The following is a 60,589-nucleotide window of genomic DNA, read 5'->3' as shown; positions in this document are numbered from 1 at the left end:
AGGGAGTATTGCTCATGGGGCACCTGTTTTAAGTAGAAACACAAGATGCTTTTTAAAATAATGGGCGTGGAGTTTATCTGTGCCTCATCTAACTCCCCAACGGGAACTCAGTGTGGCTTACGACATTTTATAGGGTTGAGAGAACGTAGTGGGCCCAAGTTTTCATAAGCAAGTTTTCAGGCAGAACGACATTGGAACTTGGCTCTCCCTGATCCTAGTCGAATGCTTTAAATGGTATAGCATTCTGGCTGCTGGTACAAATTGTGTCACATAAGAATGACTACAGAGACTGTCTGAACCCGGTTGAAAAACAAGTTTGGGACTTGAAAAGGAGCACTTCAAAAGACACCAGAGCCAGTTTGGTGTAGCAGTTAAGTATGCGGACTCTTATCTGGGAGAACCGGGTTTGATTCCCCACTCCTCCACTTGCAGCTGCTGGAATGGCCTTGGGTCAGCCATAGGTCTCGCAGGATTGTCCTTGAAAGGGCAGCTTCTGTCGGAGCTTTCTCAGCCCACCCACCTCACAGGGTGTCTGTTGTGGGAGAAGAAGATACAAGGAGATTGTAAGCCGCTCTGAAGCTCTGATTCAGAGAGAAGGAAAAGGAAAAATCCCCTGTGAAAGCACCAGTCATTTCCAACTCTGGGGTGACGTTGCTTTCACAACATTTTCATGGCAGAGTTTTTACTGGGTGGTTTGCCATTGCCTTCCCCAGTCATCTACACTTTCCCCCCAGCAAACTGGGTACTCATTTTACTGACCTTGGAAGGATGGAAGGCTGAGTCAACCTAGAGCCAGCTACCTAAAAACCCAGCTTCCACCGAGGATGAAACTCAGGTCATGAGCAGAGCTTAGGACTGCAGTACTGCAGCTTTAACACTCTGCACCACGGGGCTCTTATCAAAGAGAAGAGTGGAGTATAAATCTACGTTCTTCCTCCTCCTCACTGAGGGGCAAATAACCCCAGGGAAGGAGGAAATTTAATTCCCTATTCTTACCACTCCCCCAGGGACAGGTGATCTAACAGACAGGTGAAACTATGGGGGGGGGGCTGACTCACCAGGTTTCCATGGGGGTTCTGAAAATATCAGGGGCAGTGGAGACAAGGAGGGCTCTTTGCCAACAAGTTCAGCTGATCCCAGTTTCTGTTTCTCCCGTTTCAATTATCAATTTGAAATTAGGAACCCCTAATAAAAAGCATAAGGAGCCCCCTGGCGCAGAGTGGTAAAGCTGCAGTACTGCAGTCGGAGCCCTCTGCTCACGACCTGAGTTCGATCCCCGGCAGAAGCTGGTTCAGGTAGCCAGTCCAAGGTTGACTCAGCCTTCCATCCTTCCAAGGTCGGTAAAATGAGTCCCCCAGCTTGCTGGGGGGGAAAGCGTAGATGACTGGGGAAGGCAATGGCAAACCACCCCGTAAAAAGTCTGCCGTGAAAATGTTGTGAAAGCAGCGTCACCCCATAGTCGGAAATGACTATGGAAACAGGGGACTATCTTTACATTTAAAAAAAAATAAAAAGCAACAAGACGACACTGGATTACATTATTCTTTAAAAAAAAACCCTGAGGTGAATTAGTGTATTGGGAAACACAGGAAAAAGTGCCAGTTCACCTTTGCTGTGTTTTCTCCCCTTCCTTTCCCTTTCTCTCATTTATAATACACTCTACCTGTTGTGTTCAATTCTACTTCTGAGAGAAGAAAAAGAGAAAGACTGCTCTGCGGTGATAACAAAGATGTTTGTGACTTAATGAATAGAAGTTAAGCTACCTTTTATTTACTTGCTTATTCTATACTTACCCAGTTTGGTGTAGTGGTTAAGTGTGCGGACTCTTATCTGGGGGAACTGGGTTTGATTCCCCACTCCTCCACTTGCAGCTGCTTGAATGGCCTTGGGTCAGCCATAGCTCTAGTAGGAGTTGTCTTTGAAAGGGCAGCTGCTGTGAGAGCCTTCTTAGCCCCACCCACCTCACAGGGGTGTCTGTTGTGGGGGGGAGAAAATATAGGAGATTGTAAGCTGCTCTGAGTCACTGATTCAGAGAAAAGGGCAGGGTATAAATCTGCAGTCGTCGTCTTCGTATTATTTGCTACAGTCATATCTTTAAAAAAATAATAATTGTAGATAATACCACTTGAACATAAGAACATAAGAGAAGCCATGTTGGATCAGGCCAATGGCCCATCCAGTCCAACACTCTGTGTCACACAGTGGCCAATATATGTGTGTGTATACACACACACACATATATATATGTGGGAAACTTTTCCGTCAAAGTAACTTTCAAGAACGTTTCTTGCCATGAGTATATCCATCTTGGCCCAGGCCTATATTATAAGCACAATATTATATTATCTTGGGTCAGGCCTATATTTTATCATAAGAACATAAGAGAAGCTATGTTGGATCTGTGTCACACAGTGGCCTATATATATATATATATATATATATATATATATATATATATATATATATATATATATATATATATATATATATATATATATATATATATATACATATACATACATACACACACACACACACACAGTAGCTAATAGCCACTGATGGACCTCTGCTCCATATTTTTATCCAATCCCCTCTTGAAGCTGTCTATGCTTGTAGCTGCCGCCGCCACCTCCTGTGGCAGTGAATTCCTTGTGTTAATCACCCTTTGGGTGAAGAAGTACCTCCTTTTATCCGTTCTAACCCGATTGCTCAGCAATTTCATTGAATGCCCACGAGTATTCCTGGAAGTCGTTGGCATAATGCTGTCACTTTCTATGTCTACTGGTAAGTTCCCCCCTCTGGCCAGTTGATGGGTGGCTGAGGGACAGGGTCTGGCAGGAGAGGATTCTTGCTTCCCTCATGGGGGGGGGCACCTGGCAACCCAATCCATATCCCCCTCGGTCCCCACCTTCTGATGGAAAGAGGGTTGTCACCAGTGCAGGGCCTTCTCAGTGGTGGCGCCTAATTAATGACACTCTCCCTGCAGAGATTTGTCTGGGGCTCAGCTCACCAGGTGAACATTTTTTCTTTCTTTCTTGGCCATGGGCTGATTTCTTGGCCTGGGGCTGATTTTTAAAACGCTTCCCCCCCATTTCAGACTTTTTACTCTTTTTTTGCAGCAAGACAGACTAGAGTTGCCAGGTCCCCAGCTTCCTGTTGTACCATAGAGTTTTCCCTCCTGAATGGCTAGAGCATCTGGGAAAAACATAGTTTTCCTGGAAACGCCTAGAGCAGCCCCGCGAGTGCACCACCATTTTGATGACATCACTTTCAGGTGACATCATCGTTCCAGTGATGTAGGGGGAAGTTCCTCTCGCCGGCCCATGGGTTGGGAACCTCTTGAGCGGGGGAATCCCCGCCTAGACCGGGGACTTGGCAGCCTTAAGACAGACAGTTAACAAGTTGAATAAATAATTTCTACGGGTGGCTTGTTTCAGTTTGTGCCGGCCTCCTGTTTTCTTATGTCTGTGAGATGCAGAAGTTCAGCATGGGAAGTCCTGCTTCTTTTTGACCACAATTCTGCTGACAGAAATCATCTTGCGTTTTCCTAAAACAAAACAAATTTGGGGGCTTTTTTTTTTCCGGTGGTCCCTTAAATAACAAATATATTGTGCTTTGAAGCTTGGTGGGCCCGCAGATCTTTCTCCAAATACCGTGGAGCTCCAGAATCGCTTTGAACAAGATTAAAGCATATATAGAGTCAAAAATATATCACCCAATCAAATTTATTTTGAAATTTTATAATTTCAGCGCTCATAGGGTTTTTATAGCAGGAACTCCTTTGCCTATTAGGCCAAATCTCCCTGATGTAGCCAATCCTCCAAGAGCTTACAGGACCTACCTAAGCTCCAAGAGGATTGGCTACATCAGGAGGGTGTGGCCTAATAGGCAAAAGAGTTCCTGCTACAAGAAAAAAGCCCTGAGTGTTCTCACAATAAAGATTGAGCCTAGGCTTCCCCCCAGGTCCCAACGGGGGATCCCCTGTTTTTACAGGCTTCCCCCCCCCCCATAGTCACCATGTAGTTTTAGAGCTCCTGCAGGTTTAGAAACCTGCAAACAGGTCCGTTTTTAAAATGTGTGCCTTTAAGGCTGAGCAGGAAGCAGGAAACAGGAAGACCTTCATGGGAAAGGGTCAGTAACAGTTTAGTCAAAGAACAGCCCCTCCCCTAGTTTTGCTTTCGTTTTCAGAGCAAGTAAAGTTGTGCAGGAACAAGACCCAGTAAGTATTTGTGTGTGAGAGAGAGGGAGGGGGCAGGGGATTCCCTGGTTTGGAGGCCCTCCCCCCGCTTTAGAAAGCGTGGTGGGGGAGGGAAATGTCTACTGGGCGCTCTATTATTCCCTATGGAGAACGATATCCATAGGGAATAATGGGGAATTGATCTGTGGGTATTGGGGGCTCTGGGGGAGGTAGAGGCACAAAATTTTTAGTATAGCTAGTGCCTCTCCCCAAAATACCCTCCAGGTTTCAAAACGATTGGACCAGGGGTTGCAATTCTATGAGCCCCAAAAGATGGTGCCCCTATCCTTCATTATTTCCTATGGAAGGAAGACATTTAAAAAGGTGTGCTGTCCCTTTAAATGTGATGGTCAGAACTCCCTTGGAGTTCAATGATGCTTGTCACACCCTTGTTCCTGGCTCCACCCCCAAAGTCTCCTGGCTTCGCCCCCAAAGTTGCCAGATATTTCTTGAATTGGACTTGGCAACCCTAGTTGAGCCTGAGAAGATAGCTAATCCTGCAGGAGAGCCAGTTTGGTGTAGTGGTTAAGTGTGCGGTCTCTTATCTGGGAGAACCGGGTTTGATTCCCCACTCCTCCACTTGCACCTGCTGGCATGGCCTTGGGTCAGCCATAGCTCTGGCAGAGGTTGTCCTTGAAAGGGCAGCTGCTGTGAGAGCCCTCTCCAGCCCCACCCACCTCACAGGGTGTCTGTTGTGGGGGAGGAAGGGAAAGGTGATGGTAGGCCGCTCTGAGCCTCTGTCCTTGAAAGGGCAGCTGCTGTGAGAGCCCACTCCAGCCCCACCCACCTCACAGGGTGTCTGTTGTGGGGGAGGAAGGGAAAGGAGTTGTAGGCCGCTCTGAGCCTCTGTCCTTGAAAGGGCAGCTGCTGTGAGAGCCCACTCCAGCCCCACCCACCTCACAGGGTGTCTGTTGTGGGGGAGGAAGGGAAAGGAGATTGTCAGCCGCTCTGAGACTCTTCGGAGTGGAGGGCGGGATATAAATTCAATATCATCTTCTTCTGCAGGGCTGTCGAATTCATTTGTTATGAGGGCTGGATCTGACATAAATGAGATCTTGTGGGGCCAGGCTAGGCCATGTCAGGCCAGGCCGTGTGTGTTCCTATTTAAGATTAGATAGCAGATATAAACTTTATAAAGAACACAGACACAATTAAATGTGTGTTTTTTTTAAAAGAAAACAACTTAAAAACATGCTTAAAACATTAGCACTCGTTGGTCTTAAAGGTGCTTTCTTTGTATTTCTCCCATGGGATCCAGGGAATGGGCAAGGTAAGCTCTGGCTCTTTCCTCTTTCCCCAGGGGACCAAAAGCGAGAGGAGCCTCAGCCAATGGAAGAGGGTCTTGGCTCAGTAGCTCTGCTGTGCAATTGAGGGTGCCTGGCAAAGCAAGCTCTGCCTCCCCTCCCCTTCCTCCCCAAGGGAGGAGCCTCAGCCAAAGGAGAAAATAAAGGCTTTGCTCTGTAGCTCCTGTGTGGTTGAGCAAGCCTTGCAAAGCAAGCTGTGATGCAGAAGGAAGCAAGAGAGAGGGAGAAGGAAGTAGATGACAGCCAGTTGCTTGGGGGCCTGATTGGAGCCCTGTAGAGGCCTGATTTGGTCTGAGCCACGTTTGACACCCCTGTAATATGGTGTTTAGTTCCTCTCCCGCATTTGTTTACTTCCTAGTGCACTGTTCTCACTGAGACACAATTTTACAGATTTTTTTTTTTAAAAATAATGCCATAAATGTATACAACAAACATTTGACTCCATTATGGAAGAAGAAGACTGCAGATTTATACCCCGCCCTTCTCTCTGAATCAGAGGCTCAGAGCGGTTTACAATCTCCTATATCTTCTCCCCCCACAACAGACACCCTGTGAGGTGGGTGGGGCTGAGAGAGCTTTTACAGTAGCTGCCCTTTCAAGGACAACTCCAGCGATACCTATGGCTACGCCAAGGCCATTCCAGCAGCTGTAAGTGGAGGAATGGGGAATCAAACCCGGTACTCCCAGATATGAGTCTGCACATTTAACCACTACACCAAACTGGAAAAGAAAAAACACGAAAAAAATGCAGCTTTGTTCGAGAGCCCCCAAGCTTCTGAGTTTAACTTCATTATGGGATCAGAGGGGAGGATATTTCTCTGAAGAATTTCTTCATTCCGGCACATGCCGCCCCCCCCCCCCAGGGTCATCCCAGACACGTGCGGCCAACCATCAAAAGAACTTCTGTCCTGTTTTCTTCTGAATAAGTCATTTCTTTCAGCCCAAAGAGAGCCAGTTTGGGGTCGTGGTTAAGTACACAGATGCTTATCTGGGAGAACCAGGTTCGATTGCCCACTCCTCCACTTGCACCTGCTGCAATGACCATGGGTCAGCCAACGCTATCGCAGTTGTCATCCTTGAAAGGGCAGCCGCTGTGAGAGCTCTCTCAGCCCCACCTACCTTACAGGGTGTCTGTTGTGGGGGATGAAGATAAAGGAGATTGTGAGCCGCTCTGAGATTTGGAGAGGAGGGCGGGATATAAATCCAGTATCATCATCAAATGGGGGGCTGGTTGTCACCATATGGTTGCAAAGGCTTTCCTGCCGTCCCCTTCCAGCAGCCCCCCTTCTCACAGCCTCGCCCAAACTCTAACTCCCCCAAATATACATTTCTTGCCCCCTCTCCAGTGGACATGAGGGGGGGAATCCCAAGCTGAGCTCAGAGCCAGCCGTCAGTGTCTCTTTACAAGGGCTCAAGCTGCCAGATCTGCTAAGCGACAATTAACAAATTCCAAGGGCCTCTTTCTGATTGGAGGAATATCCCCCCCCCCCCAGTTAATCCTGACTCTTGCTCCAGAATCCGGAGAGAACTGCTATGGAGTTTTTGGATTAGGACTCCCATTCCCACCGGGTTCAGTAAGAACCCCATAATGAGAGAGACAGAGAGAGAGAGATGTTCCAAAGTTAAAACCATTTATTAAAATAAAACCATACTGCACACATTTTTAAGCAGGAAACAATTTCAGTATTCATTTTAAAGAAGGGGAAAAGATAAACCAATAGTACACATGTATCTATTTCGGAATGCATTCTGGCATTCTGTCAAGACCAAACCATGGCATTAGCAGAGGGCCCCAGCATCTCAAACACTGGTGTTCAATACCTTTAGAATCCAGATGCCATAATTCAATGCAAGGAATGTCACTTATCAAAAACTGTTAAATAAAAGATGTTTTACGCATGTTGGTATTGCTTTAAATGCACACGCCGCCCACTCCATGCAGATTCTGGGCGGCTCACGGTCATAATACAACAATAACAATACCTTATAATTATAAAATCAAAACACAGATAAACAATTTATAATTTAAACTTAAAATGGTGCTGTAAAATTTCCTACATAGGCAATCCAACTTCATTTTAGTTCTTAATTCTCTGCAATTGCTCTGTTAGGTTGGGTTTCCTGTGTTCTTTCTGAGGTTTATATCTTTGGTACCTGGCATTACGTTTTATGATACACATGGCCTGGTTTGACAAAAGACATTTATGTCCGATCCAGCCCTCGTAACAAATGACTTCACCACCTCTGGGCTAAGCAGTTACATGGCTTCTCCCTGTGTGAGTTCTTAGATGCCTTTGAAGATGGCCACTCAACCTGAATTTCCTTCCACACTTTGAGCATTCAAATGGCTTCTCCCCTGTGTGGGTTCTTTGATGTAGCTGAAGACAGTTACTCTGACTGAATCTCTTCCTACACTCTGAACATTCAAATGGTTTCTCCCCTGTGTGGGTTCTCTGATGCCTTTGAAGATGGCTACTCCTACTGAATTTCTTCCCACACTCTGAGCATTCAAAAGGCTTCTCCCCTGTGTGGGTTCTTAGATGCCGCTGAAGACTACCACTTGTACTGAATCTCCTTCCACACGCTGAACATTCAAAAGGCTTCTCTCCTGTGTGGGTTCTTAGGTGAATTTGATGAACACTTCTGTCACTGAATCTTTTCCCACACTCTGAGCATTCAAAAGGCTTCTCTCCTGTGTGGGTTTTTAGATGATTTTGAAGAATGTTTCTGTCACTGAATCTCTTCCCACATTCCGAGCATTCAAAAGGCTTCTCCCCTGTGTGGTTTCTCAGATGAATTTGAAGATTGCCATTTTGACTGAATCTCTTCCCACACTGTGAGCACTGAAAAGGTTTCTCCCCTGTGTGGGTTCTTTGGTGCAGCTGAAGATGGCCACTCCTACTGAACCTTTTCCCACACTCTGAACATTCAAAAGGCTTCTCCCCAGTGTGGGTTCTTAGATGATTTTGAAGGGTACTACTCTGACTGAATTTCTTCCCACAGTCTAAGCATCCAAAAGGTTTCTCCCCTGTGTGGGTTCTTTGATGAAGCTGAAGATCAGCACTCCTACTAAATTTCTTCCCACACTCTGGGCATTCGAAAGGTTTCTCCCCTGTGTGGGTTATTTGATGGTGGTGAAGATTACTGCTTTTACTGAATTTCTTTCCACACTCTAAGCATTCAAAAGGCTTCACCCCTCTATGGATTCTTTGGTGCCGAAGAAGCTGTGCTCTGCCTCTGAAGTACATTCCGCACCAAAAGCATTTACACGCATTCATTATACCGTGGTTTGGAAAATGTATATTATCTTTTCCTCCATCAGAGAACAACATTTCACTCTCTGAGGATATGTATAGCTTCTCTCCTGAGTGATTCCTTTGGTGCTGAACAAGATCTGATTTCTTGGAGAATCTCTTGCCACAGACTGAGGAGTGATAAGGTTTCTCTCCTGAATGTCTTCTTTGATGTCTAAGGAGCTCTGCTCTGTGAATCATGGTCTTTCCACACTCCAGATGCTGATGGGTCTTCTTTCCATTGTGCATTTGTAAGTGAACAGTATATTGGGATTGATCTGAAAAGTCCGCTCCACACACCAAGCACTTGTACGTTTCCTTCTTCACGTGAATTACTTCATGGAAATCCCCCCTTTGGCAAAGAATGGGTTTACCCCTCTTCTTGACTGTGTGGTTTCTTTTCTGCCAATTCAGTCCACCTAGATTTCTGAAGAGTCCCCTCAAGTCTTCATTCTCGACTTCATCTGGTGGTAGAGGATGTAGTTCCTCATCCGCCTTCTCTTTCTGGTCACACCCTGCTGGAATAAATAAAGAAAGAGATCCTGTTAGAACCCACACATGCAATAATAGAATCATAGAGTTGTAAGGGACCTGCAGGGTCATCTAGTCCAACCCCCTGCACAATGCAGGAAATTCACAAATACCTCCCCCTAAATTCACAGGATCTTCATTGCTGTCAGATGGCCATCTAGCCTTTCTTTAAAAACCTCCAAGGAAGGAGAGCCCATCACCTCCTGAGGAAGCCTGTTCCACTGGGGAATCGCTCTAACGGTAAGGAAGTTCTTCCTAATGTTGAGCCAGAAACTCTTTTAATTTAATTTCAACCCATTGGTTCTGGTCCTACTAGGGCCACAAAACACCATCCTCTATATCAGGGGTGGCCAACGGTAGCTCTGCAGATGTTTTTTGCCTACAACTCCCATCAGCCCCAGCCATTGGCCATGCTGGCTGCGGCTGATGGGAGTTGTAGGCAAAAAACATCTGGAGGGCTACCATTGGCCACCCCTGCTCTATATGACAGCCCTTCAAGTACTTGAAGATGGTGATCATATCACCTCTCAGCCACCTCCTCTCCAGGCTGAACATCCCCAGCTCCTTCAGCTTTTCTTCATAGGACCTGGTTTCCAGACCCCTCACCATCTTCGTCGACCTCTGGACCCGTTCCAGCTTGGAAGGCTGTACCTGAATTTCCATGTGCACTCCAAATATTTCAGTGGCTTCTTTCTGCTGTACACTGAACTGTACAATAATGTACACTTTAAATGTAAATTAAGCCTCATGCATGAGAGACACTTGTTTGGTCTCTGAGTTTAGATAGCTTCCAGTCAACGTTTCCTCTAAGCTGCAGAGTCTTGTGCGCAAAAATTCTACTTTTTGAGCAAAATATGTGAGCTTAACTATGGAGGCCCAGATAGCGACCACTGCCAAGTCCGCATTTTTTCATCTTAGGCGGGCAAGGCAGTTGGCTCCTTTCCTGGAGGACGACGACCTGGCAACAGCGATCCATGCAACGGTCACCTCGAGGTTGGATTACTGCAATGCCCTCTACATGGGGCTGCCCCTGTGCCGAACCCGGAAGTTGCAGCTAGTGCAGAATGCCACTGCCCGGCTGTTGTTAGGGCTCCCTAGATGGGAGCACATTCAGCCGGGGCTTCAGGGACTGCACTGGCTGCCGATAACATACCGAGTTCGGTACAAGGTGCTGGTTATGACCTTTAAAGCCCTTTATGGCCTGGGACCTGCCTACCTTAGGGACCGTCTCTCCCCACATGTTCCCCAGAGAGTGCTGAGATCAGGGTCCCAAAACCTTCTTACAATCCCTGGGCCAAAGGAGGCCTGTCTGAAAGTGACCAGAGACAGGGCCTTCTCGATTGTAGCTCCTTGTTGGTGGAATCAGCTCCCGGAGGAGGTGAGGGCCCTGCGGAGCCTTGAACAGTTCCGCAGGGCCTGCAAAACAGCCCTCTTCCGGTTGGCATACAATTAATTGCTATCGGAATGCCTGAACACTTAATCTCGAACACCAGTTTATTTAATATTGGAATATTGAAGAACTGATTTGAAAGAATGGTAGCATAGTACATACCGATGTGAGCTCTATGAGCTTTATGTGTTTTTATGTTATTTTATATGTATTTTAAGTATTTTATTGTATAATTATAATTATTAATGTATTCTTAATGTATTTAAATTGATTTGTTGGTTTTCATGTTGTAAGCCGCCCTGAGCCCACCTCGGTGGGGTAGGGCGGGAAATAAATCGAATTAATAAATAAATAATAATAAATAAAAATATGTGAGCTGGAGGCTAAAAAACTGTATGCTCGGTCACGTTCACTCCGCTTAGAGGGAACAGTAATCCCAGTCCCCACCTGTGTGATTTCTTTAATGTGAAGCAGCCAAGCTTCTTTTTCTGATTGAATCTCTTTCCACACAATTATATGCTTTCGCTCCTAAGGGAATCTGCGTCTGCAAAAATCCATTCTCTGACTGAAGGTCTTTGCAAAGGCCACACTTTCATTTTGCCTGGAGAGGATTCTCTGGTTACGATGGAGGCCTTTTTTCCTTCTCTTTTTGATTGATCTTTCTTCTTCCATTGGGATTTCACAGAAACCCCCCCCTTTTTGTAAGGAATGCGCTTATCGCTCCTCTTACCTGTGTGGCTTTCCTCCTGCCTCTGTGGTCCATCTCTGAGGTGACCAGCATCTTCCATTTTGGCCTTTTCCAATGGGAACCCCTGGAATTCCCCAATCATCTCCTCTACATCTTCTGCTGGAATAAAGAAAGAGACCCAATCAGCAGCCACACATGGAGCCGAGCCACCAACCCGAGCCTCTATATGGGGATTGGATAAGCATATTGAGCAGAGGTCCATCAGTGGCTATTAGCCACAGCTTATTGTTGGAACTCTCTGTCTGGGGCAGTATTCTTGGTGCTTGTGGGGGGGCACAGTGGAAGGGCTTCTAGCTCCACTGGTGGACCTCTTGATGGCACTTGGGTTTTTTGACCAATGTGTGACACAGAGTGTTGGACTGGATGGGCCATTGGCCTGATCCAACATGGCTTCTCTTATGTTCTTATGTGACACAGAGTGTTGGACTGGATGGGCCACTGGCCTGATCCAACAGGGCTTCTCTTATGTTCTTATGTGACACAGAGTGTTGGACTGGATGGGTCATTGGCCTGATCCAACAGGGCTTCTCTTATGTTCTTATGTGACACAGAGTGTTGGACTGGATGGGCCATTGGCCTGATCCAACATGGCTTCTCTTATGTTCTTATGACCCTGCTCATGAATGGATGTCCGTTTCTTTTATCAAATCTTCATTCCTCCCAAACTGAGAAACTGGTCATATATTTTCCCTAAATATTTGTTGTTGTTGTTCAATCAAGTTTGACTCTTTGCGACCTCATGGACCAAGTCACGCCAGGCCCTCCTGTCTTCCACCATCCTCTGAAGTCTGCTCAAATTTGTGTTTGTTACATCAGTAACGCTCCTCTATATGACAGTAATGCTGTCCAGCCATCATCATTTATATTAATAATAATAATAATTATCATCATCATCATCATCATCATCATCATCATCATCATCATCATCATCATCATCTCTTTTGCTGCCCCCTTCGTCTATTGCCTTCTGTCTTTCCCAGCATCAGGATCTTCTCCAGTGAGTGCTCCCTTCTCATTGGGTGGCCAAAACATTTGAGTTTCAGCTTCAGCATCTGACATTCCAGGGAACAGTCAGGGTTGATTTCCCTTAGGACTGATTTAATCTTCTTGCAGTCCAAGGGACTCTCAAGAGTCTTCTCCAGCACCACAGCTCAAAAGCATCTATTCTTCTGTGCTCATCTTTTGTCGTCCCCTTCTTCTTTTGCCTTCTGTCTTTCCCACCATCAGGGTCTTCTCCAGGGAGTGCTCCCTTCTCATTGGGTGGCCAAAGTATTAGAGCTTCAGCTTCAGCAGCTGACCTTCCAGGGAACAGTCTGGTTTGATTTCCCTTGAGACTGACTAAATATACCCAACATCAAAAACAGATATTATACAATACAAAAACAGTTGTACAAAAATATACCACAGTTGCATATCCAATATTTTTATGACTCTGTACCAAACTGGTTTTAAACCTAAAGCTCTAAGAAAAAGGACATATTACTGTTCAATATTTTGATCTGAGCATCATCCCGATGGCAGCAATTTGCACCTCGGCTACCTAGGAAAGATCCTTACCCAGAGAGGCCACGTTCCCATAGTTCTCCAGCATGACTTCCCTGTGGAGAGCTCTTTGGCCCGGATCCAGCAGGGCCCACTCGGCCTCAGTGAAATACACGGCCACCTCCTCAAAGGACAATGGAGACTGCAAGAAAAAGCAGAGTCACTCATCAGAGATCATGCCAGGCAGAGAATGTGCAACGGAAGGGGGAATTCTGGGAGAGTTCAGGATGTAGCTTTTGCAGGGGTAGAATTGTAGCAGGTGCTCCTTTGCATATTTGGCCACACACCCCTGATGTAGCCAGTCCTCCAAGAGCTTACAAGGCTCTTCTTTTGTAAGCTCTTGGAGGATTGGCCACATCAGGGGTGTGTGGCATAATATGCCAACAAGCTCCGGCTAGAATTTCACCCCTGAGCTTTTGGTATGGGTAGAGAGAGAGTGGGATTCAGAGCCTCCCTCTCCTTGATCAGCTGGACCAAAAGCCTCCTTGAGAAAGGAGGAGGGACCTGATCATCCCTGAATCTTCTTCCCTACCTGGGCCAGAGGTGGAGCAGCTATTCCCATTCGTCTGCGAAGATGACAGCTTGACGACATCCCTTCACTGCCTGAAAGTGAGATAAGATTGGCAGGATGGATGTTAGTCTTGAGATCCCTTTTTTTGCTTCTTTGGATTCTGCTTCATACATCCCTGTTTCCCAGGGCTGCAAAACCTTGGGCGCTTCCACACAAGAGATTTGGCCTGGCCTAGCCACGTCTCCCATTCGGATCAAATGTGCACGATCCTGCAAGCATGTCTGCCCTCAAAGCCACACCCGCTCTCACCCTGTTTCCAGACGCCTCCTATCAGGATTAAAAAGCCTGCTGGCAGCTTCCCCCTGAATCGCATCTAGGTTGCTTATTCGGTTGCTGCCCGGGCACAACTCATAAGCGGAAGAGCAGTGTGATCATGCCAAGTTGATTAACATGTGGAATTCACTGCCACGGGAGGTGGCGGCGGCTACAAGCATAGCCAGCTTTAAGAGGATTGGATAAAAATATGGAGCAGAGGTCCATCAGTAGCTATTAGCCACAGTGTGTGTGTGTGTGTGTGTGTATTGGCCACTGTGTGACACAGAGTGTTGGACTGGATGGGCCATTGGCCTGATCCAACATGGCTTCTCTTATGTTCTTACATGACACAGAGTGTTGGACTGGATGGGTCATTGGCCTGATCCAACATGGCTTCTCTTATGTTCTTATGTGACATAGAGTGTTGGACTGGATGGGCCATTGGCCTGATCCAACATGGCTTCTCTTATGTTCTTATGTGACATAGAGTGTTGGGCTGGATGGGCCATTGGCCTGATCCAACATGGCTTCTCTTATGTTCTTACATGACACAGAGTGTTGGACTGGATGGGTCATTGGCCTGATCCAACATTGCTTCTCTTATGTTTTTATGTGACACAGAGTGCTGGACTGGATGGGTCATTGGCCTGATCCAACATTGCTTCTCTTATGTTCTTATGTGACACAGAGTGATGGGCTGGATGGGCCATTGGCCTGATCAAACATTGCTTCTCTTATGTTCTTATGTGACACAGAGTGTTGGACTGGATGGGTCATTGGCCTGATCCAACATGGCTTCTCTTATGTTCTTATGTGACACAGAGTGTTGGACTGGATGGGTCATTGGCCTGATCCAACATGGCTTCTCTTATGTTCTTATGTGACACAGAGTGTTGGACTGGATGGGCCATTGGCCTGATCCAACATTGCTTCTCTTATGTTCTTATGTGACACAGAGTGATGGGCTGGATGGGCCATTGGCCTGATCAAACATTGCTTCTCTTATGTTCTTATGTGACACAGAGTGTTGGACTGGATGGGTCATTGGCCTGATCCAACATGGCTTCTCTTATGTTCTTATGTGACACAGAGTGTTGGACTGGATGGGTCATTGGCCTGATCCAACATGGCTTCTCTTATGTTCTTATGTGACATAGAGTGTTGGGCTGGATGGGCCATTGGCCTGATCCAACATGGCTTCTCTTATGTTCTTATATGACACAGAGTGTTGGACTGGATGGGCCATTGGCCTGATCCAACATGGCTTCTCTTATGTTCTTATGTGACACAGTGTTGGACTGGATGGGCCATTGGCCTGATCCAACACGGCTTCTCTTATGTTCTTATGTGACAGAGTGTTGGACTGGATGGGCCATTGGCCTGATCCAACATGGCTTCTCTTATGTTCTTAGTTCAGATATTTCTTGAAGTGGAGTTGGCAACCCTAGCCTTCTCCGCCTTCAAGTGGAGTGGCCGTCACTACATCTTACAACACAATACCCCAGAATTCCATTCCATGTAGTCTGCAAAAGCATTCTCCTTTTCTCTTGCCCAGAACCTTCTGGCCAACAACTAGACTAGACAGTCCTATCTGGGCAAGAGGCATCCTTACCACTTGACAAGGCATCTTGGGCATGCTCCTGGGCTCTCTGACTTTTCTCTGATGAAGATTCTTCCTCAGGGAACTTGGCTTCCATCTTCACGCTTTGTTCCCACATCTGAAACAACAGCAAGGAAGTTGAGTAAGAGAAGGAATGGAACCACCTGGGGGGATTGGATCCTGCCCCCTTAGTGGTTTGCAGATACCACTCTATTGTTCAGGGTGGTGAGAACCAGAGAGGATTGTGAGGCACTCCAAAGGGATCTGTTGAGGCTGGGTGAGTGGGCATCAGCGTGGCAGATGAGGTTCAGTGTGGCCAAGTGCAAAGTAATGCACATTGGGGCCAAGAATCCCAGCTACAATTACAAGCCGATGGGTTGTGAACTGGCAGAGACTAACCAAGAGAGAGATCTTGGAGTCGTGGTAGATAACTCACTGAAAATGTCAAGGCAGTGTGCAATTGCAATAAAAAAGGCCAACGCCATGCTGGGAATTATTAGGAAGGGAACTGAAAACAAATCAGCCAGTATCATAATGCCCCTGTATAAATCGATGGTGTGGTCTCATTTGGAATACTGTGTACAATTCTGGTCACTGCACCTCAAAAAGGATATTATAGCATTGGAAAAAGTGCAGAAAAGGGCAACTAGAATGATTAAAGGTTTGGAACACTTTCCCTATGAAGAAAGGTTAAAACACTTGGGGCTATTTAGCTTGGAGAAACGTCGACTGCAGGGTGACATGATAGAGGTTTACAAGATTATGCATGGGATGGAGAAGGTAGAGAAAGAAGTACTTTTCTCCCCTTCTCACAATACAAGAACTCGTAGGCATTCAATGAAATTGCTGAGCAGTCAGGTTAAAACGGATAAAAGGAAGTACTTCTTCACCCAAAGAGTGATTAACATGTGGAATTCACTGCCACAGGAGGTGGTTGTGGCTACAAGCATAGCCAGCTTCAAGAGGGGATTGGATAAGCATATGGAGCAGAGGTCCATCAGTGGCTATTAGCCACAGCGTGTATATGTGTGTGTGTGTATATATATATATATACACACACACACACACACATATATATATGTGTGTGTGTGTGTGTGTGTGTATACGTATATATATACACACGCACACACACACATATATTGGCCACTGTGTGACACAGAGTGTTGGGTTGGATGGGCCATTGGCCTGACCCAACATGGCTTCTCTTATGTTCTTATGATTGGATCCTGCCCCGTTAGTGGTTAAGTGTATGGACTCTTATCTGGGAGAACCGGGTTTGATTCCCCACTCCTCCACTTGCAGCTGCTGAAATCGCCTTGGGTCAGCCATAGCTCTCGTAGGAGTTGTCCCTGAAAGGGCAGCTGCTGTGAGAGCCCTCTCAGTCCCAACCACCTCACAAGGTGTCTGTTGTGGGTGGGAAGGAAGGTAAAGGAGATTGTGACCACCACGAGACTCTGAGATTTAGAGTATAGGGTGGGATATAAATCCAGTATCTTCTTCATTACCAGACTCCTCATAACTGTATCCATCATCAGAGCTGCTTCAACCACAGGCGCAAGAATCAGGATTGGGTTTACTCGAGAGCCAGTTGGGTGTACTGGTTAAGTGCAATGACTTTTATCTGAGAGAACCAGGTTTGATTCCCCGCTCCTCCACTTGCAGTTGCTGGAATGGCCTTGGGTCAGCCATAGCTCTGGCAGAGGTTGTCCTTGAAAGGGCAGCTGCTGTGAGAGCCCTCTCAGCCCCACCTACCTCACAGGGTGTCTGTTGTGGGGGAAGAAGATAAAGGAGATTGTGAGCCGCTCTGAGACTCTGAGATTCGGAGTGGAGGGTGGGATATAAATCCAATGTCGTCTTCTTCTTCTTCTTCCCAGCCTAGTGAAATATGTAGAGGTAGAAATATCAAAGATAAGATGGGAACAATACACTGAGGAAGTATACAGAAGGGATGAAATGATGACAGATTCCTGTCGAGAGGAATCTTTTGAAGAACCAACAGTTTTCGAAAGTGAAAGCAAAGCTACACTTGAGAGCAGCTGGGAGAAACAAATCCTAAGGATTAGGTGGGATATCAGTAGAGCTATTCCAAGACACAGAAAAGGAGCCCCTCAAAATCTTAACACGAATATGTTAACAAATATGGAAAACAAAACAATGGCCCGGAGACTGGAAACACTGTATGCAGAACAAATCATAAGGAAAGCTGGATTAGACTTAGATGAAGGTTGAGTGAAAACTGGCAGAAGGAACAGTAACTATTTGAGACATGCAGATGATACCACATTACTGGCAGAAAATAGTGAAGACACAAAACAATTATGAATGAAGGTTAAAACAGGAAGCTCCAAAGCAGGATTTCAGCTGAACATCATGAGAAGGAGGAGAAGGAGACTGGATTTATCCCCTGCCCTTCACCACCCGAAGGAGTCTCAGAGCAGCTTACAAATCTCCTTTCCCTTCCCTTCCCTTCCCTTCCCTACAACAGACAACCTGTGAGGTAGGTGGGGCTGAGAGAGCTCTAACAGAAACTGCTCTTGAGCAGAACAGCTCTGACAGAGTTATGATTGACCCAAGGTCACTCCAGTAGATTCAAGTGGAGGAGTGGGGAATCAAACGTGCGCCCTTAGCCACTACGCCAAACTGGCTCTCAAAAGCAATGACTAGTGCGGAATTGCATAAATTTAGGGTTAAAGATGAAGAACATGAAAGTGTTGAAGATACGCTGCTCCTTGGCTCTGTCATCAACCAAAAGGGAGACAGCAAACAAGGAATCAGAAGGAGGCAGAGGCTGGGAAGAGGAGACAAGAAGCAGCTAGAAAAGATTCTTCAGTGTAAGGATGTCACTGGTGACCAGGGCTTTTTTTGTAGCAGGAACTCCTTTGCATATTAGGCCACACACACTTGATGCAGCTAATCCTCCAAGAGTTTACAGTAGAGCCAGGGGCGTCAAACTCATTTGTTACGACGGCCGGATCTGACCTAAATGAGACCTTGTTGGGCTGGGTCGTGTGTGTACCCATTTAAGATTAGGCAGCAGAGAGATAAACTTTTTAAAAGACACAGGCAAACAAAACTAAAGATTTTTTTTTTTTAAAAATAACTTAAAATAAAACATGCTTAAAACATTAGCACTTGTTGGTTTTAAAGGTGCTTTTTTTGTATTTCTCCTGTGGGATCCACGGAACTGGGCAAAGGAAGCGCTGGCTCTTTCCCTCCCTCCCCAGGGGACCAGGAGAGGAAGGAGCCTCAACCAATGGAGAAAATTGAGGTTTTGCCCTGTAGCTCCAGTGCAATTGAGCAAGCCTTGCAAAGCAAGCTGAGATGCAGAAGGAAGCAAGAGAAAGGGAGAAAGAAGCAGAGTAGCCCGGGGCCTGATTCGGCACATGGGCGGTATGTTTGACACCCCTGCGTAAGCTCTTGGAGGACTGGCTATACCAGGGGTATGTGGCCTAATATACAAAGGAGTTCCTGCTCCCAAAAAAGCCCTGCTGCCGACTGAGATCAAGTTGATTCATGCAACAATATTCCCCATTACTACGTGTGAAAGCGAAAGCTGGGCAATGAAGAATGGAAGAAAGTTGTTTCTTGCGAAATGTGGTACTGGAGGAGAGTTTTTACAGATAGCGCGGACCACCAAAAAGACAGTGGGTTCTAGATCAAATCAAAACTCAACTCTCCCTAGAAGGTGAAATGATTAAAATGAGGATATCATACTTTGGTGCCATTACGAGAAGATAAAAGTCACCCAAACGATGATTAACATGTGGAATTCACTGCCATAGGAGGTGGTGGCGGCTACAAGCATAGCCAGCTTCAAGAGGGGGTTAGATAAAAATATGGAACAGAGGTCCATCAGTGGCTATTAGCCACAGTGTGTGAATATATATACTGTTGGCCACTGTGTGACACAGAGTGTTGGACTGGATGGGCCATTGGCCTGATCCAACATGGCTTCTCTCATGTTCTTATGTGACACAGAGTGTTTGACTGGATGGGCCATTGGCCTGATCCAACATGGCTTCTCTCATGTTCTTATGTGACACAGAGTGTTTGACTGGATGGGCCATTGGCCTGATCCAACATGGCTTCTCTTATGTTCTTATGTGACACAGAGTGTATTACTGGATGGGCCATTGGCCTGATCCAGCATGGCTTCTCTTATGTTCTTATGTGACACAGAGTGTTGGGACTGGATAGGTCATTGGCCTGATCCAACAGGGCTTCTCTTATGTGACACAGAGTGTTGGGCTGGATGGGTCATTGGCCTGACCCAACATGGCTTCTCTTATTGTCAGCGCAGGGTTCATTGAGACTCCAAAATAATAGAACTCTTTCTTTTGAAAATAAGTTTCATTTATTGGATACACAATGTTACTACTGCAGAAGGTCTTTGAGAGTGATAACATACATGGAAAGGGCACTAGCATTTATGGGGGCACATCAAAGACAGGGGGCTTGAAATCATTCTCAAAACAAAGTTGCTTTCTCTCTCGGAGGTGTTTGACTCACACGCTGGCTATCTCTCTCCCTGAGCCATTCACACTCCCCCTTTCCGCCGATGTCCTTGCGGCGCCTGGGAAGCGGCGGTGTCTCTCTCTGGTCTTCCCGCCGTTTATGGCCTCTGGTGCCCCGCTCTTCCCTCATCCTACTTGACATACCTAACATTCTATCAAAGTGCAATAGGGTTAGTTCTAAGCAAATAAACAGTATAGGCAATGTGGTTAGGATCAATAGGATGCAATTGAACACAAGCTGACACTTATGTTCTTATGTGACACAGCGTGTTGGGCTGGATGGGCCATTGGCCTGATCCAACATGGCTTCTCTTATGTTCTTATGTGACACAGAGTGTTGGACTGGATGGGCCATTGGCCTGATCCAACATGGCTTCTCTTTTGTTCTTATGTGACACAGAGTGTTGGGCTGGATGGGCCATTGGCCTGATCCAACATGGCTTCTCTTATGTTCTTATGTGACACAGTGTTGGACTGGATGGGCCATTGGCCTGATCCAACATGGCTTCTCTTATGTTCTTAAGTCACTAGGAAAGACAATAATGCCAGGAAAAACTGAAGGCGGCAGAAAAAGAAGAAGACCAAACATGGGATGGATTGACTCAATCCAGGAAGCTACAACTTTCAGTTTGCCAGATGTGGACAAGGCTGTTAACAATAGGACTTTCTGAAAGACATAAATTCAAAGGGTCGCCATAACGTGGAAGCAATTTGATGGCAGTTAACATGCACACCCAGAGAAATATCTGAGTGGAAGCCTTAGGAAAAGGTCACTGCTTGAGCTGGGTGAATAAAATCCCCTCACCTGTTCTGCCTGCCTCTTCTCCTCTGTCTGACTCAGCAGGAAACCTTCGGCCAGGGCCACCGCCTGGGAACTGGTCTCCGGCCCACATCCTCTGACCCAACATCGCATTTCCTGGGGCAGGATGGCCAGGAACTGCTCCAGAATCACCAGGTCCAGGATCTGCTTCTTGCTGTGCCTCTCCGGCTTCAGCCACTGGTTGCAAAGTCCATGGAGCTGGCTGCAAACCTCTCGGGGCCCTTCAGCCTCGTGGTAAAAGAACTGCCGGAAGCATCGGCTGCATTCCTCTGTAGTCATAGTGTCCTGAGCCAAGATCTCTGGCTCAGCTCTTTCGCAAAATTCAACACTACTCCCAGCTTGGAGGGGATGAGGACTTTTCCTCCATCTCTTGCCAGTTCCAGGGCCTTCTGGGTTCTCCTCTTCCATCTTCTTTCCCTTCCTCCTGAGTTGCCTCTGACTGTGGAAAGACGCTCTTATTCACTTGCCTATGAAGATGGAGAGGGGAAGAGATCAAAAAGGCAGAAAGATACTTCAGAAGACCGGAGGGTTCTAGTCTGCAGATCAGGATTATTGTCCATTGTGTTTGCATTATATTAAGAATCAAGCTTTTAAGTAGATTGTTTATTCGGTCCTTCAGGAAAAGAGAAATATCTCTATTGGGCGCTTTAAAAATCTGCTGTGGATGTTATGAGTTTGGCCTCCGATTTTCTGGGGACCAGCCTGTCTAGTGAGTGCATCTCCAGATAAACTGAAGCCCAGAAAGAAGAAGACTGCAGATTTATACCCCACTCTTCTCTCTTAATCAGAGTCTTAGTGGCTTACAATCTCCTTTATCTTCTTCCCCCACATCAGACACCTTGTGAGGTGGGTGGGGCTGAGAGAGCTCTCCCAGAAGCAGGGCCAGATAGGGGGGGGGGGCAGAAGGGGGTGCTTGCCCCGGGTGCTGACGGGAGGGGGGCCAAATTGTGTATGGAGTCCATTGTATTCTATGGGACCATAATACAGAATGGCCCAAGAGGGGGCATCATTTTTTAATTTTGCCCCCCCCCCCCCTCAAAAACCATGTAGATCTGGTCCTGCCCAGCAGCTTTTAAATGCTTTCTCTCCATTGGAAATCATGGATAGGGGCATCTTCTTTTGGGGCTCATAGAATTGGACCCCCTGGTCGAATCTTTTTGAAAGGGTGTTTTGAAGAGAGGCACCGGATGCTATGCTGAAAATGTGGGGCCTCTACCTCAACAAACAGCCCCCTCCAGAACCCCAGATACCCACAGATCAATTCTCTATTTCTGTTACACCCTAAGGCAGGCGTGGCCAAACTGTGGCTCTTCCACACATATCGTGTGGTTCTCGAAGCCCTTGCCACCTGGTTGGATGGTTTGGAAAAGGCATTTCTCTCTTTAAATCACTTCTCCAAGCCAAGCCAGCCGGCAGCTTGGAGGATGCACTTAAAGTTAAAAGTCACTTTCTTTCCCCCTCTCCCACCTACCTACCTACCTTCCTGCTCTCAAACATCCTTATGTGACTCTTACATTAAGCAAGTTTGGCCACCCCTGGCTCTAGGGGAATCGGTCCCCATAGGGATTAATGGAGTGCCCAGCAGACATGTCCCTCCCGCCTCGCCATGCTTTTTTATGACCTTGAAGGGGGAGCCTCGAACCCGGGGGATCCCCTGCCCCCACCTGGGGATTGGCAACCCCCTTTTCAAATGACGTAGCCCCCCCAAGCCACACGCTAGCCGGAATCATGCCTTCCGAGGCCGTGGATGACTTACTCGAGAGGAAACCTTCCCAGGATCTGGCTGGCAGGCTCTCCTCTACGGTTGCATCTCCCCCCCCCAAGCCCTCCCTGTTCGCTTTCCCCCATTCAGAAGGGAAATGGGGAATCCAGGGGGCGCCTTTTAAGACAACCTCTCCTGTGCATGCACCAGTCCTCCTATTCCGTGCAATGCAATTCAGCACAGATAGGTAGGTAGAGGACTGCAGCAATGAGCAAAGAATACAAGGGAGATGCTTTAACAGATTCAGACTACAGCCCAACAAAACTACCCAGCCCAACTTCTAACGCAAGCCCTTCCGGTGCCCCGCCTCGCCCCCCCCCGCCTCTCTAGCAAACAGCTCAGCTGCTTTAACCCTTTCAGAGCTGCAGACCGGGGTGCACGGTGGGAAGGTTTCCTGCCCTTCCTTCCCATCCAGAGAAGTGCTCAGACCCGGCTGGGCTGGGCTGCCTTCAGCCAGCTTGCCCTCTGAGGTGCTGGGGTTGCCAATCCCCAGGTGGGTGAGTTTAGCAGAGAGACAAAGGGTAATAACCCCCTAATGGAAGACTGTTGATCTCTGAGGCTCCAACTGCAACTCTCTTATAGGGTTGCCAATCCCCAGGTGGGAGCAGGGGATCTCCCGGTTTGGTAGACCCACCCCCAGCTTCAGGGTCATCAGGGGGGATGTCTGCTGAGCACTCCATTATTCTCTATGGAGATGGTATGGAGAAAGTAGAGAAAGAAGTCCTTTTCTCCCTTTCTCACAATACAAGAACTCGTGGCATTCGATGAAATTGCTGAGCAGCCAGGTTAAAACGGATAAAAGGAGGTACTTCTTCACCCAAAGGGTGATTAACATGTGGAATTCACTGCCACAGGAGGTGGTGCCGGCCACAAGCATGGCCACCTTCAAGAGGGGTTTAGATAAAAATATGGAGCAGAGGTCCATCAGTGGCTATTAGCCACAGTGTGTGTGTGTGTATAAAATTTTTTGCCACTGTGTGACACAGAATGTTGGACTGGATGGGCCATTGGCCTGATCCAACATGGCTTCTCTTATGTTCTTATAATGGTTTCCCATAGGATATGATGGAGAATTGATCTGTGGGTACCTGGGGCTTCAGAGGGGCTGTTTTTTGAGGTAGAGGCACCAAATTGTCAGCATAGCATCCAGTGTCGCTCCTCAAAACGCCCTCCAAGTTTCAAAAGAATTTGACCAGGGAGACCAGTCTTATGAGCCCCAAAAGAAGGTGCCCCTATCTTTCAGTATTTCCAATGGAGGGAAGGCATTTAAAAGGTGTGTGGTCCCCTTTAAGTGTGCTGGCCAGAACTCCCTTTGGAGTTCAACTGTGCTTGTCACAACCTTGCTCCTGGTTCCAACCACAAAGTCTCCTGGCTCTACCACCAAAATCCCCATATATTTCTTGAATTGGACTTGGCAACCCTATTTCTAGTGCCCTGTTCTCATTGAGACTCAATTCAAGAAATATCTGGGGACTTTGGGGCGGAACCAGGACACTTTAGGGGTGAGGCTGGGAGCAAGGCTGTGACAAACATCGTTGAATTCCAAAGGTAGTTTTGGCCATCACATTTAAGGGAGCTGCACATCTTTTAAATGCCTCCCCTCCTTTGGAAATAATGAAGGATAGGGGCACCTTCTTTGGGGGCTCATAGAATTGGACCCCCTGATCCAATCCTTTTGAATCTTTTGAGGGTATTTTGGAGAGAGGCCCTGGATGCTATGCTGAAATGGTGCCTCTACCTCAAAAAACAGCCCCCCCCCCCAGAGCCTCAGATACCTGCAGATCAATTCTCCATCATACCCTATGGGAATCGGTTTCCATAAGGAATAATGGCGTGCCCAGCAGATATTTCCCTTCCCCCCTTCCGCTTTCTGATGACCCTGAAGCAGGGGGGAGGGCCTCCAAAGCAGGGGATCCCCTGCCCCCACCTGGAGATTGGCAACCATACCCCACCTCCTGGCGCGCACACACACGGTTTATGCCAAGCAAGATTTTCTCCATGAGGGCTTCCGCAAGCCATTCAGGGTGATCTCATATTTTTATGTAGTAGATGTTTTAATGTAAATGTGTTAAATATTTACATAGATTTCTGCACAGGGTCATTCAGACACACTCTGCAGGGCTTTTTTTGAACAGGAATGCACCGGAACACAGTTCCGGCTGGCTCGGCAGCAGGAAAAGGAAAGGAAAGGTCTCCTGTGCAAGCACCAGTCGTTTCCGACTCTGGAGTGACGTTGCTTTCACAACGTTTTCACGGTAGACTTTTTACAGGGTGGTTTGCCATTGCCTTCCCCAGTCCTCTACGCTTTCCCCCCAGCAAGCTGGGTATTCATTTTACCAACCTCGGAAGGATGGAAGGCTGAGTCAACCTCGAGCCGGCTACCTGAAACCACCTTCTGCTGGGATCAAACTCAGGTCGTGAGCACAGCTTAGGACTACAGTACTGCAGCTTTACCACTCTGTGCCACGGGGCTCTTAAAAAAGGTAGTCCCCTGTGCAAGCACCAGTCGTTTCCGACTCTGGGGTGACATTGCTTTCACAACGTTTTCACAGCAGACTTTTTACGGGGTGGTTTACCATTGCCTTGCCTAATATGCAAATTAGTTCCTGCTGGACTCTTGTCTTAAAAAAAAAAAAAAAGCCCTGCACACTGCCCACCATTGAAAGGGGTTTTGTTCTGTTTTCTTCTGATGAAGCCATTCGTTTAAAGAACACAAGATAAGCCATGTCGGGTCAGGCCAATGGCCCATCCAGTCCAATACTCTGTGTCACACAGTGGCCATAAAACCCAGATGCCATCAGGAGGTCCACCAGTGGGGCCAGGACACTAGACGCCCTCCCACTGTGCCCCCCCAAGCACCAAGAATATAGAGCATCACTGCCCCAGACAGAGAATTCCATCTATACCAGGGGTGGCCAAGCTTGCTTAATGTCAGAGCCACATAGAATAAATGTCAGATGTCTGAGAGCCACAAGACATGAATGTCAGATGTGTGAGAGCCGCAAGACATGAACGTCAGATGTCTGAGAGCCGCAAGACATGAACGTCAGATGTGTGAGAGTTGCAAGACATGAATGTCAGATGTTTGATAGCTGCAGGACAGGGAGGGAAAGAAGCAAATAGATGAGGGAGAGGTAGAGAGAAAGCAACTTTAAATGCATTCTCCAAGCTGCCGGCTGGCTTGGCTTGGACAAGCTGACCTACGGGGGCAGTGGGGGCTTCTAGAGCCACATGTGGCTCCCGAGCCACAGTTTGGCCACCCCTGATCTATACCCAACTGGGCCTGGGGCTTTCAGCCCAGCTGGGGGGCTGCTTGTCACCATGCGTTTGCAAAGGCTTTCCTACCCTTCCCTGCCATTAGTCCCCTTTCTCACAGCCTTACTCAAACTCCCCCACATATATATTTCTCACCCCTCCTCCTCCTCCAGTGGACATGGCGGGGAGGGGGGAATCCCAAGTCGAACTCAGAACCAACTGTGGATGTCCGTTTGCAATGGCTCAGGGTGCCAGATCTGCCAAGCGAGGATTGACAAATTCCAAGGGCCTCTTTCTGATTGGAGGAATATCCCTCCCCCTGTTAATCCTGGCTTTTTCTCCAAAATCCAGAGAGGACAGAGGCTCAGAGCAGCCTACAATCTCCTTTCCCTTCCTCCCCCACAACAGACACCCTGTGACGTGGGTGGGGCTGAGAGGGCTCTCCCAGCAGCTGCCCTTTCAAGGACAGAGGCTCAGAGCGGCCTACAACCTCCTTTCCCTTCCTCCCCCACAACAGACTCCCTGTGAGGTGGGTGGGGCTGGAGAGGGCTCTCACAGCAGCTGCCCTTTCAAGGTCAGAGGCTCAGAGCGGCCTACAATCTCCTTTCCCTTCCTCCCCCACAACAGACACCCCGTGAGGTGGGTGGGGCTAGAGAGGGCTCTCACAGCAGCTGCCCTTTCAAGGACAGAGGCTCAGAGCGGCCTACAATCTCCTATCCCTTCCTCCCCCACAACAGACACCCCGTGAGGTGGGTGGGGCTAGAGAGGGCTCTCACAGCAGCTGCCTTTTCAAGGACAGAGGCTCAGAGCGGCCTACAATCTCCTTTCCCTTCCTCCTCCCTTCCTCCTCCACAACAGACACCCTGTGAGGTGGGTGGAGCTGGAGAGGGCTCTCAGAGCAGCTGCCCTTTCAAGGACAGAGGCTCAGAGCTGCCTACAATCTCCTTTCCCTTCCTCCTCCACAACAGACACCCTGTGAGGTGGGTGGAGCTGGAGAGGGCTCTCAGAGCAGCTGCCCTTTCAAGGACAGAGGCTCAGAGCGGCCTACAATCTCCTTTTCCTTCCTCCCCCACAACAGACACCCTGTGAGGTGGGTGGGGCTGGAGAGGGCTCTCACAGCAGCTGCCCTTTCAAGGACAACCTCTGCCAGAGCTATGGCTGACCCAAGGCCATCCCAGCAGGTGCAAGTGGAGGAATGGGGAATCAAACCCGGTTCTCCCAGATAAGAGTCCGCACACTTAACCACTACACCAAACTGGCTCTCCTTAAGAACTGTGGCGTGAATTTTAACCAGTCAGGATTGGACTGGACTTGGGAGGGGGTTGTTCCGGGTGCATGCATATAAGCAAGGACCCGGCCCTGCCGTGTTGTCTTGTTGGGTGATCGCTAATAAAGAATGGTTGCTGTTGAACATCTCTGAACCCAGTACATTACACACTCCCACCGGGTTCAGTAAGGCGGGGGGGATAACTGGCAAGAACCCCGTAATTTGAGAGAGAGAGAGCTGTTGCAAAGTTAAAACCATTTATTAAAAGAAAACCATACTGTACACATTTTCAAGCTAGAAGCAATTTCAGTATTCATTTTAAGGAAAGGGAAAAGATAACCCGCTAGTACACATTTATCTATTTAGGAATGCATTCTGGCACTCTGTCAAGTCCTAACCATGGTGGGGGGTCTAACCAGAGAGCCGTAGCATCTCAAACACTGGTGTTCAGTACTTTTAGAATCCAGATTAATTGCAAATCAAGAAATCAGATTGTCCTGGCAAAACAGGGTTGCCAAGTAAAGGTCACCCGGAGGTGACGTGTCGCATGTCGATGCGCTTAGAGTCCAAGAGGGTGACGCAAGAATGAACGCTGTACACAGTAGCTGTAAAACCACTATATACATTTATTTACAACACCACTCACTCTTCTGACTGACAATATGGTCCGCTGCAACTCCAACTCCATTAACCCACACACACCATAGTTACTCTGTACATTTATACATTGGACAGCCAATCAGCAACTTGCTGTGTCATGCTGACTCTGCTGGCTGATGCAATACCTCTGACAGCCAGCCACCTGCTGTCATGTAGATCATCTAAGCCTCCAGATCTACTTTCAGTTCTGCAGCACATGCTATAAGCTGTCACTTCACATATAACAGCGGCACATCACACGGGGATGCTCTAGGAAATTGCTGAAAACTCTTATGGTTTCACTTGGGAACGCTCTAACAATTTGGGAGCGTGACGGAACCAGCCTGATTCGAACTCCAGATCCAGTCCTGTCAACTCCCTTTTGGAGTGGGTGGGATCTTCTTCCCACCACTAGGGCACGCTGCCACCACCTGCTCAATTTAGGGGTTCCTGACTGAGAGGAACAGGACTCCCAATCCCCCTTGCCAGTTCTGAGGCCTGGCCTCAAAGTCCTCTGCCAGCCCAGCACCTGGTTAACCCAGAGACCAAAGTCCTTCTTTGGGAGACCCCTGGAGGATTGGCACCCTTGCCAACTGCATGCCTTCCCTGGACTCCCCTCTTGCAATAGCATGGTGGTCTAAGGCGGTTGGGGGATCTAGGTAGTACAGAAGGGACTCCACTTTAAAAAGACAAAATATTTATTTACAGTAATTATGTACAGGCATTTTTTAAAAAAGGTCTTCATATCTGGATGGAACTCATAGGGTATAATGGAGAATTGATCCGTGGGTATCTGGAGCTCTATGGGAGCTCTTACATTGCTCTTACTCAGCAAGCTGGGTACTCATTTTACCAACCTCAGAAGGATGGAAGGCTGAGTCAGAGGCACCAAATTTGCAGCATAGCATCCAGTACCTCTCCTCAAAATACCCTCCAGATTTCAAAAAAGATTGGACCAAGGGGTCCAATTCTATGAGCCCCCAAAGATGGTGCCCCTATCCTTCATTATTTCCAATGGAGGGTTGGCATTTCAAAGGTGTGCTGTCCCTTTAAATGTAATGGCCAGAACTCCCTTTGGAGTTCAGTCATGCCTGTCACAACCTGCTCCACCCCCTAAGTCCATAGGGGACTTGAATTTGACCAGGTTTGACAAGTTAGCCTGCTATGACAATTTCAACCACCCTCAGGATTCCCTTCCTTTACTTCTTTACTGAACAGGCCCTTTTCTTTCTTCTCCCCGCCTACCAATATAAAGATTCCACAAATCACATGTAGGTGTGGCAGCAGTGTAATGGTGTGTTGAAGGATAATCTTTCTGAAGTTGACATTAGGAAATTTTATCAGTTTTGGGATCTAAATTACCCCCAACTTAGGGCTTTTGCTGCTAAAATTCTTCCTCTGTTTGGGACACCGTATGTCTGTGAACAGGTCTTTTCTATAATAAGGTGTTGTTGTTGTTTTTTTAAAGTAAAGGTCATCCCCTTGTGCAAGCACTGAGTTGTTAATGACCAATGGGGTGACATCACATCATGACGTTTTCTTGGCAGACTTTTAACGGGGTGGTTTGCCATTGCCTTCCCCAGTCATCTACACTTTACCTCCAGCAAGCTGGGTACTCATTTTACCAACCTCAGAAGGATGGAAGGCTGAGTCAACGTTGAGTTGTGTACCCGAACTCCGCTTCCGCTGGGATTGAACTCAAATCATGAGCAGAGTTTGGACTGCAGTACTGCAGCTTACCACTCTGTCCCACAGGGCTCCCTCTTTTCTATAAGAAGTGCCCAGAAATAAAAAAATACGTTCTCAGTTTACAGATGCACACCTGAACAGCATTTTCAAGATTGCTATAGCACAGACAACTGACTCCAGATGCCGCAATTCAAAACAAAGGAGTGTCACTTATCAAAGATTGTTAAATAAAAGAAATCCTTGTAATATTTTATGCATGTTAGTATTTTTTTTTGGGGGGGGGGGAATATTGTTAATTGAGTTTCCCGTGTTCTTTCTGAAGGTTATATCTCTGCTACTTGGCATTACATTTTATGGCACACATGGCCTGGTCTGGCAAAGTGACATTTATGTCGGATCCAACCCTCATAACAAATGAGTTCACCACCGCTGGGCTAAACAGTTATATGGTTTCTCCCTGTGTGAGTTCTTAGATGCCTTTGAAGATGGACACGCAACCTGAATTTCTTTCCACACTTTGAGCATTCAAATGGCTTTTCCCCCGTGTGGGTTCTTTGATGTTCCTGAAGATAGCGTCTCCCATTGAATCTCTTTCCACACTCTGAGCACTGAAAAGGTTTCTCCCCTGTGTGGGTTCTCAGATGAATTTGAAGATTGCCATTCTGGCTGAATCTCTTCCCACACTCTAAACATTCAAAAGGTTTCTCCCCAGTGTGGGTTCTTAGGTGATTTTTAAGGGTACTACTCTGACTGAACTTCTTCCCACAGTCTAAGCATCCAAAAGGTTTCTCCCCTGTGTGGGTTCTTTGATGACGCTGAAGAGCAGAACTCCTACTAAATTTCTTCCCACACTCTGGGCATTCAAAAGGTTTCTCCCCTGTGTGGGTTATTTGATAGTGGTGAAGATTACTGCTCTTACTGAATCTCTTTCCACATTCTGAGCATTCAAAAGATTTCTCCCCTGTGTGGGTTATTTGATGGTGGTGAAGATTACTGCTTTTACTGAATTTCTTTCCACACTCTAAGCATTCAAAAGGCTTCACCCCTCTGTGGATTCTTTGGTGCCGAAGAAGCTGTGCTCTGCCTCTGAAGTACATTCCGCACCAAAAGCATTTACACTCATTCATTATACCGTGCTTTGGAAAATGTATATTCTTGGAGAATCTCTTGCCAGAGACTGAGAAGTGATAAGGTTTCTCTCCTGAATGTCTTCTTTGATGTCGAAGGAGCTCTGCTCTGTGAATCATGGTCTTTCCACACTCCAAGTGCTGATGGGTCTTCTTTCCATTGTGCATTTGTAAGTGGACATTATATTGAGATTGACCTGAAAAGTCCGCTCCACACACCAAGCACTTGTACGTTTCCTTCTTTATGTGAATTACTTCATGGAAATCCCCCCTTGGGCAAAGAATGGGTTCACCCCTCTTCTTGACAGTGTGGCTTCTTTTCTGCCAATTAGGTCCACCTAGATTTCTGAAATTTCCCCTCAAGTCTTCATTCTCGACTTCATCTGGTGATAGAGAATGCAATTCCTCAACCGCCTCTTTCTGGTCACACCCTGCTGGAATACGGAAAGAGATCCTGTTAGAACCCACACATGCAATAATAGAATCATAGAGTTGGAAGGGACCTCCAGGGTCATCTAGTCCAACTCCCTGCACAATGCAGGAAACTCACAAAGACCTCTCCCTAAATTCACAGGATCCTCATTGCTGTCAGATGTGGTTAGTGTTTGCCCTCTTAACCCAACAACTATATCTATTTCAGCTCACCGTACCTTATTCCCACAGGGGTGGCCAAACTTGTTTAATGCAAGAGCCACATAGAATAAACTCTAGATGGGAGATGGAGGAGAGAGGGAGACATAGAAAGAAAGCAATTTTAATTTTAAATGCATTCTCCAAGCTGCTGAAATGGACAAAAAGGCTCTGCGTAACTGTAAGTTTGCTAGCAAACCCAGCACCTCAGTTCACTGAGTTAGCTTGAAGCACTCTGCTACTTAAGGTAAGGATTCATGGCTATACCAAACCACGGAATCTAACAGGTTTCAAGCCTGGAGCTCTAAGAAAGCTTTACTGTTCAATATTTTGATTGGAACCTCATCCCAATGGCAGCAATTTGCACCTTTGGCCCCTATGAAAGAGCCTTACCCAGAGAGCCCACGCTCTCATAGTTCTCCAGCATCACCTCCCTGTAGAGGGCTCTTTGGCCCCGATCCAGCAGGGCCCACTCGGCCTCAGTGAAACAGATGGACACCTCCTCAAAGGAAATTGGTGACTGAAAGAAAAAGCAGGTTTCCTCATCAGAGATCATGCCAGGCAGAGAATGCACAATGGAAGGGGGAATTCTGGAAGAGTGCAGGATGTAGCTTTTAGTATGTATAGAGTGAGTGGGGTTCAGAGCCTTCCTCTCCACAGTCAACAGGACCAAAAACCTCCTTGAGAAAGGAGGGGAGACTTGACTATCCCCCCATTCTTCCCCCTCCCTACCTGGGCCAGAGGTGGAGCAGCCGTTTCCACTCCTCTGCAAAGGTGACATCTCGATAACATCTCTTCACTGCCTGCAAGGGAGACAACATGGGAAGGATGAATGTCAACCTCAGCGTCCTATTTTGTTTGCTTCTTTGAAATCTGCTTCAAACATCCCTGTTCCCGGAGTGAAAACTTGTTTTCTTTATGCTCAAGAAAATTTGTAAGGACTTTTAGTCAAGTGTCGGAGAGGTGGAATAGAAGCACCAGGTGTAAAAAGCTGTCAACACTTCTGTGAGACTTGAAATGTGAACCCTGGAGCTCAAACGTTTGTGGCATCCTTGCGGGATGAAGCCAAAAGCCCAGGCACACCGTTCTCCCACCTGCTGGGACCCTCTGAACTGTCCGGAATCCTGACTGGCAGGAGAAATAACAGCTGCACCCAAATTTCTCGTCCCTCTCTTTTATGAGCCATCTTGAGACCCTCAGATGGAAGGAAGGTGAGAGACGCATATTTTAATAAATTTCAATAAGGATGGAATTCCTTCTGTGGTGCTGTATAAAAAGGTAAAGGTAGTCCCCTGTGCAAGCACCAGTCATTTCCGACTCTGGGGTGACGTTGCTTTCACGTTTTCACAGCAGACTTTTTACAGGGTGGTTTGCCATTGCCTTCCTCAGTCATCTACACTTTCCCCCCCAGCAAGCTGGGTACTGATTTGACTGACCTCAGAAGGATGGAAGGCTGAGTCAAGGGACGGTGGCTCAGTGAAAGAGCATCTGCTTGGTAAGCAGAAGGTCCCAGGTTCAATCCCCAGCATCTTCAACTAAAAGGGTCCAGGCAAATAGGTGTGAAAAACCTTAGCCTGAGACCCTGGAGAGCTGCTGCCAGTCTGAGTAGACAATACTGACTTTGATGGACAGAGGGTCTGATTCAGTATAAGACAGCTTCATATGTTCATATATGTTCAACCTGAAGCTGGCTACCTGAACCCAGCTTCTGCTGGGATCGAACTCAGGTCATGAGCAGAGGGCTCCGACTGCAGTACTGCAGCTTTACCACTCTGCGCCACGGGGTGGTGCTGTCTGTTCCCCGTTAAAGTTTAGGGGCCGTCACTACCTCTTTTGGCACTCTGTCCCCCAGAACTGCATTCTATGTAGTCTGCAAAAGTATTCCCCTTTTCTCCTGCCCTGAACCTTTTACCCAACAATTTGATTAGGTCCCCCAATCCCATCTGGGCACAGAACACCCTTACCACATGAGAGGGCATCTTGGGCCCTCTGAATTTCCTCTGATGGAGCTCCTCCTGCCTCAGAGAGCTTCGCTTCCGTCTTCACTGCTGGTCCCCACATCTGAAACAACAGCAAGGGACACAGGTAAGAGAAGGAATGGAACAGGCTGAGGAGATGGATCGTGATCCACTCCCAGACTCCTCATCCTTGCACCCAACATCAGAGCTGCTTTAAACACGGGAGGAATCAGGGTTGGGTTTTCTTCCAAACCTAGTGAAATATCTAGATGTAGAAACATCCAGGGCTTTTTTTGTAGCAGGAACTCCTTTGCATATTAGGCCACACACCCCTGATGTAGCCAATCCTCCAAGAGCTTACAGTAGGCCCTGTACTAACAGCCCTGTAGTCAGAGAGCCAGTTCGGTGTAGTGGTTAAGTGCACGGACTCTTATCTGCGAGAACCAGGTTTGATTCCCCACTCCTCCACTTGCACCTGCTAGCATGGCCTTGGGTCAGCCATAGCTCTCACAGGAGTTGTCCTTGAAAGGGCAGCTTCTCTGAAAGCTCCCTCAGCCCCATCCACCTCACAGGGTGTCTGTTGTGGGGGAGGAAGATAAAGGAGGTTGTAGGCCGCTCTGAGCCTCTGTCCTTGAAAGGGCAGCTGCTGTGAGAGCCCTCTCCAGCCCCACCCACCTCACAGGGTGTCTGTTGTGGGGAAGGAAGGGAAAGGAGATTGTAGGTCGTTCTAAGCCTCTGTCCTTGAAAGGGCAGCTGCTATGAGAGCCCTCTCCAGCCCCACGCACCTCACAGGGTGTCTGTTGTGGGGGAGGAAGGGAAAAGAGATTGTAGGCTGCTCTGAGTCTCTGTCCTTGAAAGGGCAGCTGCTGGGAGAGCCCTCTCCAGCCCCACCCACCTCACAGGGTGTCTGTTGTGGGGGAGGAAGGGAAAGGGATTGTACGCTGCTCTGAGCCTCTGTCCTTGAAAGGGCAGCTGTTGTGAGAGCCCTTTCCAGCCCCACCCACCTCACAGGATGTCTGTTGCAGGGGGTGGGGAGGTAAAGGAGATTATGACCACTCTGAGATTCAGGGTGCATTCACACTACACTATTGTGTTTTACATCCGGATTTTTGCTATCCTTACACAGTAAAAATCCGGATGTAAAATGCATTAGTTAGTGTAGTGTAAATGCACCTTCAGAGTATAGGGTGAGATATAAATCCAATATTATCTTCTTCTCCTCTGTAAGCCCTTGAAGGATTGGCTACATCAGGGGTGTGTGGCCTAACATGCAAAGGAGTTCCTACTACAAAAAAAGCCCTGGAAATATCCAAGAAAAGATGGGAACAATACACTGAAGAATTACACAAAAGAGACAAAAGGATGACAGATTCCTTTCAAGAAGAATCTTTTGAAGAAGAACCAAGGGCTTAAGAAAATGAAGGCAAAGCTACACGGAGAGCAACAGAGAGAAACAAATCATCAGGACTAGGTGGGATATCAGTAGAGTTATCCCAAGACACAAAAAAGGAATCCCTCAAAATCTTAACAAGAGTATGGTAACAAATGTGGAAAACAAAAGGGCAACTAGAATGATTAAAGGGCTGGAACACTTTCCCTATGAAGAAAGGTTGAAACGCTTGGGACTCTTTAGCTTGAAGAAACATCGACTGCGGGGTGACATGATAGAGGTTTACAAGATAATGCATGGGATGGAGAAAGTAGAGAAAGAAGTACTTTTCTCCCTTTCTCACAATACAAGAACTCATGGGCATTCGATGAAATTGCTGAGCAGACAGGTTAAAATGGATAAAAGGAAGTACTTCTTCACCCAAAGGGTGATTAACATGTGGAATTCACTGCCACAGGAGGTGGTGGCGGCCACAAGCATAGCCACCTTCAAGAGAGGTTTAGATAAAAATATGGAGCAGAGGTCCATCAATGGCTATTAGCTACAGTGTGTCTCTGTGTGTGTGTATATATATATATATATAAAAATTTTGCCATTGTGTGACACAGAGTGTTGGACTGGATGGGCCATTGGCCTGATTTAACATGGCTTCTCTTATGTTCTTATGTAAAACAATAGCCCACAGATTTGGAACACTCATTGGACATTCCAATTTTGAATAAAGGAGTCATCAAAGACAGTAGCAACTTCTAGACGTCTACATTAATTTCACGTGGGAGTAAAGCGATGCTTGGAATCTTACAACAAAGGCTGTTTTAGCATAAGTGGAATGAAAAAACAACAGATGTTCACGCTGGATTCAGAAAAAGACAAGGTACCTGAGATCATATTGCAAATTATATTGGTTACTGGCGCATACAAGAGAATTGCAGAAGATCAGCTTTGTTTCATAGATTACAGCAAAGCTTTAGACTGCATGGATCATGAAGATGATGATGATATTGGATTTATATCCCGCTCTATACTCTGAATCGCGGAGTCTCAGATTGGCTCACAATCTCCTTTACCTTCCCCCCACCCCCCACAACAGACACCCTGCGAGGTGGGTGGGGCTGAGAGAGCTCTTACAGCAGCTGCCCCTTCAAGGACAACTCCTATGAGAGCTATGGCTGACCCAATGCCATTCCAGCAGTTGCAAGTGGAGGAGTGGGGAATCAAACCCGGTTCTCCCAGATAAGAGTCCGCACACTTAACCACTACACCAAAAGCTACAGCTGGTTTTAAAAGACATGAGAATGTCACGACGTCTGATTGCTACCTGTACTCTGGACAAGAAGCCACTGTTAGAACAGAATATGGAGAAACAGGACAGTTTCCAAATTGGCAAAAGTGTCGGACTACAATGTATGTTATCTCACTGTCTCTTCAGTCTATATGCAGGACATATCATAAGGAATGCTGGAGCAGATTTAGATGAAGGTGGAGTCCACATTGCCAGAAGGAACTGTAACGATTTGAGATATGCAGATGACACCACAGCACTGGCAGAAAATAGTGAAGACTTCAGACAACTACTAAAGGAGGAAATGCCAAAGCGGGATTACAGCCGAACCAGTCAAAAGTAATGTAGTCTGGAATGCACAAATTTAGGGTTAACGATGAAGAACTTGAAACTGTTCAAGATTTGCTCCTGCTCCGGCTACAACGCCACTGAGGATGTTCTCCACAGTGAGAACGAAATGTCTGGAAGGAAAACTTTCTCCAGTAGAACACGGCACTTGAGCCCAAAAGATTCTACAAACCCTAATGAAGTTACCAGCCGTGAAAACCTGAAATCTTTGATTTGCTCCATTTGTTCAAGATTTGCATCCTTGGCTCCATTTTCAACCAAAAGGGAGGGAGGGAAAGAAGGAAAGGAAAGGAAAGGAAAGGAAAGGAAAGGAAAGGAAAGGAAAGGAAAGGAAAGGAAAGGAAAGGAAAGGAAAGGAAAGGAAAGGAAAGGAAAGGAAAGGAAAGGAAAGGAAAGGAAAGGAGAGGAGAGGAGAGGAGAGGAGAGGAGAGGAGAGGAGAGGGGAGGGGAGGGGAGGGGAGGGAGGAGGGGAAGGAAGGAAGGAAGGAAGGAAGGAAGGAAGGAAGGAAGGAAGGAAGGAAGGAAGGAAGGAAGGAAGGAAGGAAGGAAGGAAGGAAGGAAGGAAGGGAGGAACAGAAAGGGAAGGAAGGAAGGGAAAGAAGGGAAGGAAAGGAAGGCAAGGGAAGGGAGGAAGGAAGGAAAATTGATGGGAGGGAGGGAGGAAGGGAGGGAGGGGGAGGAAGGAAACAAGGAAGGAAGGAAGGAAAATTTATGGGAGGGAGGGAGGAAGGAAGGGAGGGAGGGGAGGGAGGGAGAGGAAGGAAGGAAGGAAGGAGGGAAGTTGAGGCTGAGAAGGGCAGTCATGAAGAAGCTAGAAAAGACTCTTCAGTGCAAAGTTGTGTCTCTGGTGATCGAGATCAAGTTAATTCATGCCACATATTCTCCATTTCTAGGTGTGGTTGTGAAAGTTGGGTCAATGAAGAAAGCTGGCATGTAGAAAGTTGATTCTTTTAAACTGTGTTGTTGGAGGAGACTCTTGACAGACACCGTGGACCGCCAAAAAAAGACAGATCAGTGGGTCCTAGATCAAATCAAACCTCAACTCTCCCTAGAAACTAAAATGACTAAAATGAGGCTATTGTACTTTGGTGACATTATGAGAAGACAAAAGTCACTGGAAAAGACAGTAATGCTAGGAAAGGTCGAAGGCGACAGGAAAAGAAGATCAAATATGGGACAGATGGGCTCAAGTCAAGGAAGCCAGGGCCCTCAGTCTGTAAGACCCGAGCAAGTCTGTTAACGATATGAGGTTTTGGAGGACGTTAATTCATTGGGTCACCATAATTCAGAAGCAACTTGACGGCAGTTGACATACACACACACAGAAATATCTGGCCAGGAAACATTAGGATAAGGCCACTGGATGAATTGAATGAATTAAACCCCCTCACCTGTTCTGCCTGCCTCTTCTCCTCTGCCTGCCTCAGGAGGAAACATTCGGCCAGGGCCACCGCCTGGGAACTGGTCTCCGGCCCACATCCTCTGACCCAACATTGCATTTCCTGGGGCAGGATGGCCAGGAACTGCTCCAGGATCACCAGGTCCAGGATCTGCTTCTTGGTGTGCCTCTCCGGCTTCAGCCACTGGTTGCAGAGTCCATGGAGCCGGCTGCAAACCTCTCGGGGCCCTTCAGCCTCATGGTAACAGAACTGCCGGAAGCATCGGTTATGTTCGTCTGCAGCCGTAGTGTTCGGAGCCAAGATCTCTGGCATAGCTCTTTCCCAGAATTCAACACCACTCTCTGCTTGGAGGGGACAAGGAACTTTCCTCCATCCCTTGCCAGTTCCGGTGCCTTCCGGGACCTCCTCTTCCATCTCCTTCCCTTGGGTTGCCTCTGATTGCAGAAAGACACTCTTATTCACTTGCCTATGAAGAGGGAGAGAGAAAGATATTGAACAGACAGAAACCAACCAAAAGAGAGTTATGTCACTGACCCTGGTCAAGAGCCACCTAAGTGGATCAGAATGAGTGTCCGTGTTGTCGTTTTCAGATCAGGATTAATGGCCATTATTTTATATTAAGTATCACGCTTTTAAAAATACGCTTGTTTGGTCCTTCAGGATAGAAAAATGTCTCTGTTGGGCTCTTTAAAAATCTGCTGCGGATGTTTTGCGCTTCACCTGGACCTCCCCCCTCCCCAGTTCCCAACAATTCAACAAATATCAGGGAACTTGGGGGTGCAGCCAGGAGACTTTGGGGGCGGAGCAAGAAGCAAGGTACGCTTGAACTCCAAAGGGAGTTCTGGCCAAAGGGAGTTTTCCAAAGTACACTTGAACTCCAAAGGGAGTTCTGGCCGTCACATTTCAAGGGACTGCACACCTTTGAAGTGCCGTCCCTCCCTTGGAAATTATGAAGGATAGGGGCATTTTCTTTTGGGGCTCATAGAACTGGACCCCCCCCCCCCAAGCCAATCGTTTTGAAACTTGGAGGGTGTTTTGAGGAGAGGCCCTGGATGCTATGCTACAAATTTGGTGCCCCTGCCTCCAAAAACAGCCCCTCCGGAATCCCAGATACCCATAGATCAATTTTCCATTATACCCTATGGAAATAGATAAATTTATTGTCATTGTTCTCAAAAAAGAAAATGAGAGCAACGAAATGAGGTGCTCTTCCACAAACATACCAACGCACCGACACCCACAAAAGGACATATACATAGACCATTTAAATGCATCTAAAAACAAATAACCATTCATAACCCTGCATTTAGCCTAACCACGGCACTTGGATAGAAGCTGCCCTTGAATCTATCTATTTGTCTTAGCCTTCAACACTCTATATCGCCTACCTGACGGTAAGATCTCAAATAGCAAGTGGCCCGGATGTGAAGGGTCCCTTAAGATCATTTGTATCTTCCTTTTACATCCCATATCATACAGATCCACCAATGAGGGGAGAGAACATCCACAAATCTTCTGTGCTCTCACCATCACTCTTTGGAGCACCCTTCTCTCTGCTTCAGTCTTCATAGGGAATAATGGAGTGTCCAGCAGACATTTCCCTCCCCTCCTGCTTTCTGATGACCCTGAAGCGGGGAGAAGATCCCCTGCCCCCACCTGGGGATTGGCAATCGCAGGCAAGGAGAATGTCTGTCTTCCATCCAAAGATTGCAATGACTTACTCGAGAGGAGACCTTCCCCGGATCCGGCTGCAAGGCTTTTCTCTACTGTTGCATCCCTCCTACCCGGCTCTCTTTCCCCATTCAGGAGGAAAATCGAGTCGAGGGACAGCTTTAAGAGCAACAAAGTTTAATCCGAAGTACAACCTCTCGTGTGCACGCACACTTCTTCTCCGTATCCAATGACACAGCAATCAGCAGACATCGTAATGGAACGTTATAGCAGACCCAGGCTTCACCCGAACCCATTCCAAAGAGAACTCTTCCGCCTCTCTAGGAAGCAGCTCGGTTGTTTTAACTCCTTTACAGCTGCAGACAGATCCAAGTGGCCAGTTCGGGTGAAGCTGGGTCTGAAGTAGTAGAGCAAAGTAAGAGTCAAGTTTGCACCTTGAAGACCAACGAAGTTTCATTCAGAATGTAAGCTGTCTTGTGTGCATGGACACTTCTTCACACTTCTACATGATTCCTCGTCTGAAGACGTGTGCATGTACACACGAAAGCTTACATTCTGAATAAAACTTTGTTGGTCGTAAAAGTCAGTGTTACTTGACTCCTACTTTGTTCTAGAGTTGCAGACAGTTTTTCTTTTTTTATGCTTCTTGCCTTTCCCATCGCATCGGCAGCGGCGCCCAGAGCCCGCCGGGCTGGACTTCAGCCAGGCTGCCTGCCGTCAGAGAGGTGCCGTATGCAGCTCAGTGGGATTACTCTGGAGCAGGGGTGGCCAAACTTGCTTAATGGAAGAGCAGCACAGAATAATGATCAGATGTCTGAGAGCTGCAAGGCAGGGGAGGGAAGGAGGAGGAGGAGGAGAAGAAGAAAGAAAAAGAAGAAGAAAGATTTATACCCTGCCCTTCTCTCTGAATCAGAGACTCAGAGCAGGTCACAATCGCCTTTATTTTCTTCCCCCACAACAGACACCCTGTAAGGTGGGTGGGGCTAAAGGGCACTCACAGCAGCTGCCCTTTCAAGGACAGAGGCTCAGAGCGGCCTACAATCTCCTTTCCCTTCCTCCCCCACAACAGACACCCTGTGAGGTGGGTGGGGCTGGGAGGGCACTCATAGCAGCTGCCCATTCAAGGACAGAGGCTCAGAGCGGCCTACAATCTCCTTTCCCTTCCTCCCCAACAACAGACACCCTGTGAGGTGGGTGGGGATGGAGAAGGCTCTCACAGCAGCTGCCCTTTCAAGGACAGAGGCTCAGAGCGGCCTACAATCTCCTTTCCCTTCCTCCCCCACAACAGACACCCTGTGAGGTGGGTGGGGCTGAGAGGGCTCTCACAGCAGTTGCCCTTTCAAGGACAGAGGCTCAAAGCGGCCTACAATCTCCTTTCCCTTCCTCCCCCACAACAGACACCCTGTGAGGTGGGTGGGGCTGGGAGGGCACTCATAGCAGCTGCCCATTCAAGGACAGAGGCTCAGAGCGGCCTACAATCTCCTTTCCCTTCCTCCCCAACAACAGACACCCTGTGAGGTGGGTGGGGATGGAGAAGGCTCTCACAGCAGCTGCCCTTTCAAGGACAGAGGCTCAGAGCGGCCTACAATCTCCTTTCCCTTCCTCCCCCACAACAGACACCCTGTGAGGTGGGTGGGGCTGAGAGGGCTCTCACAGCAGTTGCCTTTTCAAGGACAGAGGCTCAGAGCGGCCTACAATCTCCTTTCCCTTCCTCCCCCACAACAGACACCCTGTGAGGTGGGTGGGGCTGAGAGGGCTCTCACAGCAGCTGCCCTTTCAAGGACAGAGGCTCAAAGCGGCCTACAATCTCCTTTCCCTTCCTCCCCCACAACACACACCCTGTGAGGTGGGTGGGGCTGAGAGCTTTCACAGCAGCTGCCCTTTCAAGGACAGGGGCTCAGAATGGCCTACAATCTCCTTTCCCTTCCTCCCCCACAACAGACACCCTGTGAGGTGGATGTGGATGAGAGGGCTCTCACAGCAGCTGCCCTTTCAAGGACAGAGGCTCAGTGGCCTACAATCTCCTTTCCCTTCCTCCCCCACAACATACACCCTGTGAGGTGAGTGGGGCTGAGAGGGCTCTCACAGCAGTTGCCCTTTCAAGGACAGAGGCTCAGAGCGGCCTACAATCTCCTTTTTCTTCCTCCCCCACAACAGACACCCTGTGAGGTGGTTACGGCTGGAGAGGGCTCTCAGAGCAGCTGCCCTTTCAAGGACAGAGGCTCAGAGCGGCCTACAATCTCCTTTCCCTTCCTCCTCCACAACAGACACCCTGTGAGGTGGGTAGGGCTGGAGAGGGCTCTAGATAAAAATAAGTAAATTTAGGCAAAAGAAAATATTTAATTCATTACACCTATCAATCCAGGTGAAATATGTATTTCCCCATATTTAGGGTTTAAGGAGCTCTTGATATACAAAATCATAGTTGTATTTTAAAACCAATCCACCTGAAATGGAGTAATTTTAGTGTTTTATCTGATTAAACTTACTTCTAATTTTATTGCTTACTGTTATTGCTTAAGTTTGTTGTAATCGGCCCTGAGCCCAGTCGTGGGATAAGGCAGACTAAAAATGAACAAAAATAAATAAATAGCGTTTTGTGATATATATACCTAAATATGTAATATATCCTGTAGTCCACTTATAGTTACAATTTTGCTTCATATGTAAAGCATTTTCTTGGTGTAAAATTAAGGGGTAATAAATTTGATTTATTTTCAAACCTGAAATCTCTGCAAAGCTGTTTAATACAGGCTGTAAACTCTCTAATGAATGTATTGGATGAGATGGAAACAACAAAACGTCATCCGCCAAGAGCGCGAGTTTATATTCTTTGATTTATTTTAATACCTCTAATCTGTCCATTACCTCTAATCTCATTTGCCAATGGTTCCATTGCCAGTGCAAAGAGCATATTCCTAAACATATGCTATCAGAATATTTATTATTGAGTTTTATGTTAACTTGTGGATCGGCATAAATACGCGAGATGGCTGTCGAATTCCCCCCCCCCCCCAAAAAAAAAAACTCATGTGCTTTAGCACTGATTTTTAGATAAGGAATTTGTAGGGAATCGAAAGCTTTTTTTGGACATCTAGGGAAAAGAAAATAATGTGTTCCCTTACGTTCTGTGAATGTTGCACAATATGAAGTGCCTTATGGGTATTTTCTATAAGATCTCCACTGGGCATAAAGCACCTGTCAAGGGTCCTTGCCGTTTTTCCATGTTATGCTGGCTTGTTATATGTTGCATTTTGCCCTGGGAATCTGGGGTGGGTGTGGGCTGTACCTGCTTTGCTGTTTCTGTGTAATGTTCATAAGTATACTTTTCTGCCCTGTGAAGGAGGTTGGAGTTTGCGTCTCAAGGCCGCCTTATCACCTTCCAGAGCCAGCTTGAACTGCTCTTTGTCTGAGAGGGGAGAGAGTTTGGTGTGAACTAATTTGTATTGTTTTGCACGGGCTTTTTACTGCTACATTGGCAGACTCAGGTACAGGCCTATGAAGGGAATAAAGATCTGGTCACTCCCCAGATCTGACAAAGAATTGTCCTGCTACTGTTTCCTGTCTATCAATAAAGTCAATCTTATCAAAGATTTCAGGTTTTCACGGCTGGTAACATCATTAGGGTTTGTAGAATCTTTCGGGCTCAAGTGCCGTGTTCTACTGGAGAAAGTTTTCCTTCCAGGAAAGAAGTTTTCCTTTCCTGGACGGAAAACTTTCTCCAGTAGAACACGGCACTTGAGCCCGAAAGATTCTACAAATCCCTAAAGTCAATCTTCTTTGAAACCTGGATGTCTGCTTGAAGATAGACCCAGAGCTGACACACTTGATCCTGAGAGATATAGTTAGTAATGAATAGGTTCATACGATTTGCCAGAATTGCTGCAAATAACTTAAAATCAACATTCAACAAGGAAATTGGACCATATGATGAGGGGTTCAAAGAAACTGGACCATATGAAGAGGGGTCAGGATGACCCTGCACCAGGGATGTATTCTTCCCTAACCGTGTATTTTATAACTTCCAGAAAGCCTGAGAGATTTGGACACAGATGAAAGCAGAAGCCCTTCAAATGGTGTGACCAGTGCCCCCTCTGTCTTCTGAGGCACAAGTTCCAACCCCTCACTTATTAATTTTTTGTTTTGCATTATTTACAGTCTACCTTTCTCACTAGGACGCAAGGTGGATTCATAACAACAGGATGGCTATTCAGTAAACCATTTGACTTGGAGAATCAACTGGTATTCTAAAAAACAAAACTGAAGTAATGTGTCAGTGTATAAATAACACAGAAAATGATGCAAAATTACATATCAGGATCCAGCGTACAACTTAACAAAAGAACATAAGAGAAGCCCTGTTGAATCAGGCCAATGGCCCATCCAGTCCAACACTCTGTGTCACATAAGAACATAAGAGAAGCTGTGTTGGATCAGGCCAATGGCCCATCCAGTCCAATACTCTGTGTCACACAGTGGCCAATATATGTGTAAATAACTTATACAGTACAATAGACCACATGTTTTCAGGACAACAGTTGCCTTGACTTTTTTGGATTTGTATATTTGATTAACCTTTTGACTACTTATATCCTCAACGCTTGGTGGAATATCTGCAAAAGAAATTATATGACATAGGGATTTTTGTAAAAGGTAAAGGAGCTGGTAAGAGCAATAATTCTATCAGGGTTGTAACTTTTGGCTATTCCATTTCATCCTGCGATCTCTCACACCTTTAAGCCATTTAAAGCGAACAGCTTTACCCCATTTGGAAGCGATGGGTGAAGCAAAACTAAGGACTCTAATGGCTTCCCACCCTTTAAAGCAAACAGCTGATAGGCGGATCTGCTGTGCTGTATGCTTTAAAAGGTCGGCAGCCATTTCAGGGAAATGGAGCCATTTCAGGGCTCTCTTGTGCTTCCCCCTATTTAGAAGCCGGGGGGGGGGGGCGCAAATTGGAGGCTTCTAATCGCTGCCTGTCTGTTTTTCTGTCTTCCTTCCTTCCATATGATTTGTACTACAAATGATAATAGTTTAGAGTTTATGTTTGTATGTTTTGTATTATCTGTAAACTGAAATTTATTTATTTTTAAAAAAAATAGGCACATGCACATCTTTAATCCTAGTAGGTCTTTTGGTTCACAAAGTGTAATTTCAGTTTATGAGACTCTGCCGCTTAGAGGGATGTTAGCCAAATTACCTTAAAAATAGGGTTTTTAGGGAATTTTAGTTAGGTGGGCAAGATGGCAAAACATCACTGGACCAATAACCTTTGTATACCAGAGTCAGATTTCCCAGGAGTACCCAATAGTCAATTAGAGGAGTTGTATTTCAAACTAAGAATGAACTCACTGGGGAAATTCAAGCATACAAGAAACACAAGCATTCGTCACACAATACAGTACTAGGAAAATAGAAAGGAAATTAATAGGGACGGTTGCATGAGCAGGAGATCATTGGTGGAGTCAACACACAGTGAGTGGAAGGAGCGGGGAGGGGTAGCAGGAAGAAAGGAGATGTTTTTTACCTCAGAGCTTTCAGTGGGAACCAATGGGCACTGGGGGGGGGGGGAGAACTCTGGCACGTGCTTGGTTAGGTGACCCTGGCTGTTGGGGGGGGAGAAATAATAATAACAATAATAATAATATAAAATTTTATTTATATCCCGCCCTCCCCGCCTAGGCAGGCTCAGGGCAGCTAACAACATTTATAATATACAGACGAATAAATATAGGGCTTTAAAATTAACATTATTAAAAACCAGTCAATATACAATTAAAATTTAACCTAACCTGGCAGTGGTGATGGTATTTCCGGCGCTAATTTCTGTCAGTTTACATAGTTTACATAATAACATAGGTCCTTAAACAGAACCATTTTGGGGGGGCTCCCTTTATAAACAACCATAATTCAGCAGTCCGTGTACGCTAGCTTGAAGAGGGTGGTCTTGCAGGCCCTGCGGAAGTGATCGAGGCTCCGCAGGGCCCGCACCTCCTCCGGGAGCTGATTCCATAGGGAAGGGGCCGCGATTGAAAAGGCCCGTGCACGGGTGTTCTGAAGTCTAGCTTCTTTCGGCCCAGGGGTAGTCAGTTTATTTTTCCCAGCTGACCTCAGTGCTCTCTGGGGCTCATATGGGGAAAGACGGTCCCTCAGGTAGGCCGGTCCTCGGCCATATAGGGCTTTAAAGGTAATGATCAGCACTTTGTACTGGACCCGGTATGTAATCGGCAGCCAGTGCAGTTCGCGTAGCCTCGGCTGTATATGCTCCCACCTCGGGAGTCCCAGCAACAGCCTGGCCGCCGCGTTCTGCACTAGCTGCAGCCTCCGGGTCCGGCACAAAGGCAGCCCCAAGTAGAGGGCATTACAGTAGTCCAATCTTGAGGTGACCATCGCATGGATCACTGTTGCAAGGTCCCAACGCTCTAGGAAAGGGGCCAACTGCCTCGCCCGCCTCAGATGGAAGAATGCTGACTTGGCAGTGGCTGCAATCTGGGCCTCCATTGATAATGAAGGCTCCAGTAAAACACCCAAGCTCTTTACCTGGCGCGCTGCTTTCAATGGCGCGCCATCGAAGGCCGGCAGAGATATTTCCTTCCCCAGAGTGCCGCGACCTACACAAAGGACCTCTGTCTTCGTTGGGTTCAGCTTCAGCCCACTCAGCCTAAGCCACGTTGCAACAGCCTGCAGAGCCTGATCCAGATTCCCTGGGGTGGAGTCAGGCCGGTCGTCCATTAGTAGATAGAGCTGGGTGTCATCTGCATATTGATAGCAACCCAGCCCAAACCTCCAGGCAATCTGGGCAAGGGGGCGCATATAGATGTTAAACAACATCGGGGAGAGAACTGCTCCCTGAGGCACCCCACAATCTAGTGTGCGCCTCTGGGACCACTCGCCCGCAATCGCCACCCTTTGTCCCTGACCCAAGAGGAAGGAGGAAAGCCATTGTAAGGCCAACCCCCGAACCCCTATGTTGGCGAGGCGGCGGGTCAGTAACTGATGGTTGACTGTATCAAATGCCGCCGACAGGTCTAGCAACATCAGTACCGCGGCGCCGCCTCGATCCAGTTGCCGCTGGAGGTCATCCACCAAGGCGACCAGCACCATCTCCGTCCCATGGCCCGGCCGGAAACCAGACTGGCACGGGTCCAGGACGGAAGCGTCATCCAGAAACCTCTGTAGCTGCAACGCCACTGCCCTCTCCATAATTTTACCTAAAAACAGTAAATTGGACACCGGACGGTAATTTGCCAATTCGGCCGGGTCTGCTGTACATTTTTTCAAGAGGGGGCGGACCAAGGCCTCTTTCAGAGGTGTTGGAAAACGCCCCTCTACGAGGGATCTATTTATGATGTCCCGTAAAGGACATCTAAGCTCCCTCTGGCAGGATTTAACCAGCCAAGAGGGGCAAGGGTCCAAATCGCATGTTGTTGGGTGAGCAGCAGAGAGGATTCCGTTGACTTCCTCCAGGCTGAGTGGGTCGAAGTGATCCAGCACTAAGCCCAAAGACAGGCACGGAGCCTCAATTTCACTTACTGTATCCAATGTGGTAGGCAGGTCTTGGCGGAGCGACGAGATTTTATCTGCAAAATGTTTCGCAAATGCCTCACAGCCGATCTCTAATTCTCTAACATTTGGTTTGCCTTGTGGCAATGTTATAAGATCTCCAATTATTCTAAACAATTGTGCTGGGCGCAAATTTGCAGATGCAATCTTGGTTGCAAAGTAGTCTTTCTTTGCAGCCTTGACTGCCATCTCATAAGACGTGGCTTTAAAAAAATGTGGCTTTAAAAAAAAATTGAGCCGTTTTCCAGAGGGGGGGGAGGAGAGGAGGCTGGAGATGTGGGAGGGGCAGTCTTTCGGTCAGGCTTTGGGCATTGGAGGTGACGTTTGCCACACCAAGCTTTTCCCAAAGGTGTGTCCATTTATTATCATTTTTTATTATTTTAGAGTTTGTCAGGTATATGTGTGTGTGTGAGAGTATAGAAATGTACTTGTCTGGGAAGTGCGTAGAAATGTATTGGGGGGAGAACGGGCTTGTGGGGCTTCCCTGCTTTTGTACCCGTTAAGGCAAAGGGTCATCTGATTGTCAAGTCTATAGGAGTCCCCCATTTACCTCTCCGACGAGATGGACCGAATTCAGCAGCAATGACGAAGAAAGGAAAGGGATGTGTGCAATGACCAGTGCTACGCGCAGTGAAAGGGCCCAAACTTATCAGGAATGGGGGTCCAAAAGAGACACAATGAATGACAGAAGACTCTGCCTTAAGTAGCCAGACTCATAACCTGAGGCAGGATCAGACTGCCTCCCAGGAAACTGAACCGTAAGTTTGGAGTACCAGTGATGGCTCTCCGGGCCTAAAACAATAACCTAAGATGGGCAATTTGGAGTCTAATTGTAAACAACAGCGACACCTCTTAAGAAACAAAATAATTTAAGAAGGAAGGAGATGGGTGACAGGATCTCATTGATGGCATGGTGATTTATCCCACGATGTTCTACTGACAGAAGTGATTTCCCTTATCGGTGACAGGAAGAGTCTCACATGTTGCAACAGTTCTTTTGTTAACAGTCACTAAAGCGGAAGCTCCAATACTTTGACCACCGAATGAGAAGGGAGCACTCACTGGAGAAGACCCTGATGCTGGGAAAGACAGAAGGCAAAAGAAGACGGGGACGGCAAAAGATGAGATGGCTGGACAACGTTACTGATGTAGCTAAAACAAATTTGAGCGGACTTCGGAGGATGGTGGGCCTGGCGTGACTTGGTCAGTGGGGTCGCAAAGAGTTGGACTCGATTGTGTGGCTGAACAAGGCACATTTATATAATCAGAGCCTGATGATCACTCTGGAATGCAAGACGAGGCCATAGGATAGTTCCAGCATGGCTGTTGCTGACAGAGAAACAGAGTGCTTTTAGAAATCCTTGGATGCATGGCTTCTCCACGCATGCTGCTTGTTTAGTTCTTTTTTTTTTTATTTTGTTATTTTCCACACATAAACAACCTCTCTTTTTTTTTTAACATAAAAAGTGAAAAAGAATAAAAAACGAAAACCAAGCAAAAAAAAATATCCAAATAGAGAGTGATTGAGCACATTGAAATTACATTAAAGAAAAATCACATTGATAAGTTTACTATATAAATTATACTAATCTATCCTTCTCCATATAAAATCAAACATCCCTACTTCCATTACATTAAAGAAAAATCACATTGATAAGTTTACTATATAAATTATACTAATCTATCCTTCTCCATATAAAATCAAACATCCCTACTTCCATTATATTTTTACCTACACCAAACCAATAATTAACCGGCGGTATCTAAGCAATCAGTTGTTTCCTACCCAAAGATAAAATTTTTCCCATTTCTTTGTGGCATCGCATTTCGATAAGCCTTTAACCATATTTGATAGAATATCCATTTCTGCTACATTCAGTATTTTTTGAATTAAATCATCCCTTTGTGGAACATTTTTCTGTCTCCAGACTGCGGCATAAAGAATTCTAGCCGCAGTCACAATATATATCATTAAATATTCATCTTCTCGTGGGAGCTCATCTCTGACCATCGAAAGTAACATTATCTCTGGTTTCAGAATAATATTAACTCTTAATATCTCTATTATTAGTTTATGTACCATTCTCCAATACCTTTTGGCTTGCTCACAACTCCACCATAAATGAAAAAACGACCCTAACCGAATCCTACACTTCCAACATTTCGGGGAGAAAATTGGATTTATTTTATTCAATTGTACAGGTGTAACATACCACCTGTGAAAAAGTTTAAAAGCATTCTCTCTAAAATTAATCGGTTTGATCACCTTATAATTATTTTTCCAGAATTGCGCCCACTGATCTAGCATGATGGATTTTTTCAAATTGTTTGCCCACTTCAGCATTGTTTCCTTAATTACTTCATCCTCCAGCTTAATTTGTAGAAAGTAATTATAGACCTTCTTGATTATCTTTTGCTTTTCTACCAATAAAATTTTATCAAAATCAAAATTTTGTTTCGTGAAGCCTAATAGTTTATCTTTATTATATTTTGATGTAATCTGCAACATATTCCACCAGTCTATCTTCACTCCCCGAGATTCTAGTTGCTCCTTTTGTCTCAGTTTATCTCTTTCGTCCAATAAATCATTATACCTAATCACTACTGGCGCTTCCCAAATCTGTGGTAAAACAGCTGCTTCATGGGGTGAAATCCATCTTGGAGTTTTATCTCCATATATCTTAGCCTTAATCTTAATCCATGCTTCATATAAAGATTTCCTAATCAAATGATTTCTAAAATAAGTTTGTGGTTTCTTTGTATACCAGAGATTAGAGTGCCACCCTGATTGTAAATCAAATCCTTCTAATGCTAGGATACGTTTATCTTCTAAAGTCACCCAGTCCTTTAACCATAGGGTCTGGCATGCTAAATGATAAATTTCTAAATCGGGTAAGGCTAGACCACCATTTTGTTTTAAATCAGTTAACAGTCTCCATTTAATTCTGGGTCTTTTCCCCTGCCAAATAAACAGTCTATATTGTTGATTAAGTTTAGTAAAAAAAGGTTTTGTCATCGCGAAAGTGACCATTTGTAGCAAAAATAAAACCTTTGGCAATAAACCCATTTTAATTAATGCAGCTCTCCCCATTAAAGACAAACCTAGATTATTCCATTTTTTTATTAGCCGCTCCGTCTCCTTAAGTAATGGAATATAATTATTTTCATAGATGGTGCTGCATCTATTGGTCATTATTATACCTAAGTACTTTACTTTTTTCTCAACTTTAAAACCTGATTTCCTTTCTATTTTTTGGGTTTGTTGTTGGGTCATATTCTTCGTCAGAATTTTTGTTTTTTGTTTATTCACCTTTAGGCCTGCTGATTCACTATAATCATTTAACTCTTTTAAGACTTCTTCCATTGCTTCCAGTGGCTCCTGTAGTATTAATACCATATCATCCGCGTAAGACAAAATTTTATAGTCTTCTCCTCTTGTCCTCAAGCCAGTTATTTTTTTTATTTTTTCGTATTGCATTATTCAGGAATTCTAACGATAAAATAAATAATAAGGGTGAGAGAGGGCAGCCCTGTCTAGTACCTTTTGCGAGAGCTATATCTTCAGTTTGTTCTCCATTGACAATTATCTTGGCTATTTGCCTATCATAAATTGCTTGAATATTTTTAATAAATTCCCTTCCAAAATCCATTTTTTCAAGGACCCCAAACATAAAATTCCAGTCTAAGTTGTCGAATGCCTTTTCTGCATCTATAAATAGAAAGGCTACTGACTTATCCCGATTATTTTCATAATATTCCAAAGCATTAGATAGTATACGGATATTTGTTCGCATGTATCTTTTCGGAAGAAAACCCGTTTGATCTGTATGTATTAAAGTTGTTAGTATTCTTTTTAGTCTGTTAGAAAGAATCAGGGAATATAGTTTGTAGTCAACGTTTAACAAAGATATTGGGCGATAAGATCTGATATCTTCCAATTCTCCACCCACTTTAGGGATAAGACTAATATTACTATATCTCCAAGAATCTGGTAAACTAGCAGATTGCCAGATTTCTTCAATTAAACTTTTAAAATGATTAATCAAGTTATCCTTAAAAGTGATGTAATATTCAGGCGGAATACCATCAGGGCCCGCCGCTTTATTTTTCTTTAATTTCGACCATGCTTCTTCTATCTCATACATTGTAATTGGGTCATTTAATATCTTTTTCTTATCTTCCGTTAATTTTACCCATACTTTATCGGCTAGGTATTCCTCTTGTCTCTCTTTCGGAATCTGGCTTTTTTTATATAAGTTTGTATAGAAGTCTTTTATTATTACCTTTAAATCTTCAGTTCGTGTTTTATAATTTCCATCTTTCAGTGTTTTTATAATTTTTTTTTTCCTTTTCTTTCCTTATTTTATACGCTAGCCATTTCCCTGCTTTGTTTGCATGGTCAAAATAATACTGTCTAGAGTAGGCTATTTTCTTATCCATCTCCTCTAAAGCTACCAGATGTAGTTTATGTTGTAGAATTCTGATTTCTTCTATAATTCTCTTTTGGTAAGGATTAATTTTTAATTGATCTTCTTTTTGTTTTATTAAATCCGTTAATTTGACCATCTTCTTAGAGTCTTCTCGTCTCTTATTTGCCATAAAATTAATTACTAAACCTCTAAAATATGCCTTACTTGTATCCCATACTGTAGCAATCGAGACCTCCTTTTGTAAGTTAAACTGAAAGAAAAGATTCATCTCTTTACTTATATATTCTACAAACTTCTTATTTTTGGTAAGGCCAGGATACATTCTCCAACTAGATTTCCTCTTACTATGCTTCAAAACTAAAGAGATAGGCGCATGATCAGCTATAGTTGAAGGTAAAATTTCTGCCTCCTGCACTAATTTCAACAAGTTAGTCGATATCCACATCATGTCAATCCTTGACCATGATTGATGCCGATTAGAAAAAAAAGTATAATCTCTATGGTTTGGATTTAATATACGCCATATATCCACCAGCGCCAGTTCTTCGACCATTTCACCAAAAATCTGCGGTAAAACATTGCTTCCAGTGACCTTTTTCCTCCTCTTTTTATTCACAACTCTATCCGATCTATCAATGTCAGTAACGCTTACTGCATTAAAATCCCCCATAATACAGAAGTTTTCATATTCATAGCCTGTGATCTTAGAATACAAATCCTGATAAAAAAGCTCGCTGGTTTACATTAGGGGCATAAACATTCACTAAGAGAATTTTCTGTTGATCCTTCTGGATTTCTATCCCTTGAAAACGCGCATCACTAGCTTCAAAAATTAGCTTAGGCTGAATATCTGCTCTAATGTATGTTACTAGTCCTCTCTTCTTTTTGCTTTCCTCAGAGGTTATTATCGCCATACCTAAACCTTTATTAATTAAAAAATGTTGATCCTTTTTTCTTATGTGGGTTTCTTGTAGGCATATAACATCTGCTTTTAACTTTTTGAGTTGGAGAAATACACGCTTTCTCTTCTGAGGCGAATTCATTCCATTAGTATTTATTGACACAATCTTCCAATTATTAGCCATCCTAAATTGTCTATCTATCGCTCTGTCAGTTGCGCCTTCTTTTTTTTCTGTAGTCTAGTTTCTCTATATGAGCTTTCTTCACCTTGTGACGCCTCTCCCTCCTCTTGTTCACTTAAGCCCTGTGGAGAGCTGTCCCCCTCCCGATCTGTCTTCCTTAATTTCTCCTTTCTTTGCCAGTTCCTCACGTGAGCCTTCATAAAATCGTCCAGTTTAAGGACCGAGTCAATCCTATATCTGGTATTCATATATGTAAATAACATTCCTTCCGGGATTAACCATTTATACATTATACCTTTTTCCTGCAATTTCTCCGCTAATTTAAAATATTCTCTTCTTCTGTTTCTTATTGACCATGGAATCTCTTTTAAAATCTTAATTTTACTACCTCCAATCATTATTTGTTTTTCTCTAGATTCCGTCCAGACCGTCTGTCTAATTACCTTACGTACAAACTTTACATGTACCTCCCGCGGAAGTTCATTCTTTTTCGCATATAGTGTATTAACTCTATAGATAGCATCAATTTCTTTTTCTATTTCCTCACTTTCCAATCCTAATATATCCATTAAGAGCTCCGCCATTATTTTTAATAAAGATTCATTTTTTTGCTCAGGTAAATTAAGAAATCTGAGGACATATTCCGCCCGCTCCATTTCCATTTGTGCTATTTTGTCATTTTGTTGAACCTGTTTTTGTTCTATCTCATCAACTTTGCTTTCAGTTAATTTTAGTTTGCACTCTATAGACTTAGTAATTTTAACAACTTCAGATAAATCTTTTTTAGTATCTTTAAATTTACTATCTAAGCCTTCTAATTTGTCTGCAAGACCATCCATCTGCTTAGATAACATATCTTTCATTTCATTTAGTGCCTCCATAAAATTCTGCTGCATTTCTTTCATACCTTCTTGAGAAATTGCAGACGCCACTGTTTTAGGATATCCAGGGGATGCCCTGAATTTCCCTTGCTGAGACATGGTAACCAAATGCGATAATAAACTTAACAAATTGAAATACTGAATTAATTCCCTGACAGGGCTTCTCAGCTGAGCTGACAGCAAATCAGAGCAAACCTTCTCACCAGTACCACAGAACAAGAAAAGATAAGAAAATAAACCTTCTCATACACGTCAAAAAGCATAAACCGTAAACCTTAACAGTCAGGTTGTGGCTTTAAGTTTCAAGCTATATATTAACTCCCCCAAAGTTTCTTTATCTTTCTTCACAGTTCTTTGCAACCCAAAGTGTCTTCACTACAGCGTCTTTCAGTTCCTCCAAAGTCTGATACACCTCCCCACTTCCAGTTCCTCAGAATATAGATTAGAATCAGTATAAATCAACAGACTCAGCAGATCAAAGTTTAGTCCCAGCACTGTTGCACCACCGACAAAGAGAGTCTTTGCAGGCTGTGAGTCATCAGTCAACGCCTCTTTGACAGCCCGACCTTCTCACCAACCGCTTGCTCTGGCGTTTCACTTCTGTCCGCCCGATTTGACGCTTCCCAGCCACCGTCCCGATCACCTTCTCTTCAGTCCGATAATAAAGAAGCCGCTCTGTCAGGACTCATAGTTCTCCAAGTTTCTCAGTTATTAAAGTTCAAAACCACTCCACAGCTCTACTTCTCAGCCAAAAACAAAACAGGAGAAACAAGAATTTAATCGAACCGCCGCAATCAGCTCCACCCCCGATACCGTGCGAATGCTTCCGCCGCCGTCCCCGCTCCTCAATTAAGAGGGGAGGAGCCTTCCTCTTCGCTCATTAACTTCAACGTCGAAATGTCAAGAACAAAACAAAACAAAACTGGAAATACCGCCGTCCAAAGTGCCAAAAGGAAAGCCCAGACAATAAAGCTGAAAAAGAAACTTGCGTCGTCCTCTTCAGACTCACCACCCCCTGTGGCCCGGTGGCTGGAGCCAATGCGACCAAGACGCCGTCTGCCTCCGGGAAGTAAGGACTGAGGGCAACTGCTTGGGGGGAGCTGGGCACTCTCACCCCCTTTCCCTCGCCCCTTCTTAATACTAACCTCCACCACGGAGATAGTATGGACCAAACCAGTCCCCCTATGAGGCAGAAATTCAGCGGGCTTCAGCTGCAGCTGAAAGACACCGCCGCCATGCTCCGCCGCTTACCGGAAGTCCTTGTTTAGTTCTTGTAGACTCATGGCCACAGTCATCTGTAGGAAAGTTTGGCAGTGGTGAGGTGAGAACATGTAACACTACAAGAACCACTTGACCATAGCATGGTAGTTCATCTAGGCCTGGCACTCTTATAGTCCATGAGGGTCTAAGCACCAGTCTTGTCCTGGCATGCCTGCCAGTCAGGATATAGTCCATGGCTAATGGGGTGCTTGTCCATTGATGACTTGACATGATGGCCAACATTTGTGTAGTCCATAAGCCGACAGAAGGGAGTTGTAGAGAAAACCGTAGCTGGCTTGTCACAGTTAACATTGAGAGTCATGAAGATAAACGGAAACTGGGAAAACTGTTAAGAAGGAGGAGGAAGAGAAGAAATAATTAGATTTATACCCTGCCTTTCACTCTGAATCTCCAAGTCTCAGAAAGTGGCTCACAATCTCCTTTACCTTCCTCCCCCACAACAGACACCCTGTGAGGTAGGTGGGGTGAGAGAGCTCTGACAGAAGCTGCCCTTTCAAGGACAACTCTGCGAAAGCTATGGCTGACCCAAGGACATTCCAGCAGCTGAAATTGGAGGAGTGGGGAATCAAACCTGGTTCTCCCAGGTAAGAGTCCACGCACTTAACCACTACACCAAACTGGCTCTCAGGCACTACTGTGCTGACAGAATGCCCCTTCCATCTTTCAGACAGGAAATTCCATATGCTTACCATTGTGCTGTAGTTGTCAAGACTCCTGGTCACTATCTCCTGAAGGAAAAAGAGAGATGGAGTCAGGAGCATTGTGGGGAGGGAGCTCCAGTTGCCATGGCTGAATTTGTACAATTCTGGTCACCTCACCGCAAAAAAGATATTATAGCACTGGAAAAAGTCCAGAAAAGGGCAACTAGAATGATTAAAGAGTTGGAACACTTTCCCTATGAAGAAAGGTTAAAACACTTGGGGCGCTTTAGCATGGAGAAACGTTGACTGCGGGGTGACATGATAGAGGTTTACAAGATTATGAATGGAACAGAGAAGGTAGAGAAAGAAGTCCTTTTCTCCCTTTCTCACAATACAAGAACTCGTGGGCATTCGATGAAATTGCTGAGCAGTCGGATTAGAACTGATCAAAGGAAGTACTTCTTCACCCAAAGGGTGATTAACATGTGAAATTCACTGCCACAGGAGGTGGTGGCATCTACAAGCACAGACAGCTTCAAGTGGGGATTGGATAAGCATATGGTCCATCAGTGGCTATTAGCCACAGCGTATTGTTGGAATTCTCTGTCTGGGGCAGTGATGCTCTGTATTCTTGTGCTGGGGGCGGGCAGTGGAAGGGCTTCTAGCCCCACTGGTGGACCTCTTGATGGCACTTGGGTTTTTTTTGGCCGCTGTGTGACACAGAGTGTTGGACTGGATGGGTCACTGGCCTGATCCAACATGGCTAATCTTATGTTCTTAATAAAGCAGGGGACTGAGGCTCGATCCAGGTGACACAAAAAACATATAAATCAACAAATATTTGGAGACAATTGGAAGCCCAGAAAATCTTTTACTTCTCCCTTCCCCACAAAGGCAGGTACGATCCTGTTGACAGACGGCCCCCTCTTTCTTTGAGGTGAGCGAGCATCTCCACTCTAGTTTACTTACCGTCTCTGAACTGGTAAGACACCTGGCCGCTATCTCCTGAGGGAAGAAGAGAGAGGGAGTCAGGTTCACTGGGGGACTTGTGGGGAGAGAGCTCCACTCACCACGACCCCTTTTGCACTCCCATTTCCCCCCCACACACACAAAGAAAACCTTCGTCCCCAACAGTTAATGTGACATAACCCATTCAAATCAATCATCACGTGGAGATAAATGGAAACTGGGAAAATCTTTAACTTCTCCATTGCCCATAGAGGCAGGAACAATGGAGTTCCCCGTCCCTCTTTGATGGGAGTCCCAATCCCATAACACTTACCATCTCCAGTGAAGCAAGATACCTGGTCACTTTCTCCTAAAGGAAGAAGAGAGAGAGAGTTAGGTTCAGTGAAGGGCTTGGGTTGGGGTTGGGGGGCTCCAGTCACCTATAAGGGGGAAAAAGCGCAATTTTCCTTTTAGACTAGAAGGGCCTGAGGTTACAAGGAAGGAGCACTCCCACCACAGAAGCACTCCTTGCTGTGAATATTTATATTTTGTTCTAGGGACACCATAAGTTCCTGTGGAGAACAGAGAGGGCATCCGAGCAAAGAGGCACAGCTTGACATGGAGCATCTTCCTCAAGAAAGACTGGCTGGACAAAAGACTAGAAGGACTGAGACCCCAAGTCTCTCAAAGGAAATCAACAGGCCTGAATGGCTATGATTGTTGTATAGAATTAATTGATGTTTCAGTACAATGTTCTGTGGTTTTGTTGTTTTCCTCAAAACTGAAAGTATCACAAGGTGGGATCACACTGTCATAGATGTGAACTTTCCCTCAGTTCTTTAATAAATAATATATACACACACATATATATCTATTTGGCACTGTTTCCATAAATTCCATAGGTTACAGAAACATTTCCTTTTGCACTCCCATTCCCTCCCCACAAAACCTCCTTCCTCTTCTGTAACCGTAACGTGAAACGTATCAATCAACCATCACTTGGGAGATAAACCCGGAAAATCTTGGGAAAATCTTTTAACTCTCTTGTGCTGGTCCAGAAGGCAAAGAGACTGGGGGTGATCCTGGATGCTTCATTTTCTATTGAGGCCCAGGTCACCGAAGTTGCCGAGTCGGCCTGTTATCATCTTCGGCAGATTAGGCAGCTGGCACCCTACCTCTCCTCTCAGGACTTAGCTACAGTGACCCATGCAATGGTCATTTCCAGACTGGATTACTGTAACGTATCAGGGGTTGAATCTTACTTGATATTATTGTTAGCACTTTTATCAGTTGTTAAGCTTTTTAAAGTGCTAAACATAGTATGTCTAGGAAATGAAAGGAAAAATCCCCTGTGCAAGCACCAGTCGTTTCCAACTCTGGGGTGACGTTGCTTTCACAATGTTTTCACGGCAGACTTTTTACGGGGTGGTTTGCCATTGCCTTCCCCAGTCTTTTACACTTTCTCCGCAGCAAGCTGGGGACTCATTTGACCGACCTCGGAAGGATGGAAGGCTGAATCAACTTTGGGCCGGCTACCTGAATCCAGCTTCCACCGGAATCGAACTCAGGTCATGAGCAGAGAGTTCAGACCGCAGTACTGCTGCTTTACCACTCTGTGCCACAAGGCCTGTATGTCTAACGGCTATCAAATTCTGTCTCTAAACATTCCTGGTCTTATTTTTCGATTGAGCAATATGAATATCGTGTGGGAGCTGTCTGGTTTCCTCTGGTAAAGTATTTAACTGAAAATGACATTGTACCTAACAATTCATTCTACAAAAAGCTGATCTATTTTTGATCTATATTTAATTTTTGTTTTGTCCTGGTTTACTGTGATTTTCATATGTCAGATTTGACGTATGCTAAATTGTTGACACTTTTGTGCAAAGGATAAATAAACTTTATTATTGTGGAAAAAAAAGTATTACTGTAACTTGCTGTACGCAGGCTTGCCCTTGGGGCTAATCAGGGCTCTTTTTCTAGCAGGAGCTCCTCTGCATATTAGGCCATGCCCCCCTGATGTAACCAATCCTCCGAGAGCTTAGAGGACTTTTAGTACAGGGCCTACTCTAAGCTCCAGGAGGATTGGCTACGTCAGGGGTGTGTGGCCTAATATGCAGAGGAGCTCCTGCTAGAAAAAGAGCCCTGGGGCTAATCCAGAAACCCCAGCTGGTGCAAAATGAGGTGGCACACCTTTTGATGTCATTGCTTGTAGGAGCATGTATCCAGCTGCACTACATAATTTGCACTGGCTGCCTATTGAGTACAGGATCACTTCAAGGTTTTGGTATTGGCCTTAAAAACCCTGTAAAGCCAGGGGTTGACATATCTGAGGAATTGTCTCTCCCTGTATAAGAACATAAGAGAAGCCCTGTTGGATCAGGCCAATGGCCCATCCAGTCCAACACTCTGTGTCACATAAGAACATAAGAGAAGCCATGTTGGATCAGGCCTATGGCCCATCCAGTCCAACAATCTGTGTCACATAAGAACATAAGAGAAGCCCTGTTGGATCAGGCCAATGGCCCATCCAGTCCAACACTCTGTGTCACATAAGAACATAAGAGAAGCCATGTTGGATCAGGCCAATGGCCCACCCAGTCCGAACATAAGAGAAGCCCTGTTGGATCAGGCCAATGGCCCACCCAGTCCAACACTCTGTGTCACGTAAGAATATAAGAGAAGCCATGTTGGATCAGGCCAATGGCCCATCCATTCCAACACTCTGTGTCACATAAGAGCATAAGAGAAGCCCTGTTGGATCAGGCCAGTGGCCCATCCAGTCAAACACTCTGTGTCACATAAGAGCATAAGAGAAGCCCTGTTGGATCAGGCCAATGGCCCATCCAGTCCAACACTCTGTGTCACATAAGAACATAAGAGAAGTCATGCTGGATCAGGCCAGTGGCCCATCCAGTCCAACACTCTGTGTCACATAAGAGAAGTCATGCTGGATCAGGCCAATGGCCCATCCAGTCCAACACTCTGTATCACATAAGAGCATAAGAGAAGCCCTGTTGGATCAGGCCAGTGGCCCATCCAGTCCAACACTCTGTGTCACATAAGAGCATAAGAGAAGCCCTGTTGGATCAGGCCAATGGCCCATCCAGTCCAACACTCTATGTCACGTAAGAATATAAGAGAAGCCATGTTGGATCAGGCCAATGGCCCATCCAGTCCAACACTCTGTGTCACACAGTGGCCAAAAAAAAAAAGGAGGTTCCCAAGTGGGGCTAGAAGCCCTTCTACTTGCCCCCCCCCATGTGTCCCGAAGGGCTCCACGCTCAGAGAACCAATATCCACTGGTTGTCCCTAGTCCTAAGGACATCCGTTTGGCCTTGACTAGGGCCAGGGCTTTTTCGGCCCTGGCCCCGGGATGGTGAAACACACTCCTATTGTAGGTTAGAGCCCCGCCATATTTGCTACTATTTTTCAGGGCTTGTAAAACGGAGCAGTTACAGCAGGCCCTCAACTGAGACAGCAGACATTCTAAATCAAATGGCCTCCCTTGCCACAGTGTGCTGATATATACACAGGCCCGGCACTAGGGGTTCTGGCGCCTCTAGAACTGGAGGACTCATGGGGAGGGAGTTCCAGTCACCACGGCCCAATTTACACTCCTGTAATTTTTTTGTGAGTTCTGACAGGATTTCTGTGAGTCTGAGGGACTGAGGGAAGGTGACTGGGGAGGAATTTAAAGCGGTCGCCCTCGCAAGTAAGGATCTGAGCAGGGTCCTTCACAATCCTCCTTCCTCATCACTTAATGTGAAATAAAACATACAATCAGTCATAGAATCATAGAGTTGGAAGGGACCTCCAGTGTCATTTATTTATTTATTTATTTTGTTCGATTTTTAGCCCGCCCTTCTCATAGGACAGGCCCAGGGCGGGTTACATCATAAAAACAGTCAACAATAAAAACAATAAAAGACCAATTTAAATATATAACATCTAAAATTACAGAATGACAACAGACTAAAATGGCAGGTTCTGCCTCACAGACATGGCCTATTGTCCAGGTCCAGCAGAGCTTATAGCGCTGGGATGGGATGGGATGAAGGGGGGGAGGCCAGTAACAGGTGATGCCCACTGCCTCAGCTGAAAGCCTGGCGAAAGAGCTCTGTTTTACAGGCCCTGTGGAACTGCAGCAGGTCCTGCAGGGCTTGGATCTCCATGGGGAGCTCATTCCACCAGGCAGGGGCCAGGGCTGAAAAGACCCTGACCCTTGTCGAAGTCAGATGGACATCTCTGGGGCTGAGTATTACCAAAAGTTGTTGGGTCGCTGATCGTAAAGACCTCTGGGGCTCATACAGAGAGAGGCGGTCCCGAAGGTACGCTGGCCCCTGGCCGTATAGGGCTTTGAAGGTAAGTACCAACACCTTGAACCAGATCAACAGGTAGCCAGTGCAGTTCACGCAGTGCAGGATGGATCCGTGCCCGTTCAGGTGACGATGTCATCATCATCATCATCACATTTTATTTGTATCCCGCCCTCCCTGCCGAAGCAGGCTCAGGGCGGCTGTCAACATCCGTGCAGCAG

General features: G+C 46.1%; 2 protein-coding genes across 2 annotated transcripts; both read right to left on the bottom strand.

The window, feature by feature from the left end:
• Positions 1–7,746: 7,746 nt before the first annotated feature.
• On the bottom strand, positions 7,747–20,115 carry LOC132571730 (gastrula zinc finger protein XlCGF57.1-like). The gene is made up of 4 exons (XM_060238526.1): positions 19,981–20,115; positions 15,484–15,589; positions 11,486–11,602; positions 7,747–9,349 (listed from the first exon to the last, which is right to left on the bottom strand). The coding sequence occupies exons 1-4, from the start codon at positions 20,113–20,115 to the stop codon at positions 7,791–7,793; spliced, it is 1,917 nt and encodes a 638-aa protein (XP_060094509.1). The 3' UTR covers positions 7,747–7,790.
• A 591-nt stretch (positions 20,116–20,706) lies between these two features.
• LOC132571729 (zinc finger protein 24-like) lies at positions 20,707–39,324 on the bottom strand. The gene is made up of 2 exons (XM_060238524.1): positions 39,274–39,324; positions 20,707–21,272 (listed from the first exon to the last, which is right to left on the bottom strand). The coding sequence occupies exon 2, from the start codon at positions 21,211–21,213 to the stop codon at positions 20,707–20,709; it is 507 nt and encodes a 168-aa protein (XP_060094507.1). The 5' UTR covers positions 21,214–21,272; positions 39,274–39,324.
• Positions 39,325–60,589: the final 21,265 nt, after the last annotated feature.

This window comes from Heteronotia binoei, chromosome 5 (genome assembly GCF_032191835.1).
Source record: "Heteronotia binoei isolate CCM8104 ecotype False Entrance Well chromosome 5, APGP_CSIRO_Hbin_v1, whole genome shotgun sequence".
Lineage (NCBI taxonomy): Eukaryota > Metazoa > Chordata > Lepidosauria > Squamata > Gekkonidae > Heteronotia > Heteronotia binoei.
The sequence above is the reverse complement of the archived record's forward strand: the minus strand, read 5'-3'. Positions and strand labels throughout refer to the sequence as shown.

Bases quoted from the DNA above. Each gene is read 5' to 3' on its own strand.
- LOC132571729 (XM_060238524.1), bottom strand. From the start codon at position 21,213: ATGGAAGAGGAGAACCCAGAAGGCCCTGGAACTGGCAAGAGATGGAGG.
- LOC132571730 (XM_060238526.1), bottom strand. From the start codon at position 20,115: ATGAGGGAAGAGCGGGGCACCAGAGGCCATAAACGGCGGGAAGACCAG. The intron at 11,603-15,483 runs GTAAGGATGCCT...TCTTTATTCCAG, and splicing joins CCAAGATGCCTTGTCAAGTG to CAGAAGATGTAGAGGAGATG. The intron at 9,350-11,485 runs GTAAGAGGAGCG...TTATTCCAGCAG, and splicing joins GCAGGAGGAAAGCCACACAG to GGTGTGACCAGAAAGAGAAG.